The sequence below is a fragment of the Dryas octopetala genome, chromosome 4 (assembly GCF_963921425.1).
Source record: "Dryas octopetala chromosome 4, drDryOcto1.1, whole genome shotgun sequence".
In the NCBI taxonomy this organism is placed as follows: Eukaryota; Viridiplantae; Streptophyta; class Magnoliopsida; order Rosales; family Rosaceae; genus Dryas; species Dryas octopetala.
This window is the reverse complement of record NC_141369.1, coordinates 16900938-16961885: the sequence shown is the minus strand read 5'-3', so window position 1 is coordinate 16961885 and position 60948 is coordinate 16900938. Positions and strand designations below refer to the sequence as shown.

Genomic DNA, 60948 nt, shown 5'->3' with positions numbered 1-60948 from the left:
CACTGTTCACCGAGTATTCGGTAATTGCCACTGTCAGACATTTATTGCTACTGTGCAACAGTAGCTATTTGAAGTGCATAAAAATTTAAAGATATACTTTATATATTTTCTTATATAAACACGTAAAAAACTAATGAAATCAACATAAAATACAAAATTCAAACTTATGAAATCACGTCTATCTTATAACATAAAAATGACTTTTACTAATTGTCATTTTTCTAATATGGCAAATTGTCTTGTTAAAAATAAAATAAAATAACACTCCGAGCACTCGGTAAGATGACAAGCGTTTGGCACAAAAAACATGAAAAAAGTTATAACCTGGACAAATAAGTTCACTTATTTGTCATTGCAATCTTCTAGGTGAGTTTATTTATCATTAAGAAATGTAAAATAGACTTTAAAATCATTTACTTTTTTTTTTTTGTCCTAATTAATATTGGGTCAACTCGGATTAGGGGTTCAACCCGGCCGAAACCTCAACCCGTACTCTTACCCGCCTGAATACCTAGTCCAACCCGTACTCTCACCCGCGCTCAATAAACGACAGAAAAATCGTGTCGCATGCTGTCCTTCACGGTTTTTCACCTAAAGACGAAAAATCATCGAAACGATTTAGGGCAGAGTCGTTTGATTTCTGCATTTCTTTCGACTCTCTGAAACACGAACTCGCTTGGCTTTGGCCTCTCTGCATTACCCATCACAAAGTCTCTGAACTCCGAAGCTGAACATGCCAGGCGAAGGTTAGTGTAATTCTGGCAATATTACTTCTACTATTACACTACTACTACGAAACCAAAATTAGTGTGTGATTGATGATTTTCATGGTGAAGAAGCTAGTGAGTAACGAGCATGGTGTTGCAGACATGGACCGTCGAAAAGAGAGGATGAAGAGCGACTGCAAGAAGATCATGGAGAGCATAAACGCTATGTGTTTCGAGAACCTGAGCGACGAGCAAGTGAATTCGCTGGTGATGATGAGGGAAATCGCGCGCGGAGTTGTGAACAATCGGGTTGAGAAGGTGACGTCCAGCGATGTGAAGAAGGCCTTGTCTTCGAGTATTGAGAAGATGGTAAGTTGGGTTTTGTGAATTTTTGTTGTGTTGTGGGTTGTGGTTTGAGTTTGATTTGTTGCTTTTGGAGTGTGGTGGGTGCAGGTGGATTCATGCAGGGATGTAGTGAGCATTTTGGGTAGGATTTCTTGTGAAGGGTTGGGTGAGGAAGAGGTGGAGAAGGTGTTGAGGATGAAGGAAATTGCAATGGGGATTGTTTGTAAGCGACCCAGAGTTACAACCATGCTGGGTTGTGAACCTGGTGAAATGGTATGTATGGTTATGACTTATGAGCTACCATATCAAATTTGCATTTGTGAATTGTTGGTTCACCTTGTTTTTGTTGTTGGTTGGTTTATTTATCTGATGAGTTTGCAGGGTGATATTGCTGATGATTATGCAAGTGACAAGGATGTGTATAGTGGGGGGGTAGAAGCTGAGTTAAGATATGAAGATGGTCAGAGTGAGCTGCGGGATAGCCTTGTGGATGGGGAAACACACGCTTGCAATGGGAATGCCCAAATTGGAGGAGCAGGGGCAGAGTGGACAATTGTTGAAGATAACCGTGCAAAGGAGGAAACAGTTTCCAGAGATGAATATGGTCAGAATGAGGTGCGACGAATTGAGAGGACAACTGATTCTGGGCATGAGGAGCAGATTGGACGGGTAGAGGGGTTGATGTTTGAAGATGACTGCCTCGTGGTGGTAGCAGAGTTCGAAAATGAAGATTTTCAAACTGATGTGCATAAACCTTTGTCACCTTCAACCCTTCAGCACTTTCTTTCGTGGCCTTTGGATGACAGGATAACCTTAGAGTGGGTTCAGGGCATGATGTCTGCTCTTGAACAGTCCTTAAAGAGCGACTCGCCAATCAATTTTCGAACTGTGATGTCAGTTTCTGTTGTGGATAAATTGATTGATACTGCTTCAAGTATCCTATGCAAGGAGCCAAACTGTGTGGAAGTTGATTGCCATGGAGAGGATTCAAGAGTTGTTGTAATTGGCGACATTCGTGGACAGCTTGCTGATTTACTCAATCTCTTTGAACATGCTGGGTTGCCATCTGACAACCAATTTTATGTTTTTAATGGAAATTATGTCAATGGAGGAGCATGGGGCTTGGATGTGTTTCTGGTCTTGTTGGCTTGGAAGGTAACACGAAGATAGTCGTAATTGTAAATTTATTGGTTTCCTTTTAATCTTTGACTTGACCTGTTAAAGAAACTTAGAAAAAATATATGACCTGTTATAAGTTCGTGTGCCTGCTGTGCTGGCCAAGTTGCATGCTAATGCTTTTGATTTTTTTCGGTTATATGGCCCTCAAACAAATTGCATTGCAATGTTTATTTGGGATCTTGAAGAATCTAAGTGCACCTACTCTTGGACAATAATTAAGCAAAAGATAGTTTTATTTTCAATATGTGGATAATTCTCATGGATATCGGGTGCATGATTTTTTTGGTAGGCACTGATAATTTTATGTTTAATATATATGTATTTTCTTTACATTTAGGTATTGATGCCTTGTAGAGTATATCTACTTCGTGGGAACCATGAGTCTAAATATTGCACATCTGTTTATGGTTTTGAGGAGGAGGTCAAGACCAAATTCGGCGATCAAGGTGAATACGTCTATAATAAATTCCTCGACTGCTTTAAAGAACTCCCTCTGGCTTCAGTCATAGCCAATTGTGTATATACTACTCATGGAGGTCTTTTTCGGAGCTTGCGTGTTGCCCCTTTGAGAAGGTCTAAAAGAAAGAGGGAAGAAAGGCTGGAACTAGGCTCTTTAGAAGATTTATCTAAGGTTCAAAGATCTCTTATAGATGCTCCAGATGAAGGTCCAAATATATTACTGACTGACGTGCTATGGTCAGATCCATCAAAGGAAGATGGTCTAGTTGAAAAAACATATCGAGACCGAGGTCTTTGGTGGGGTCCCGACTGTACTGAGGCTTTTCTAAAACAATCCAACTTAAAGGTAAGTCTGGAAAATATCACTTGCTCCTTTGCGTCATTTTGGGAAAATATCACCTGCCCCTTTCATAGGTTGTCATTTAAGATTTGATATTTTACCTTTATTGCTATAGTTGATCATAAGATCACATGAAGGCCCAGATGTAAGGGCAGATCAAGATGAATTTGGTGACATGCTAAGTGGTTACAGTGTGGATCATGTTGGAGAATGGGGGAAGCTATATACTCTGTTTAGTGCTGCGGATTACCCACAGGTTAGGGTTCCTCGGTGTATCTTATATATATATATATTTATATTTTTAAGTACCTTCATTCCAATGGTTAACATGTTTTAGTTTTACATTGTCTATGCAACTTTCAATTATGTTTTACTGATTACAGCTTTTTTTTTCTCGCCATTAACCTAGCAATTACTTGATTTTTGAATAAACTGCAGAACTTTTAGACCTTAGTAATTGATTGTCTAATATGCAGTTTGGTGAGAAGAGGTATAACAATGAAGGAGTCTATGCTGTATTGAAGCCTCCTAATTTTGAAAGTCCTTCGTTCCACTCATTCAAGGCTGTAGGAAGGCCAAAGGTACGGGTCAAACCATTTTTTAACATATTATTCCAGGACAGTTTTTATTTATTTTGTGAGGGAGAAAAGGAAAAATCATGGACAATAGATTAATATTAGAGAACACTAAGATAGCATCTGGTTTTATTAACATCATAATGCATGGGGATTCTTAAAGGTAAAGATCTATATCATACAAGGACATTTATGTCACTTAAGATTAAGGAGGCTTGCTTTTTTCAAGTGGTTGACCTTTCATGCTTAGAACATGTGCATTGGGCACATGAGTGGGTGATGAGCAAGAAAGCTTTTGAAAAGCCAAAAGGCTTCCTTACTTTTGTGCATATTGTTTCTGAATGAATATATCTGATTAATGCTTTGTTCTCTTTCTAAAAAGACTTGATGATCTTTTTAACAGGTAGATCCTTGTGTTGCTGATGGTGACAAAGCTTTGGCCATTGTTGGTGAACCAGACTTGGCATCAGTTGTAAGTTGGTTATAGCTCATGGAAACTTTGCTCTCATTTTTTCTTATTTCTTTTCTTTTCCACATGAAGAATATGTTATTGCGATCAAGACATGTTTCTGGACTGTGATTCTTCGTATTGTATGCTGTTGATGGTTCACATAATTTTATTCCATTTGCCCTTTTTATATGTAGAGATATCATGAGGGACGTGTATGATTGCACCATTGATAGTTAATTGTCAAATATTATATTATATTCTCATGTATTGTCCTACCATTTTTAGAGTTTATCAACCATCTCAAGTGCATTTTTACTGATATATGTTTCTTGCGACCTTGTGGCATAGAAGTTCTTCATCATCCTCCTTAGTTCTAGAACAGTTTTCCATTGCTTAAAATCAAGTCTAACAAATTGAGCCTCTATTTGCCTTTATTATACTGCCTCAGCAGTCTGCAACTGGTGCCACCGCTTTGTCTCAAACATCTATTCCACCTGGGATTAGTTCTGAGGTTGACTTCGAGGTATTGGGCATGTCTAATCCCCCTTCTTGGAGTGTTTTGTTGGCGGATGATGCAGGCGGCACCCAACTTGTCCAAGTTCCAAAGGCTCCTGCGGTGGAAGGGTTGCCTCTGCCTTCAGACTTACAGGTGGTGGATCTTTCAGGTTGCAATTCTTTCTTTATTAGCAGAGGTCTAAAATTGAGTTTTCGTGCAGGAGCCTCATAAAGCTGCTTACAAGTATTTCTTGGAGCTTATTGCTGGGCTGAAGCATATGATTTCAACAAGGGTGAGTCAGCTTCATTTGATTCTTTGTGCTTCTTTCACTTGTAAATTGACATGATTTTATCAAGCAGGAGGTTGAGAATGGGGCCCATGAGTCAGCCATGCAAAAGAGATCTCGGCATCAAAAGGGGATGCAACAGGATGAGGTCGACTTGAAGCCAGAGGAGTAGACACAAATGATATGAATCACTAAAGAGAACAAACATTGTTAATGATGCCTCGGTGTCTGGGACAACAGCTTGTATATATCCCGTATTCTTTCTGAAAGAGAATGCACAGAAACAAGATATGGATGTACGGATATGATTGGTTCGCAACATGTGGGAATAGTCTTCAGAAGTCTTAACTTTGGAAGGAGGTTCCCAAAGCAATTTTGTGGCTATCTGTCAGAGTTACTAAAAGCACATATTATATGGCTGAGATCAAGCAAGACTTGCTGGTTCAAAGGTATATCATAGTTAGCGTATATTAGCTGTAATTAGTTATCAATTAGTTTAATTCTATAGTTGACTTACCATATTTGGTATTTGTATCCCGTATAAAATACCCACAGCTAAATGGAAATATTATTCAGCCTAATTAGCAATTATCATCTTCTAGTAGTAGATTGAGCCAAGTGATTAGGTGGCAAATGAGCTATAGCATGAAAAAGTTGTTTTTCTCCATGTGGAGATACCGATGGTGCCAAAAAGGCGCACTTGGTTCAACTGTCAACTGTTTGTTTAATGAAGAAGCTAGTGGAGGTTGTGGGGATTGGAGTTTGCCTCAGCTGATCCAGGCAGTAAGCCAGTGACTAATACTGTTCTATGGTATGCAAGCAGTTACTCTGATCATTGCTCCTTGTGAAGTGCTTGAAAGATCTCGAATTGGAAATCCTTCACAGTTCATGCTATACTGGGAATTTGGGATAATGCCCATTGAAGTCTCCTGCAACAACAAAACTCATTTTAAAGACCCTTTAAATCTTAGTCAAATTGGTTACTCTCGGAGGATGTTCAGTCCAATGATGAATTGATTGCCCGAAACTTTAGCAGGCAGTGTTGAAGATTGTGATGGCTCTGAAATCCTTTTTTATTTTATTTGTAATGGTCCAAATGTGCTTAGAAAAGCCTAATACTAGCTTACAAACTGTTTTTAAATGATTTATGGTTATTGTATTGAATATTGATTTATTTACATCTACTAGGGTTAGCATTTGCTCAAGTGGCTTTGTCAATATTGATTCTTGGTGTAAAAGTAAAATTATGATATTCCTGGTGAAGTAGTGGGTTTATTTTATATTTACATAACAAGTCCTGCTATCATATTCCTTTCGGGTCCAATCTTCACCAACGTCAAGATTTTGTTTTTTCAACAACATTTAGCATTAAAATTCGAACATCTGACATAATAATTACAAATAAAATATGGAATTTAACTAATGGCAATTTTTAAATGTTGTTCATATAAATGAACGAGCATTACAACCTATAAAATGATAATTCTACTAATACAGCAATTATTAAAGGGAGTAAATCTTACACTAACAGAAGCACCACTTTACAACTAAACGCATTTGCCACAGATTCCAAAGTGCATATTTCATTATATAGCCAGAGCAACTGCACCATGAGACTGCATCTCATAGAAATCAGAATAGAAACTTTCAACATGCCCGAAAATCCTCAGCAACCAACTCCGTTGCTTACTTTAGTCATCCTTTCCGGTTGGATCATCCTCCCTCTCTCTTTCGTTTCACAGCACTCTTACACCTGCCCTTTTTTGAATTCCCAACAACATCCATCAAACATTTATGCACTGTGCTCTTAACTTCATCAAGTAGCTTCATATCTTGGGAATCCATCCTTTCGGTTGACAACGAATCACCTATGTTTGCAATTTGTTTCATAGAAGAAACCTGCAAATTTAGTGATATTAATTAAAGATAACTAAGTATAATTCTAATGATTATTAAACATTATAGACTTATTATGCATAAACTTACTATTCTCTGAAACTCAGATTCTAAAGATTCAGGCCTCCCCACAAATTTACGAGTAATTTGCTCATACCACTCCATGTACGTGCTTTCATCCACACCTTCCTCACCTTCCAGAATATGGACTCGACGCTCTAACCATTCCCTAATCTCTGAGCGCATTTTCCCTTTGAGCTCCAACTCCTCCATATCCTTTGACAAGTTTAACCCCTGATCAAGTGCAGGAATCTTCCTCTCCCATTTTTGGACATTCTCTGGGATAGGTTGAAGCATGCCAAACTGTCTAAGGCAACGATCAGGAAGGTGTCTTTCTGCCTTGCCAAAGCAAATCAACATAGTTTTTGATGTCCGTAAAATCAAGTTATTTTTTATATCTTCGGGTATAACTGTAGAATCCAAATCTTTGTATGGAAACCACTTAACCTGAATATCAACACCATACCAATTGCTATCACCATCAGCCAAGCAAAATAATATCATATCAACCAAGAAACATGTATTTGAACTTACATCAGAAGGTTGAAGGGAATCCAAGGCCTTGCGGTAGGCAACTATGTTAGTTTTCGATCTTGATCCACTGGACCTTCCTTTCCACCTAAGAGAAAATGGAAAATAACCACCATGGTTTGGCTCTTGATTGAAGTTTGGTTGGCCAACACTCAGGTGATAATAACTCCAACACTACAAGGAATAATAAAAACCAGAGTCAATACTTTATCTGAAAGCCATTGAGAGGTGCCAATAGCTCCTACACCCCACCAGACCGAAAAAAAGGGCATAGATATGTTACCTGCAATAGTGTCAAAGAGCCACTAATTGTGCCTTGAGATTTAAGGGAGGCATTACCAAGAGCTCTATAGAGGAATGCCAATGCTGCTGCCCCCCATGCAAAACTTCCAGCTTCATCAAACTTTTCAAACAATGGAAGAAAAGTAACAGAGACTTTATTCCCAGTAGTTGTGGAAAATATTGTACAACCCACAAGATATAGGAGATAAGCACGTGTATGGCGCTCAATCTCTTCAACTGGTGCATCTTCAGGACATTTAGAAAAGCAATCTCTCAACCAATTTAGCTTCAACATTCCCCCATTTAGGTCCTTTGGTGCTTTCCCAAGTAGGTCTTCACATACCGAGCCAGGTGTCTTCACTGTTACACCTATAACAGGATTTCCATCAATTGGTAGCCCAAGTATAAGTGCAACATCTTCAAGTGTTATAGTCATTTCTCCAACAGGCAAATGAAATGTATTTGTTTCCCTCCTCCACCTCTCAACAAGTGCCGAGATGAGTGAATTGTCAAGAATAATCGTCGGAATTGATCTGAAGTACTGAAATCCGGCTTTCTCAACCAACTCAATTTGTTTAGGTGTGAGTCTCCATTGTTCAAGCATTGAAGTGTGTTCATGACATCTAAGCACACCACGCTCCTATAAAGTCTTGATTGAGTTATCGCTACATATGATTATTCAAACTACAGGGAAAAAAAACAAGTTCTAGAAGGGATTAATGACAAAAATTGTCGTCTAACCTGTCCATCCCAAATTGCTGAAGAGACATGATTATCTTGATCATAAAGTACAGACTTGTCAATTGGTCCAGGATCTATATGCGACTCCATTTTGAGTCAACAATCCTAAATTCAAGAAAGGGAAACATAAGAATTATATCCCATAAGTTACGCCAATAACCATATTTAACAATAATAAATTCAGTGCGGTGTAGAAAAAAAAAATGCAATTGAAAGGGTAGCAACTAAACTACTATAAATGAGTTCAAAGTTAACTTTGTGGCTTGAGTTGGGGTTGCTTGCCCAAGGTTTTTTTGTCCCTCTTTTTTCTTCCTTTTTTCTCTTTTAAACTACAATAATTAAAGTTGCTGGGCAAAGTCATTTATCAGAAGATAAAAGATTGCTCGGCTAAGGGGCTTGCATCAGCTGGAGTTACACACTCAAATGGAGCCAAGATTAAACTTCAATTAAAAGATAAATACGGTTACTTGGACACAAAGATGTAAACAATCACTAATAATTTCTTTTAAATTATTTTTTTGCTATAAAACAGAAGCCCTTCACTGGAAATTAAGAAGAAAGCCTTCTATGATAAGTTGTGTTCCTTGAAGACACCAAATATGATAGGACTTCCATAAACAAAACAAAGAAATTTGCTTCAAACAAACAGAGTATTACTTTCAAAGCATCCAAAGCCCATGTCTTTAAATGAATTCTAAAATTTTGAAAAAAAAAAAAAAGTTAGAAAATTGAGAACCCTACCCATAAGAAAAAATCTACCCAGATTATCATTGACTTCAAACTCAACAACCCCAAGTACTTTTTAGCCAAAAAAGGGCAAAGCTTCTTGCTTTCATGAAAAAAATAAGCAAAACTTCGCACATATTCTCAGGAAATATAGGAAATTGGAAACATGATTTACAGCACAAAACAGACTGACCTGAAATTAACTGTGTGCCGAAACTAGGGTTTGTGAAAAGGATCAGAAATCCTCAAAGACGAGGAAGAAGCCGGGGAAACCCAGAAAACGACGATGATGGATGTGTCGTCTGGTTTCACAGATGCTTGAAGATGAGCATGAAACCAGAGTCGTTTTCCTTATCTTTTCCGAGACTTGAGTGAGATGGTGTCGACGTGTCGTAGTGTGGGGAAGACCATCCAACGGTGATAATTACGGAGTCGTGCTCTATGTCATTTGTGTTACGTTACCACCAAACGACAATTTAACGTGTCGTGTTGTACATGTCAATGTTCTGTGTTTCGCGTTGATATTAACTCGACTCGTTTATTAATCGTGTAATTATTAGAATTAAATATTGGTTTTATTACATTTTATTCATTTAAACTTTGAGCTTAATCTCACTTCACCACTTAAAAAAAATATGTGTCAATTTACTACCTAAATTACAAATTTATTGCAATATACTACCTCTTGCTCATTTTGTCTAAGTTTTTGTTAAAAATAAGAGTATTTTGGTATTTTCGATTCAGTTTTTTATTTTATCAAAGCAAGTAAAGTATAAAAAAAATCATTTTTTTCTAACAATAGGAACTTGAAAAAGACCAAAATACTCTTATTTTTAACAAAATTTTAGACAAAATTAGCCAGAGGTGATACATTGCAACAAATTTTTAATTCATATTGGTAAATTAATACAATTAGTTTTTTAAGTAGTAAAGTGAGATTGAGTCCAAAATTTAGATGGATAAAATATAAAAAAGTCTTAAACATCTATTTAATAAATTATAAACTTATGGCTAAAACCCTCTTATTTATTGACTAGGTGCATTATATGCCATATTGAGTGAAATTCACTAAATTCAAATGCTAGCAAAACCAAAGAAAAAATAATTCTAATCCTATAAAAATTTGTAAAGTATGAAATCAAGAAATGAAGGAAGACAAATTTTATTCGTATAAATATTAAGTAAAAATGTTTGTCATATACAAATGACCATTTGGTTTAATAAATGGTACTATCTAGATGACAATGCGATTTCACAGGGGTAGGACTAGTAGGAGACATATTTGTAACATCAAAACTGCATAAAGATCAATTATTTATACTTTTTTATGTTAATATTTTTGTTTGACACTTTTGTAGAATTATCAAAAACGCTTTTAGTAGCGTTTAATAAAAAGTAATATAAGTATTTTTAGGTTATAAAAGCGCTTTTAAGAGATTTTTTGAAAAACACCCGGCTCATGAAACACTTCTAAATACTTTTGCATGAATTACTTAGAAATTTTTATAGTAATATATTTGTGCTTCTTAACAAAAGCGCTTCTAATAAAAACGCTATTAAGTAAAAGGGCTTCTAAGAATCAATGCCAAACATGTTATAATACTTGTTAGAAATAACATTTTTTTTATGTACAATTTTTGTAATTTAGCCCAAGAAAATTAAGGACTCGTTTGACACTACTTTTAAAATTGGTAAAAACGTTTTCAAATTAATAAAAACGTTTTTGATTGCGTTTGACAGAAATAAATAAAAGTGTTTCTAGATTATTAAAGCGCTTTTAAGTGGTTTTTTGAGAAGCACTTCCAAGTGCTTTTGCATGAAACACTTGAATTTTTTATAAAAACTTATATGTGTTTATGAGCAGAAGCGCTTCAAACAAGCGATATTAATTATAAACGCTTCTAAGAAATAATGCCAAACGAGTCCTGAGCTTTGTAAAAAAAAAAAAAACTTTATAATTATACCACGTGCATAGCACGTGTGGTCGGACTAGTGAAAGACGAGGGCAAATGGAGAGACAGTGTAAAGTTCCTACTTCCTACTCTGGCTATGGAAATCGAAGGTGAAGGCCTCTCAAAACTTGTACTAGAGAAGGGCCATAAGGCCGTGTTTGGAAGAGGAAATGGGTTCACCGCCAACGACCGGACAGTGTCTCGTCGTCACGTTTTGTTCGAATTTGAACCCAAAAGCGCGACCCAAACAGAGCCCGGCGTTTCATTTGAGGTTGTGGGGAAGAACCCCATATGGGTCCGGAGGAGCCAAAAAGATGGAGGGCAAGTTATTAGGGTTTTCAGGAGGTCGGAGAAGGGTGAGGTGGCGGCCGGTGATTGGTTCTGTGTTTCTGGGAAGAGACCCATTTGGTTTAGTGTGAGAAATGTTGGGGTTGAAGAGGGAGAGAAGAGGGTTTTGGAGAGTGAGAGTGAGCTGGCTGAGAGTTTGCCAAGTGGGTCTGAATTGGAAGGTCTCGATGTTTCAGGCATTGATCCCGTTAAAGGTTTGGCTCTAAATTGCTTCATGCTCTTGTTTGTTTTCTGGGAAAGTTGAGGAAATGGTGAAAAATGATACCTTGAATGTTTTGGTTACTTTTTTTTCTCACTTTCTCTTTCATTCCTTTTTTTTTTTTGTTTTTTTGTTTTTGGGTTGCGTTTTTGTTTGTGAGAATGGGTGAATGACCGGAATTTATGGGTGTTGAAAACTTGAAATTGCTTTTAGGGACTGCTTTAGTGCCTCTTTCTGTTTGCTGAGAAATTAAAGAAAAATGATAGAAGCAAAAGATGATATGTTGAATTTTGTGAATTGGTAGTGTTTTGGGAATGTTTGGTGTTTATGTATAGAAAATATGTAAAAACCAAGTTATCAAAAAGGTTGGGGATGTTGTTCTGGGTTTAAGGCACTGGATGTGTAGTAAAAAATTTGAGGTAAGAATAGAGCCTGACAAACCTGTTTTGATTCTTCAGACTTCTTGGTGAACCTTGTTAATGTTAGCGTGACTCACAATTCTATAATATATGCTGTAGACTACTTTTTGTGTAGCTTTTTTCCTTCATAGCAGCTAAGTTCTAGATTTGAGGCAGTGCTTTTGTGCACGTAGAAAATTTTGAGTTGTTTTAGAATAAAAAAATTATTTATTATGCACATTTCTTCCTGGTTTTTCTTCTTTTTTACATATGGTAGCCAGATTTACCAATTATGCTTGTGAATCATAATGCTAATGATACACTGTTTTGGGAATGCAGAGTTTGGCTTTGTTGTAATGGGGCATGAGTTTGATCACTATCCCAGGCAAATGATCCGTGATGTAAAGAACTGGAACTGGTTCCTTGAGGAACCTGGAAAAGAAGTTGACGACCATGATGATGATGAATTTAAGAGGAAAGAAAGGTGGGGTGGGAGGAGAAAGAGGAAAATAGGCGAAGAAAATGAGGATGATGAGTGGACGGGGGAGAGTGAAGCTGATCAAGAGCTTGTTGCAAAATTGAGAAAGGTAAATAGGCCAAAATATTCTACAAGATCAAAGGGTGGTAACAAACCTCAGAAGGATACAAAAGGTGGTAAAAGTTCTGGGCAGAAGAAGACTACTGGTGTGGATGAAGAGGGCATTGAAAATGAAGACGAAGAAGATGAAACTCTTGGAGGCTTCATTGTTGGTGAGGATGACTTGGAAGAAGAAGAACTAGAAGAGACTGATGAAGAGGAGGAGGAATTTGTTGAAGATGATGATGAAGTAGATGATTGATGCAAGCTGCAGAACATATTTTTGAGTGTTGCATATGATGGGTAGTTGGTTTAACTTTTTTAACTACTTGTAATTAGTAGCTTTGTTTGTGTAGTATGTTTGCTTTTGCAATATAGAATCATGTACCATATGCTTTTCTAACTTCTCCTCATCTTGATTGAAATTGGAACAATGTTCCTTTTATTTTGTAATAAGTTGGTATTGTGTTTAAACACTATTACAAGCGGACCCTAATTAGTTTTGGATTAATGGATAAGTAGACCCTAATATTTTTAGTCATGTTGGAAGAAATTGAATTCTTAACCTACCTTAATCCTAATCCTAGCATATTGGAAAGGTGTTTTGAATTTTTTATTATATATTTTTTTTACTTATTTTAATCCTAGCCATTATTACAAATCTAGGGGTTATTGATCTATTAATGTCACCCTATGCACACCCAAAAAAGTTTAGTTTAAAAGGAGTAAAATATAGAAAATCAAATAGAGCATAAACAAGCAGAAAATTCAGATATGTTAAAAAGATATGTTGTAGTTGAGCACATGCTTCGTCTAGCTATGGGCCTAAGCCCAAAGGACCCAAGTAAAGAGGTAGACCCATAAAAACACCTGGGAAACGACATCGTTTCAAAAGGTACCGGGAACCGAAACTTTTTTATGTTCAGGTCAGCGGTGCCTATCGTCCAGGCTTCAATTCAATATAAAAATCTCAAAATGCAAACTTGAAATTTTAAAATCACGCCCGGGTTCTCGCCGCACGGCGCCGTTTAAAGCTAGGGTTTCTGCAACCACAAAAAATCCAATTTCAATTTTCAATTCCAACTTCCCACACTTGTCTCTCTCACCAAAGCCTAGCTAATAAGGTAATTAACCCCAAATCCAAAGCTTAGAGTTTACCACAGTGATTTAAGCCAATTCAATGCCATAATTACAAGCTAAGCTAGGGCTTAGTCACCCGCGTAAAAATTTTGATTCCTTTGCAGGTCTATATAGGTGTATAGGTATCGAAAGCTGGAGAGCAAACAAGGGCCTCAGTCCAAATGGAAGATTACCCTGAACGCAGTCGTTTCGATGACAACCATATCGCTTACAATGGCCGGGAAGAAGAATTCCACGAACAATTTGAACAGCAACAACAAGAGCAACAATTTGATTCTGGGCGTGGTTTTGAACCGAACCATAACGTAGATAGTGAAGGCAATGAGTTTAGGGATTCATTCAGTCATCGTGATTCGGCTGCGGGGTTAGTTAGGTTTTGAGTTTCTTTTTAAAGTTATAGTCTTTTTTGGAAATTTCGATTTTTTGTGAATATAATTGAGGGTAGGATGAGAGAGTAACATTTGGGTTTCCTTCTTATGTGGTAGAAAACTGTTTGTAGGAGGCGTTTCTTGGGAGACCTCTGAAGGTATTTTTGGTTAAGCTTTTGATTTTTCTGTTGCAATGAATTTACTTGGAATTGGAAAAGAACATGTTTCAGATATTGGGTCATATTGAGGTCATGAATTGTACATTTTATTTTTAATGATATTGGTGATCGAGCCTATTCTTGTGTAAGTTGTTGCTATTCAAAACGAAATTGGATTGATTTATTATTGAGATATCCAAGAATTTGAGGCCTCTTGTGGATGGGCATTGTTGCTTTACTTTTCATTTTAACATCTACTGTTGAATATGGCTGACTGGTGTATTTTTGTGTGCACCATTCTATGAGGATTACAGTCACTTGTCTCTATCCATATGGAATGAGAGATGTCATTTGGGTTCTTTGAAGATAGGTTGACATAGTAATTCTTCTATTCATCTTGCCATACTATTTGAATTGTTAGGCATGTTAAATTGGTATAACTGTCCATCCATGGAGGCATGGAGGGGCTTTCAAAAGCTTCCTACTCTTTTTTCTTTTTATTTTTTAAAAAATTCATGGGCTAGGCTAATGGGAAAAAAATTAGGGTTTGTGCATTAAATGGGAAATGGAAAGACTGGGCTGCCAATGCAAAGAGAGGCTTTGCACTTCAATAAACGTCGTTGCTGGAGTTTTCTGGAATTCCCTGGATGAGAACATTTGACATAGTTGCCATTTTATTAATTTCTCTGAAATGCTATGGGAAATGCAATTGATGATTTTCATTAATTTCTAGGGATGAGAAAATCAAAACACACCATTAATATGTCTTATGTTCCCCTTAAGAGTGTATTTGCTTAGCTGCTCTCTAACATAATTGCTGGCTTGCTGCTTAAGTACCTCATAGAACATGGTGTTTGTTAGTTAATTATGATATAATATTCTACTAGTTTCATGGCCCTGATGCCTTTTGAATTTCCTTCTTAAACTTCACTTTCTTTTATGAAGGGAAAGAAGCTGCAAACTTTCATTATTTTCTCACTTGTTTTCATCATGACTATAAAACCCCCCTTTATCCTCACCAGATTTTATGATAATTTCCTTACAGAAACCTTTAGCAATTACTTCGGCAAATATGGAGAAATAGCAGATGCTGTTATAATGATTGACAAACATTCTGGGAGGCCAAGGGGGTTTGGGTTTGTAACATTTGCTGATCCAGTGGTTGCTGATTCAGTTTTGGAGGAAGAACATGTCATAGATGGCAGAGTGGTAACTTTCACTGTTCTAGTGCCTAATAGTATAATGTCATCATTTTTCCAAAAAGTTCAAATGGATTGTTGGATAGTTTTGTCTAACTCAGCTCCCTGATTGGTGATGAAATATTCTTAAACCAGGTGGAGGTGAAGAGGACGGTCCCCAGGGAGGACATGGGATATAAGGGGGTATCAAAAAGAAGGAAGATTTTTGTTGGTGGAATACCAACATCTTTGACTGATGGTATAATACAACTTACATTTATTATTATTGTTAAGAGTAATGAAATTGATTTTTGTTTTCTTTTTTGACATTATGGTAAAACATTGTAGATGAGTTGGGGGAATATTTCTCTACATATGGTAGCATTGTTGAGCACCAGATTATGCTAGATCATAAAACTGGGAGGTCTAGAGGATTTGGGTTTGTGACTTTTGAGAATGAAGATGCTGTTGACAAGCTATTTTCTGAGGGAAAAATACATGAACTTGGAGGCAAACAGGTACAAATCAAAGAATGATTTGTTTATTCTGTCATGTATGGTTTTCTAATGAAATGTTTATACCCTCTGCACTTTAATGTTAAATGTAGGTGGAAATAAAAAAGGCTGAACCTAAAAGAGCTGGTGGTGACGTCAGTGGCAGTTCTGCAAAGTCATATGGTGGCGGACGTGGTGCTGCAGCTGGATATGGAGCATATAATTCCGGAAGTCGGTCCGGTGGAAAAATGGGCAGGGGGTATGGTGGGTATGCCCCCTACGGTGCTTACAACAATTATGGCGGAAACTTCGCTGGAAGCTATGCAGGTTTCTATGGTGGCTATGGTGGATATGGATATGGATTTGGGTATAGTGTTCCAATGTATGGCAGTGCTGGATATGGAGCCAATGGTTATGGCATGCCTGGTGGTTATGGTGGCACTGCTGCATATGGTGGTGGTAAAGGGTATGGAAGTGGTGGTGCTGGTCGTAGCAGCAGTGGTGGCGGCGGTGGTGGGGGTGGTAGCAATTATGATACTGGTAGAGGTTATGATAGGAGTGGTGGTTCTACAACTGGAAGATTTCATCCTTATCCAAAGTGAGGAAAAATTTTGTTGACTTCATACTTGCAGTCCACGTCCGCCGACTGTTGGAGCATCGAGCATCAACAAATTTGCTGTAATTGTGAAAAAAACAAAATTCTGATAATACTTATTAAAATTGGCAGTACTTTGCCTCCCAGAACGGTTCATTTGGTAGAGAAGCAAATGACGACTTTGCTAGTATGCATGGCCTCCAACAGCCGGGTTGTGGCCCCTTCAAACTTTTGAAAGTAAAAAAATATAATATATGCCTAACTCAAACTCTTTTGTTTTAAAATTACACCACTTCAAGACGAATTTCTTAGTTTAAAATCCTTTAAACTTGAATTTGCTTATGCAATACAGTTAGTGTGAGTATACATAAGTATGAGAAGTTAAAATCATTTCTCAACCCTAGCAAAACAAAAAAGTCATCTCACCAAAAAATAATTATGCAATGTTAAAATTTCACAATTCATAGCTCACATTTATCTGTGTATGCTCGATTGCTCATATTTCTTATGCTTATAAGGGAATTTAAATGTGACTTGTATTCAGATTTTAACCAGAAAAATTAGGCAATTGGAAAAATTAAAAATTTGGTAGAGAAATATTTTCATGTGATCGATGTGATCGTAATACTACATGACAATATGATTAATCTATTCAAATTATATCCTAAAAAATATTCTTAAAATTTTTTATACAGATTGTAATTTAAGTAAATTTATTACAACGCGTCACAGTCACATTTAAAAAATTCTCATTTCAGTGTGGACCTGTCTAATATGGGAATAGGATTGTCTCGGCCAAGTATTGACTGTGTAGTCTGTGTCCAAAACCTCCCCGTGCCTGTCTCTCAGTTTATCCAAACACCTGGCTAGACGATACTGTGCATCGAAATGCGAGCTCTCGCACTAACTGAAAGACCAAAGCCTTTGAGTGAGCTGTGAGCATGTCCTTCTTGGTCAAGACCACTAACTGTCACCATTTATCATCAACTGCCATGGCAATGTGCTCAAGCTTTTGCCCTCGTATTCCCAACCGCTTCAGAGGGAGACCTATTTACTTCTTCCCTGCAAAACCACTTTCTCTTTCTTTGAAAGCTTTCTCTTCTCAAGCATCCAATGGTTCATCCAAAGGTATGTTCTTAATGTTTATGCATGTAATTTTCCTGGGTCATCCTTTTTTTTCCCAGTAATACTTTCTTTTTTGTTAATAATAAGCATAAACCAACAATTTGAATTGAGCATGCTAATGGGTTATGGGAGATATGGTTTTACTGTATCCTAAGCTGCAAAGGATAGAAATTTTCACAGTTTATAATCACACTGAATATTAAACAGAGTATTGCAGAATCACTGATGAATTAGATATTTTGTAGTCTGTTGTGTCACTACATCTTATGCTATTCACTGAGCCAGTTATTTTTTTTTTTTTCTTTTTATAATAAATTCATGCAGATGAATTGCCAACACGTGTGGGTTTCCTAGGCCTTGGAATTATGGGTTCTCCAATGGCACAGAACCTTATAAAATCTGGGTATGGGTTTCCGACATTGATGATGTTCATTCATAATTATCTGTCAAGTTTGAATGGTTAGGATGAAGTCCTTATATTCAAATATATTCTGGAAAAACTCTGTGACCATAATTCTTAGAAATGAAATATTTAACTATTAACTAGTGATAGATTGATGTCGATCTTTATTCCCTCAAGTTCAATTCCCTATTAACTATTTGACATTTTATAGGTATGATTTGACTGTTTGGAATAGGACCAAGAGCAAATGTGATCCACTCATCAGCTTAGGTGCAAAGTAAGTACTTAATGTATTGGCTATCAAATGAATATTGCTTTGCGCTCTCGGATTTTTTAGAATACCCTTGAGCATAGATGATTTAAATCTTGACAATATTTGAATGACATTCTTGAGACCTTCAGCTTGACAGCATGACATCCAATGCATTGCTTTCACTAGTAGTAGAATTCATCCACGTCAAAAAATTTATCTTGTTCAGACTTTATTTTCTTGAGAATTAGCTGTTTATTGGTAGTTTAGTTGCTTTTATCTACACCTTTCAAAAGCCACAAGTGGAAAAATTGAATCCAGAGTGTCATGTTAATCACAATGGTTATGCAGATATAAACCCACTCCTGAGGAAGTAGCTGCATCTTGTGATGTCATATTTGCCATGCTTGCCGACCCTGAAAGTGCTGTGAGTATTTCCATTTAGGTTTTTTTGTTGCTTACTCTGCTACTGCAGTTAGAGGAACTTGTAGCTGCTTTAACTCAGGTTGATGTTGCTTTGGGGAAGCATGGAGCTGCCAATGGAATGAGTTCAGGAAAAGGGTAATATGTTCATGCATCCCTTGATGTAAGGAATTTTACAGTTCTAAATCATGAATCTTGAGTTCGTGCTTTCGTCACCATAAACAATAAATCTTTGAATGATTTCAAATCAGGATATATGTTTTCTCATAATTTTGTAACTTTCCGCTTCTCATTTCAAAGTTTAAGTGCTTGCTGTTTATGTAGACATCCATAAGTTCTCAGTTCACCTTCCACAAAACTACATATTCTGGTAGACTCGACCAAACACACACATCCCCCTCAACCTTTGGTTTCCTCAAATGTGCCCTTCCTAAGCTGATCAACAGCAGTTGTGTTACTCAATATGGACATCTGCAGGTATGTGGATGTTTCAACTGTTGATGTGGCAACTTCTAAATTGATTAGCGGACATATCAAAGATACAGGGGCGTTATTTTTGGAGGCAAGTTGCTTTGTAGTTTTTTCCGAAAATCTTTATCATGCATCTATACAATTTCACTTTTTCACTTTGATCATGATTAAAGTCATGTATTGGTGCTTTACCTATAGGCTCCAGTCTCGGGTTCAAAAAAGCCAGCAGAAGATGGGCAACTAATATTTCTTACTGCAGGCATGCAATCTTTTTTTTGTTGTTGTTAATTTATTTCTGGGTATCATAATTTATGCTTGTTTCCGACACCAATATGAATGCAAGATGTAGTTAGTGAATTACAAAATTGGGGTGATTGTATTTATCATTGAATATTTTCAAGATTCTTTGCCCATTAATAACATCAGTACACTTCATATATCATCTAATGTTCAAAAATGACTCTTTTTGCCCATTAAAATTCCCTGTTGCATAACAAGTGAAGGAGACCTCAGAAAAACTGAATCAAAGCTGAATTCTTTCAGGTGACAAAACTCTGTATGAAATAGTAGCACCGCTCTTGGATATCATGGGGAAGGTACTGGCTCTTCTTCACCTAGCCATCCAGTTACCTGTATCTATTCTATGCTTATGCTAATACTTCTATCCAGTCAAGATTTTACCTTGGAGAGGTTGGAAATGGTGCTGCTATGAAACTTGTTGTCAACATGATCATGGGAAGGTCATGCAGTGTTTTATTCTAGTTTATTCCTTTTATTTTGTGGTTGTGTAGATTGTTATTCTGACAGTGTATCCTTTGACATTTTCTTACAATTTGTAGTATGATGGCATCATTTTCTGAAGGCTTGCTTCTCACTGAGAAAATAGGACTGGACCCAAAAGTACTAGTTGAGGTATTCTCCACAACATGCCTTATCTTCTTGCATTATTTTCTCTACACGACCTTCTATGAACTCCTCATGAATCAATATTCTGCTATAAACTGGATTGTAATCATTTAAATGCTTCTGTTTTTTTTGAGTTTTTGTTTTCTATATTAGTTTTAGGTGAAAGCTGTGAAATGGTTGGAAAATTAGTTAAACACAAACTTGGCAGGTGCTTGATAGTTAAAGCTATGTTGCTTGACATATAGAATCTTAACCCCATAGTGGGGATCAGTACTTATTCAGTCATTGTGAAACATAAATATTTATCCCATAAAAAATAAAAAAGAACTTTTGTTGGATTTCCCCTATGCTTTTTTTGTCCCTTGTTAGAGAATTAGGTGTTTTTATTTATATGTGACTGGGAAATATGAGTCTGTTTTGTCCACTTTCTCCATTCCCCTCTTTCAAAAAAAGAATTCAAAAGCAGGAATCCTGTTGGGAAAAAGAACCAAGTTTGATAAGTCATTAGTGATCCGAAACTTACCAATTTCATCAGTATAGGGCTATGACTTAAGTGGTGAATGAATCTTCCATCTGGGCATAGACTAAAGGGTGTCAGGTTTTATGGGCAAAAGAATTACTCATGCTGATGATGAATCATTGTGACATAATCTAAATAAAAGCTCAGTATGGGTGAGAAATTTCATTAAGACAAAACTGATTCCGATGCACTGATCTGTAACGAAGAGGCAGATTTCTTGGCTAGAAGGGAGGCTTGATTGGAGGGTTTTCTTCTTTCTGCATTGTTTTAGGTTCTCCAAGTTGTATTCCTTGGAGGGTTGTTAGCTCATCATCCTTTTCTCATGCATAAAGTTGTTTATAAGTCCCAGAAAGGGGAAACAATCCTAAGGAAATTTCAGATCTTTGCATCTCCATGGTATTGCAGGTTGTCTCACAGGGTGCCATTAGTGCACCAATGTACTCACTCAAAGGCCCTTCAATGATCCAATCCCTCTATCCAACTGCATTTCCCTTGAAGCATCAACAGAAGGTTTGTTAATTAAGTTGCCTTCATTGCCTTACACTGTATAACCCGTTGACCTTATCCTACAAGTTCATGAATGGTGGCAGGACATGAGGCTTGCTCTGGGATTAGCAGAATCTGTTTCCCAATCTACGCCAATTGCAGCAGCTGCAAATGAACTATACAAGGTTGCAAAATCACATGGCCTCAGTGACGAGGATTTTTCGGCGGTCATTGAAGCATTGAAGCCAAAGTTGCAGCGCTAGGCTAAGTAGTTGGTCATTTTTTAAAATACAGTAATCATCCAAGTGTATATTTGATCGGAACCTTTTTTTTTCTGAAGAGAAATTATATTTTACAAATTTCGCAATTGTTTTGTTCTTCTCTATTTTATTTTTCAATGATTAAGGGCATGTAGGACACCAGGAGTCCATTGGAAATGATCAATTCTGTGGTGCCTCACTGCCTCAGCCTTGTATGCAAAGTTGGATATTTTCTTGCTTTTTCACTTTACAGGTATCTTTAGGTCCGCGACTTTTATGATCTCGAACTTCATATTTTGGTGTCAACTTCATACTTAGTTACTTACTCAGTTACTCATCCCACCTATCTTTTCTTCGATTTGACAACATAGAACTTGAATAAAGGAAGGAAAGTGATAATGACAAGCTTAAGAGAATTTTATAACTATTTACTAACATATCTCTCTTCACAATAATTAATCACGTGATTAACATGCGAGCATATTAATACGAGGAACACACCCGCTAAAGACATGCCTTTTTGAGAATACTATAAACTTCTCACAATTATTGATCACTTGATCAGCATGTGAGTGAATCTATACTAAGGAGAGTTTTGATGTTACAAGCTTCATCAAAATATTGAATTCCAAAAGTGCCCTTTTGAGATAAGTTAAAAGTAATTCACTTATACATCTTAAAAGGTTATCATTGTAAACTAACAAAAATAAATTAAAATAAATAAGAAAAAAGAATAGAAAACTATTGAAAAGCCCCCATAAACTTTTAGGAAGACTCAACAAAAGTGAGCAATTGAGCATATATTTATTTATTTTTAACTCAAAAACCCCTAAAACTATATTGCCAGACGTGTGTCTGCGTTTTAACAAAATAGTGCCGAGCACTCGACATTATTTACCGAGCACAATAATAGTTTCATGTGTTATTGCAATATAAAATTATGGGCTTTTCAATTGAAAGCCTAAAAAAGAATATGTGGTGTGGGGTGGGGAGAGTTCCCACGTTCAATACAAAAGAAAATGTCTCACTTTTGAAACAATGAAATGTACAAATAAATAATGATTTAATAATAATTAGAAAGGCCCATTAGCACGCTCGTTAGCACGTGTTAAGAGACTAGTTATTATGAAAAATACGTTATGCGTGTTAAGAGACTAGTTATTATGAAAAATACGTTATGCATACCCACCAAAGGCTAGTTATTATGAAAAGAACATTATGCATACCCGCCAAAGATATACCTTTTGAAAAATACGATAAGATTTTCGAGTATAAAAAATAACAGTCATTTTATATGATATCAAGATTTTAATTAACAGTTAGACAATTACGCGCGTATTATGAAAATGACGTTATGCGTACTCATCAAAGACATATCTTTTGGATAATATTATAAGATTTTCAAATATAAAGAATAAGGGTCATCTTATATGTTTTCGAGATTCTAATTGATAGTTAGACAATTGTTGATTGTATAATAAAAAAAAATTACCATATAAACCCTCTATTATAAATTGCGAATTTAGAGGATTTGCAATGAAGCTCTCCACCATTATAATTTATAAATTCAGGTTAAAACTGTGTCCCCCCTTCACCACTGTCAGTGTTGAAATCCCAACTGGCAGAGGAGGAGTTCATGTTTTAGTACACACTACATAGTTGTCACTTGTAGGTGGTTTTTCAAACTCAACTCAACCACGGCTCAACTGGCACCCCCAACTTTCTCTGTCCACCCAATTGGTCTGTGTCCTCCACGCTCCCCCACCCGCGCGTAGAACGTGCACCACGCTCACAATATAAAAACCCGAAAGCTCCTTTAGGTTTAGCCGCGAGAGGGAAAGAGAGAGAGAGAAAAGCAATCACCCACTCGCCCCTCATTCTCCCTCCTATTCTCCGCTTTCCCTCCCTCTTTTTTTTTCTCTCCAGGGTTTTGTATTTTCTCGGCTTCCAAACAGCCTTCAAAAAATGAGTAGCAACAAGGATAACTTCGACATCTCCGACCTCGGCTCCTCCCTCCCGGCCGCCGCTGCCGGTAATATCTAACTCACGCTAATTTGAATTTATTAGGCGAAGCAAAATCCCTAATGCTTAATTTGGTTTATAATCTCATTGTTCATTGCCTGCTGCTATTCTAATCTTACTTAACTAGTGGTACATGGAGGTTTGCTTTGAGTTCGATTTATTTTCAAACTATTTGAAGGCCTTTGAAAGTAACTCGAATTTGAGCTCTTTGCTTGTTTTTTTTGTTTTTTGTTTTTTTTTTGTTTATAGCTCTTAGTGCGGAGGATCGTGCAGGTCTTGTTAATGCTCTCAAGGCAAGTTTCTTATCCTATTTGTGCTTTTTCAGTAGCAAAAAATAGAGGTGGTTCTGTTTTTGATTATGATCATCATATGATTAAGTTCCAGTGTGGTAGTGGAAAGAAAAACAAGTTTGTATAAGAGCTTACAATATGTTTGTACGGTAGATTTGAAGTTTTTGGGAATTTTATTAGAAATGAATTGAATTTAGGTTCTCCCGGGAAAAGATAGCCAAAAGATCAAGCTTTCAAAATAAATTTTTTTTTTTTTTTTTTTGGTGGTTTTTGCAGAATAAGCTTCAGAGCTTGGCTGGTCAGCATTCCGATATATTGGAAACTTTGCCACCCAAGGTCAGGAAGCGCGTTGAGGTTTTGAGAGAGATACAGGTTGGTCTGCTTTCAAAATTTATTTTCCGTAAGTGTTATTCCTTACTTTTTGTACCTAATAGTGATTTTATGGATAACATATCCTAAGTTTCAGATAAATTCATATAGTTCCTTTGAGAATAGACCAGGGGTCACTGGTAGTAGTGTTTTTGTGCTCAGTCATAGTCTCATAGAGCTTAATAGTATCCATACACATTCATATTTTGCAGGGTCAGCATGATGAGCTGGAAGCAAAATTTTTTGAGGAAAGAGCTGCGTTGGAAGCAAAATACCAAAAGCTTTATGAACCTCTCTACACAAAGGTATGTAGGATCTCGACATGCAATTAGTTCTTCTTACATTGTGATTACACACCATCATATTGTATGGCATCATAAAGTTCAGAGATCCTCGTGTTTAAAATTTACCCTCAATTGGTGTTTCTGAATTGGCTTTAATGTGCGGTTGATATGCAAGGATGACATATATGCCTTTCTGGTTAATGTGACGGTTGATTGCAGAGATATGAGATTGTTAATGGAATAACTGAAGTTGAAGGAGTAAAAAATGAAGCTGCAATGGACCAAGAAGTAGATAAAGCCACTGAAGGTACCTCTCAAAAGTCAAATCTTTAATGACTCATGCTACATTTGAATCTGATGTTGGATTATGGCTTGTCATGCAGAGAAAGGAGTGCCTGACTTTTGGCTTACCGCAATGAAGACTAATGAAGTACTTGCTGAGGAGGTGGGGGTATTTTATAAGCCATTTACTGTGCTCATTTTTTGAATTGATTGTGGATATATGATAAAGCTGTTTCGTGGAATAGATCACTGAGCGTGATGAAGGGGCTCTCAAGTATCTCAAAGATATCAAGTGGTGTAGGATAGACAATCCAAAAGGATTCAAGCTGGAGTTCTTCTTTGATCCCAATCCTTATTTTAAAAACTCTGTCCTGACAAAAACGTATCACATGATTGATGACAATGAGCCTATATTGGAGAAGGCAATTGGGTAATTCTAATTCCTGTTGTCGTACTGAGTTTTTTTCCCCTCTTTTTCTTTTCTTCTTAAATTGGGGTTACCTTGTAGGACGGAGATCGAATGGTATCCTGGGAAAAGCTTGACACAGAAACTTCTGAAGAAGAAGCCAAGAAAGGGATCGAAGAATGCCAAACCCTTGACCAAAACTGAAAATTGTGAAAGCTTCTTCAACTTCTTTAACCCTCCTCAGGTCCCTGAGGATGATGATGATATTGATGAAGATACTGTAAGTTTGGCTTCATTCATGATACCAAGACTATTGAACTTGTTTAATGATGATATAAGCAAGTTTCCTTAATTTCTTTGATGTATATGATGATAGGCTGAAGAACTCCAAGGTCAGATGGAGCAGGATTATGACATTGGGTAAGTTAATAATTTCTCTTGCTTTGATTGTCTAATGCATACAGTGTAGTACATGTTGGGTAGTACATGAAGTTTTGATTATGACATTGGGTATGTTAATAATTCTGTGACCTTTTCTGATGAAGAAATAATTTTGTATTTTGCTTTGGGTATATTTTGAATTTGGTGAAGTCTGATAAGTTGGTTGGGATGAGTCTCGTAGATTGAAAATGCAGTTGAAATGAGCTGGAACTGTAACAAACATATATAGAGATATAAATTGTCAGTGTTTTCAGAATGCTTGAAGCAGGATCACATAACATGAAGTGTATACATCACATTCTGCATAAACAAAACCTCACACACAACTCAATTAATTTTGACATTTTATTGAGATGTCTAAGTGCTCATAGTTGATTATGCATGGGAAGCGGGATGTCATCTCTATTTATAGTTATTCCAATGACATGTTGCTGGTGTCATGTGTAGTTCAACAATTCGAGATAAAATCATTCCTCATGCAATATCTTGGTTCACTGGAGAGGCTGTTGAAGGGGATGAGTTTGAAGATTTAGAAGATGATGATGATGATGAGAATGAGGACGAAGATGACGAGGAAGAGGAGGACGAAGAGGATGATGACGATGATGATGACGATGATGAGGAAGAGGAAGATAAGGGCAGGAAAAAGGTATCTAATCTGTAGCTATTTGCTATAATGTTGAAATGTTGTATTAATATTTAGTTTCCAAGCATGCTAATATATAGTTTTTCCATCTTTTTTATTGCTTTTGCAGCCATCTGCTGGACCTAAGGTGAGATGATTTAGCAGTGCTATGTTCTTTTACAAGTTTTAGTCTCACACAAGGTTAATGAGTTCTATCTGAATTGACTTGTTAACTGCAGAAAAGTGGTAAGGCGCAAGCTGCGGAAGGTCAGCAAGGTGAGCGCCCTCCGGAGTGCAAGCAACAGTAGTGACAATTTGCATAGATGGGCTTCAATAGGTGGCGTCCTGCTTCTTGAGAGTTGAGCGTTTGATATTCACCCTTGGTATTATTGGGCAAAATCATTACCACCCAATGCATTGTGTTTATTGCTTCTGGGATGTTCTGGGTTGGCCAGTGCTTTCCTATGTCCTATGAAACCCTAAGTATATTGATATTTTTCTCCTTAATTGTTTGTTTATTAAATATATTATAGTATATGCAACATGTTTTTACAATCCTGTCACAGACTCCCTTTGCATTGGGCCCTATTTATTTAATTTTTGGTTAAATACAAAATCCTTTATTTTGGAATTACCGATTGGCATGTGGGTTGCGCGCTGTGAGCGATAGTGTAGAGGAGTTGAGGTGAATGTCAAAAGCGAGGAGACCCTTGCATGCTGGCTGAGAAGAGATTTACACAAGAGTGAGGTCCTGGTAAATGTTTATAGAGGGAATCGGATTACAATAAAACAAATCGCATTTATTTTATAGTAAGCAAGGAATTAAATTTCGAAGATGTATCTTTAGCATTATGCATGGTTCCTTTATTCATTTATATCTTTAAGCTGCTATTGTATGGGATTGACTTGACATTATTTGATTTTCATTTCATAATGTAAAACAACAACATTCACAACAGAAAGTCAAGAAGACTCACTTCACTTCACTTCACATCACTTGACAACAAGAATCAACTCTAAATCCTAATGAAGCATGCATTTACTTACGGACTACTAGCCTCTGTTTTCCTAACATTTGACACAACTTAACAGATGCACTCAAATCTAACAATCTACCACTTAGGAATACAAATTTGCCAACATGCTTCTTCTTCTTCTTCTTCTTCTTCTTCTCCCTCTTCACTGGTATTGCTTAGTTGCTACAATCACTGGTATTGTTATTGTTGTTGTTGCTATGGTGATTACTAGCATTCCCAACCCCAGTCCTCCTCCTCCCACCAAGCTTGAGCTGCGAAATATCCACCTGGGTCTTCATAAAAAACTGCATTCTCTGCAACTCCAACTCCTTGGTAAACTTCATCCTCTGCTTCTCCATCTCCACCACCTGCTGCAACTTGGCGCTCTCCGCGTGCTCATACGTCTCCCCGAACTTCATTATCGCCCGCGTCAATTCCCTCACTGAACTCCCCCATCCTCCCTTGTCTCCTCCTCCTCTCGCCGCGGCGCCACTGGCATTGGCCTCCCGCCCCGTCCTCCTCCGCTTCTTCTGCTCAAAAACCTCCACAACCGGAAAACTATCCGTGGAAGCAGGTGAGGCCTCCCGGGACGAGTCGGAGTCACACTCCAGCAGACCCTGACGTCTAATCTTAATCTTGTGCACCTGCTGCTGCTGCTGCTTCGGGTCCCGCTGCCTTAGAAATTGACTACTTGCTCCACGAACCCCGACAGCCATTCCCACCGCCACCTTTTGGGCACTCGCAGCAGCGGCCGAGCCAGAAGGAGGAACCTTTGCGGCGGCGGGGCCTATCAAATGATCCAGCCTGTCATAAAAAGCCCACTTACTGGGTCCTCCGCCGGCGGCAATCTTCGATTTCTCCGACTTATACTTCTTCTTCACGGTATCGATCCTGTTCTTGCACTGAATGTCCGTCTTGGGATTCTTGCTGTAGTCCTCTCGGCTGCTCACAATGTCCGCCACTTCCTTCCAGTGCTTCTGCTTCAGGTTACCTCTGCTCAGCTCCAGGTACCTCTCCCCCCACGCCTCGATCAGCACCGCCGTCGCCCCTTCGCTCCAGCAGTCCTCTCTACCGCCGCCGCTGCTCTTCTGAACCTGCGACGGGAGCGCTAGGGTTAGCGTCCTCTGGGACTCTGGCGCCGGCGTTGTTGCTGCCGGTGGTGCCTGCTGAGATGGCGCCACCGCCACAGTCACCGTTATCCGACCGTTCGGCCTCGGCGACGCCGGAGATCCGGGACTTCCCGCCGATGCCGGCGACTGGATCTCGTCGTCCTCTTCCATGCGCCGATCTGAGAGTCTGAGCGAGAGGAAGGTAGAGAGCGATGCGTTTTGGATTCGGGGTGCTAAAGTGCGCAGAGGTGCGTAGAATCTGACCGATCTGAGAATTGGGGGTTGGGGAAGACTGAAAAGAAAGTTTGGGTTTTTGGGGGTGAGTCGGGTCGGCGACTTAGTAATAAAAAGTAGGTAGAGGTAATTGACCGGCGAGGATTACAATACAGGTGGGTGCTAACGTGCGCCGGGGGTGCGCATGATACATACATAACACGGCTACATAGTCGTCTTAAAAAGAAAGCACATCACACATTGTCGTTTATTATGTTCCGATGTACAATGTTTATTTTTTTCTTTCGTGTGGAGGAGGAAGAAGGTAACGGCGGGAGTGGTTGGTGTTGGACCGTTGGTGGTGCAAACTGCCATGTGGGCCATATGGGTTGGTTCTCGAGAGAGAGACAAAGGCAATGGCTCAGATCAACTGGATCACCTCTTTTTTTGCTGCCAACTTTAAAGTAAGTGGATCAGTTTCTCTAATTAACAGCTTTATTCATTTGCAAATCACACTGCCTTAAATTCCTATGTCTCGGAATCCAAGCTTAAAAGTAGATTATGCACACTATTTCTGCTGTTCAAACTTCAAAGTACATTGAGTTCTCAACTGTCTTTTTCTTTCTTTTTTTTTTCTAAACTTTTGTGTTTGAAAAACATTTATTTTATATATTTCTGAATTGCAGTCAATGTGCTCTTCATTTTTAAGGCCTTTCTAGTTAATGTGACAGTTGATTGCATATATCATGTATACCACTAGCATTGCTCTCTCTCAAAAGTGAAATCTTTAATGACTCTCATTCTATACACTTTGAGAATGATGTTGGATGACGTCTTGCAATGTATAAGAAAGATATATAAACTGGTGCAGAATTGGCAACCCCAAAGGTTCTTTGAAAACATACCATATTTATTGATGACAATGAGCCTTAATATATATTGGTGTAGGCAATTGGGTAATTCTAATTTATGTTTTTTCTTTTCTCTATCACTTCTTGTGTTGGGAGTACCTTGTAGGATGGAGATTGCATAGAATCCTGGGAAAAGCTTGAGTCTAGAAGCTCCTGAACAAGAAGCCAGGAAAGCTACCGATTAAAGAACACCAAACTCAGGTCCCTGAAGGCGATGATGATATATTCATGAAGTTACTGTAAGTTTGGTTTCACTCACAATGCCAACGGAATTAAATATTAATGTAGAAGCTTGTTCAATGATGATATAAACAAGCTTTTCATAATTTCTGTGAACTATTTGTTCACAGGCTGAAGAACTCCAGAGTGTCAAAAGGGAACAAGACTATGGTTTTGGATAAGCCACTGAACATTCCTTCCAGCTTCACCATCATAAGTGAGGAAATAGAGTTCAGGGGAACAACAGTTGCAGTAATTGAATGATATGGGTGAGTTGTGAATTTGATTAAATCTGATTGAGTTGGCTACGGATCTGACAGGAGCATTGAAATAGTTTATCCTTTATTACATCTTATAAACTAGTCAAAAGAGTTCTTCCAAATGAGTTGGATTTACACATGAGGTGATGAAAGGGTCATATGGTCTTATGTACCAAGAAAAAGGGATTAATGATCTTCCATTGAAATGAAACGAGCATGTATAGTTCATTCATTTGTCTCTTTAAGCTGTTGTATTGAATTGACAATATTTTATATGCACCCAGAAACTTACATAAAGTTTATCATTGAAGTAACAGCACAAGAACAGTGGTTCCTTTCGCTTAGGCTGCAGCTTATTTTTCATTTCATAATGTAAAACAACATTCACAACAGAAAGCCAAGAAGACTCACTTCACTTGCCAACAAGAATCAACTCTAAATTCTAATGATGAAGGCATGCATTACTGACTAATCTCTGTTTTCTAACTTTTGGCAAACTTAACAGATGCACTCAAATCTGATAATCTACCACTTTGAATACAAATTTGCCAACATGGGTTTCCTTGTTCTTCTTCTTAGTTTCTAAAATCACTGGTATTGTTATTGTTGTTGCTGCAATCACTGGTATTCAATCTAAACTGATGGACATGTCTGTCAAACCGCATATCCATCATTTTAGCCTCAAAGCAAAAGGTCTATACATATACCATTCATCATCTAACAAATAAGAATTCTGGCAATTGACATAACAAACATGCAACATCTGATAAAATTGCACACTACTTGAGAGGCTTCATACCCTTAGAAGACCTTAGATCATTGACCGCCATTCGGAGTGAATCATCCGAGAGTATCAACCTTGAGAGCGCACCTGTGCTCAACCCCAGCAACTTTGCAGCCTCGGATACAGACCCTTCAACAGCAAAAACAAGATCCAACAGAGCCTGCATTCCCAAAACAAACTTAGGATTGTTGGGTCCAATCTGGGGACCGCAATCGGACCCTCTAACGGTAGACTTTTTGGGAAGAATTTGGAGGAGCTCCGGAGGAGGGGAATAAGCCTCAAGATCCTCCACAGGGTTCCTGACTTGGAGTGCTATAAGAGTGCGCAGGCGGGCCAAGGCCGAGGCCCGGTTCATGTGCTGGGACCGGTCCTCGGCCGCCTGCGCAATGATGCCCGTGGGGAGATGCTTGAGCCGCACGGCAGACTCCCGCTTGTTGCGGTGCTGACCCCCCGGCCCCGAGGACTTGTAAGTGCCCATTTCGCACTGCTTCATCAGCTCTGCATCCGTACATTCCAGATACCCCTTTCCATTAATAATTCCGCTATTACTATTACTAGCGGCGGCGTTGGTGGTGCTGCTGCTTACGGTGGAGCACCGTCGTATGAAGAAGAAACCACCTCCGTTGCTTAAGCTTCTTGTTGTTGCTGCTGTTCTTGTTTTTATAGCTATGGCTGCTGCACCAGTAGTACTAGTTGCCCTTGAAACTCCACCCAATACTCGAACCCATGAATATGAATATGATGATTTCCATAGTGACTGTGCCACTGCCATTGTCATTCTTATGATTTACCATCTATCTATATCTCCATTCTCTCATTCTATAAATGATGATATGATAAGCATTAAGCAGCCACGACACGACTATGACTGGTGAATTTGTAAGGACCTCAAAATCGAAACCCAAACTACCAAACTCCGAATCCGAAAAACTAAAACCCCACAAATAAATATGGGTTTTGGGTTGCTAAAGTGCGCACTGCAGGTGGTGCGCAGAATGAAACTCACCGATCTGAGAATTGGGGTTTGGGGTTGTATCAGTCTGTCAGAGGAGGAAGACTGAAATGAAAGTTTGGGGTTTATTTTCTTCTTTTTTCTTCGTTGTGTAAATAAATGATTTATAGAAGCCCAAAAGGCAGCAATAGAGAGAGATCCAAAACAAGAGCTAAAAGAAAGCCCAAACTGAGCTAGGCCCAAATTTTTTTTCCCCAAACAGCACCCTTTGGGTTGTAATGGTTGAAGGAATAGAGATTAATGTCTACGAGGACAATTAGGGCACGTTTATTTACCCATAATCAGAATGAGCATAAATTAAAATTAGAGTGAGGATGAATCAGAGTGAGAAGTAATCGAAGTGAGCAGGAATCAAAGTCAGACATTTCCATTAACGTGTTTACTAACTATTAGAAATTGAAATAAGACATAACATGATTTCTATACACGTATTTACTTAATTGCAGAAATCGAAATCAAAATCAGTTTGATTACTAAAATGTCCTTATACAAAATTAAATATGTTTTATGTTACTCACAATTTTTTAAATGCCTACAAATAAAATTTACCTCAAATATTTTGTAAAAAAAAAAATTATTTTTCAAACGTTTTTTTTTTTTTTTGTCATAATTTAGAATATTTTGGAAATATTGATGTAGTGTTAAATAGACAACAATCCCTTTCTTACCCAATTTTTTTAAAATAATAAATAAAACAATTGATACACAATATCTCATCAATTGAAAAAAAAAAATGTGAGAGAGGATGCATTCACCAAGATATCAAGAATAGTAGACACAAGATCAAAATTGGAAGATAGATCAAGGGTAGACAAGGAGCTTGAAAGGTTGAGATATTAGATTGGTAACGTACTAATATCATGGCCTAATCTTGATGGTATTTTAGAGGAAATGAAGTTGTTGATGGTATTTGGTTGAGAGCAATTCTGATTAAAAAAGGGTGAGGGTAGTTTTGGCATGAAAAAATTTATTATCATTTCCTCTTTTCTAATCTCAACCGCTTTTATGAAATTAGTTCCTTGTTTTATGTGGACTTCATACTCTTTATTATTCTAATATATGGAAATAAATAAAAGAATCAAAATGAGAATCAATGAGATTTCCAAATATTAGTAAACACATAAATAAAAATCACTCTCATTCTTCAATTTTAATTAATGAATCAATTGAATATACACATATGAGTATATGGCCATTATTTTTCTTGGCTGAAGGGACGTCATTCAGACTAGGCATGCTTCACATGTTCTTTTTACTGTGTGGAAGGAAAAGATAGTCATGATCATCGCTTACTTATCTATCGGCTTGATAGACATAGTAGAGTTCATCTTTGATAGGTGGTGTATGACTATGACATACAATCTAACTGAGGGTGAAAGTTTTATATTTTAATAATAAAAGAATTTGTCAAAATATATTTAAATGTCCAAAGTAATTGTATGTCATATAGTGATAAATTTTAAAATTCTTTAGTTTTTTGAGTTGGTATTAGATTTCTGATTTCAAGAGATATTGAGTTAAGACCTCAATTCCTCACTTAATTAGTTAATTATCATGTTATTGTGCATGCTAGAACTGTAATTTTTGAGAAAATTATAGATTTAGTTCATTTATTTTATACGTAATTCAATTTGATTCACGATTTTTTTTAAGTTCTGTTTTGGTCCACTAATTGTTTCATTTGTTCAATAAAGGTCCAGATTTGTGACTTAAAATCATTTAGGTTGTGTTTTCTTCAATTATAATTGAAGTATAAGTTATATTTCATCATTTTTTAGTCATAAAAACAAATTTTGAGTATTAGAATCTAAAAGAATTGAGATTGGGTGAAGTTTGAAAAATTGGCAGTTTCGGGTACTCTACTTTGGGGTCAATTATCTTGAGTTTTAGAATTCTAATTTGAATGATCTTTATATGGTTGTAAAGAAAAAATGCATAGCTTTAAAACAAATATATGTTTGCTAAATTTGGGTGAGATTTGATAGGGTAAAAGGCAGACCAAATTTGAGAAATAAATATAAACCTTTATTGAACAAATAGAACAATTAGTGAACCAAAACAGAATTTAAAAAAAAATTGTGGACCAAAATTGAATTAGGTATAAAATAATTAGACTAAATATGTAATTTCCTCGTAATTTATTATTTCAATATATCTCTCACTTATCATGTTAATGTGCATGATAATATTGAGTTATCCCTCACTTATAATTTTGACCGCATAAAACTTTTAAGATCTAGTAGTTCTATATTATTATCTTTGTAACACTTGATTTTTTTGGGAATTAAGTCTATATCTTGTTGGTATAATCAAACATTAGATCATTTCTATTACTACAATTAGCATTGAAGCCATATGATATGATGCTTCAATAATGGTGTGTTTGACCTACCTCCTTTTTTTTTTTTGGCCACTGTTTGACCTACCTCCTTTAGTATTGCAATTTGATGATTCAGGGTGTGGTGTGCAACTGTGCATGCATGACTTTTGTGGGTATTTAAATTTTCATCAGTACCAAACAACTTAATTGGCCGACAATATCACAGCTAGCGCTATCGTCCAAAAGAGAAAAAAAGATTTCACAGACTTATTTAACCAAAGATTTATGGGGCACCAAATACCAATATCCATATATATTCCCATTACCAATTTACCAGTACGTATACCAGTCCCATATTACATGTAATCTTTTTTTTTTTTGGGTCAAACGTGCAGCAAACATCTGACAGTGACAGTGTCGTATTCAAATTAAGTTAGTACGTGGAAACTTCAAACTGCAGCAATTCCGGTTGAAGTATATATATATTATTCAATAATTTTATTAATTCATGGACATATATGAATGCCAATTAAGCATAATATAAAAAATTGACACGCAGAAACTTATTTAGCTAATTAGCTCTCATATTGATCAATATTTCATCCATGCTTTTCTTTTCCCCCTCGATCTCAAGCTCTTCTCTCCCCCACTATCTTTTGGCTGTTTTCAAGCTCCATGCACTTGCTCTGATTTTGACACTTTGAGTTCCATTATTGAAGGCATACAAGTGGGCATCACCATCAGTGGCCAATGTGGGATAAACTCTAGCTGTGATGCATGCCTTGCCTTTTCCACCAAAGCTCTCCACTATTGAGTGATCAATCTGCATAAGAGTATAGCCAAAGTTTCAAGTGCATTAGGGCAAACATTTATTATATATCCTGAAATGGGTATCAATGATAAAAAGAAAAGAATTAATGAAGTAGTGAAAGGCATAAAGTACTATATTAGTCTCTTTGTGTTGGTACATATATGCAATGCCATTGTCAAAGTGTCAAATGTGCAACCATGATGAGTCATGCATATCCAAAAATGTGGGGGTTGGGACCCAAAATGGTAATGCACCTATTGCATATAATCTAGACCCTTAATTATCAGGAAGATTTAACTGTTTTCATTAATATTGGAAAGGTACCTAGATAGTCACTTTAATTTCGACCTTTTGTTCTGAGTTAATTGTTAGCCACCCAAGTGGTTCTAGCTAGAAATAGGCATCTTCTGAAATGAGCATACACAAGTGACACTCCAAATGAATTATTGCATGTATTATGAAAATATCAAGTACCCTTTTACTGGTAAAGGCTGTTGCGGTCAAAATCTTATAACCATGTTATGCTTTGTACTTTAGCGGTGCTTAATTTTATTTATTTTCAGCTATATTTTATTAGAAAATCAAATATACTATGGTAGGTTTTGTACAAGTCCAAAGACCGGGCTCAGTTGCGTGTGCAAATTCTAAAGAAAATATGAATTCTCAAAGTGTTTGATGGAAATTTCTGGTGGGCAAGACTTTTAAACTTAAAAGAATTTTCACAAGAGTGCAAATTGATGTATTAATTAAATTGGCTTGTATCCACTTACCAAGCTTCTTAGTGACAACTTCTCATGAAGAGGATCCACATCTAGAAAAGCCCCATAAGTGGTCCTATCATTATCTAGATTTAAGGAAGACCTGTCAAAGATTTAAACAAATAAGCAAATATATAAAAGGAGTTCAAAAATTTTACAAGTCGGCAAGACAGTGATAGCTTGAGAGAGAGAGAGACAGCAGAGCAGAGACCTGCTTTGGTCACTACACATGAGCACCACATATTTGTTTGGACCTTTGAATATTCTATAGAACACTGCTGTGTACTCTTTCAATCCCTTCGAAGCCAAAACTAGCAAACCAAATGGTCCTAAACCACCTTTAACTGATGCACCCTTTTTGCTACACAAGATTTGTGGGTTGGTCCAACTTGGGTCCAGCACTTCTGCTTTCTTCAAATCACTTATTCCAAATGTAATGTCTACATCTGCCTGGAAAAAATAAAAATAAAAACAGACAAAAACATATATAAGCAAAGAGTACCCAAATAAAAAAATTATTCCAGTCTAGTGGGTAAAGAAGAATAGTAAAATAGTACAATGAACAGAATAATTTAGTGGGATTGATGTACTTTTTAGTAAAATGTGGCAAAACCCCATTACTAAGTACACCCACCTGTGCTGCTGTGACACCAAGTACTTCATGCACTGATCCTCCCTTAAGCACAGTGCTTGGCAACTTGACCTGCTTTGTTCTAAGCTTTTCAAGTTCTATAACAGGCCATTGGACCAATTGTTTGCCAGATTTTTCAAGCCAAAGGGTCCTTGGAATTGCCTGCAATTGTCAATTTAATACTATGAGTCATAAGCCAGCTAATTGATGAAGACTATTCTATTCAAATAGAGCAATTGATTATGATGATCCAATTGCATACTTGGTAGGTCTAGACCCTTGACCAATTAATAAATGTTGGACTCCATTATTTTGACCAAACAGTTATGTAAGTTACCTGGAGTCCAGACCATCCCTTCTTGACATCATCATTGACACTTGAAGATTCATTAATCCAACCCCACAAGATCCTACGGTTCTTATCACTGTCAAAGAAAGTTTTTGAAGCATAAAATTTGCCGTAATCATATCTCAATCCTGAATCACTCTCCACTGATCCCTTATCCGGGATATAGATATCCTTTTCAATGTTATATGTCCCAATAGTGTAGTACTCTTTCCTGGTGTTGTCTAAGCTAACCTTGAGCACATGCTTGACATCAGGGCCATTTTCAGATGTGTCAAGACCTGTTTGGCTTTTAACTGAAACTGGGAAGAAATCTGGGCATTCCCACATTCCAATTTTCTTTGCTGAGTGAAGTGGGTGTTTGGCCTTAATCCAATGAATGAAATCTTTGCTCCTGTATAGGATTGCTAATCCTCTTTGATTCCTCTTGCTCCCAATGATCACTCTCCATCTCTTATCTGGGCCCAGCCAAGCAGTAGTTGGGTCCCTAAATGAGCTGGCATTGATTTGGTTAGCTTGGGTGGGTGCCATTAGTGGATTTTGTGGGATCTTATCCCACTCCCTAAGGAATGGGTCTGAGAGGTTCTTGGGGAAGGCCAAGTTTTGAACTTGTTGGTTTTGGGGGTCTATTCCTGTGTATAAAATGACCGGTTTGCCCCCAGGGAGGATGGTGGTGGAACCTGACCAACAGCCGTTGATATCGGACGGCTGGGATGGGTAGATGGCAGCATCATGTGGGGTCCAGTTAACCAGATCAGTTGATGTGGAATGGGCCCACACAATGTTCCCCCAAACTACACCTTTGGGGTTGTATTGATAGAAGAGATGGTAAATTCCCTTATATATCAATGGTCCTACATCAAGAGTAACAGACAATGCTTTAGTGCTTTGAAATCACAGTAACAAAACCCAAACCAAACCAGGAATAAAGAAAGTGTGGCCCAAAAATAATAGAGCAATAATATGAAACCACCAATCAATAGTGTTGGACTTTCTATAAGATTCATTCACATCAATGCATCATGGTATATAGTTTCATAGAAAATGAACCAGACCCAGAAAATATAAAAGAAACAGAATGGCCATAAGGTTCTCTATAGCCTATTAAACCTTACTAGGACTAAACCACACCAACTGGTTGATTTTAACCAATTACACAAAACATTAACTGTTGAAAATAAACCAGAGGAGAAAGGAACAAGGAACTAACCATTAGGATCTGTGAAACCAAACAAGCCCATTTGTCCATTCCACAATCAGAACAAGTCAAATGTGAAAAACAAGAAGCAAAAAACAAACTGTTAGAGCTATGAACAATAAAGATAAGGACAGGTTGAAAGAAAAAAAAAATGAAAATGAAAAGCAGAGAGAAAATCAAAGAGATTATAGGTGAAGAACAAACCATTGATCCAATTCTTTGGAGGCTGGAAATGATAGCCAGTTCTGTAAGGTTCCTTAACATGTTCTTGATTTGCAGAAGTCAATTGGGAAGTTTGAAGGTTTCTGTAAACATGGTGGGAAGCTTCAAGCTGAAGAACAGCATGGCCAAGCCAAAGAGCAAGAAAGCAGTATAGAAAGACAGAGGAGATGGCCATGGTGGCTTTGTGGGGTTGAGGATATAAGGCTACATTATGCTTGCTATTTATAGGAGAATAACCCATGTGGTTGTCGAGGAAGGCTCTTAGACTTTTTTATTTTTATTTTTTATTATTTATTTATTTATTTTATTTTTTTAATGGAGTAACAAAAGGATGGGTTGAAATGTTGAATGGTCGGATTAGTGCCGGCTCAAGGATAAGGCGAGCAAGGCCTGTGCCTAGTGCCTCATGTTGAGGGAGGCCTTATATTAAAAGTATTTGACACATTAATAAAAGTAAAAATCTTTAAATATTTATAATTAGCCAATTTGGCCTTAGAATTCAGAAAGAAACTTTCTATTTTCTTGTTTAATGTTTAGGTGTGAGATTCTTCATTATTTGTTAGCAGGACTTTTGATTTTTTTTATTTCCTTAGGCATGACATAAAGCATGAATAGATGAATTGATTACTTCATGAATGACCAGGCCAAAAAAATTGCTCCATTAATTGTTTTCAGAGACATCTCATATCTATTTCATTTGTGCATTATCATCTGCCATTTTTTTCCTTTTCTCTCATTCTTTGTAATATTTTTCGTCTAAAACTAAAAGAACTAGGCCTACGGGCTGATTTTTTGCTAGAAAGACTAGTTCATCTATACGACAAGTGCAGACTAGCAAAGCCTTCAAAGTTTAAAATCAGGTTTTATTATTCTTGAATATTGTATCTCATACTTTTAACTTTTATTTGTTATTAGTAATATTAATTATGTCTAGTAGGAAATTTGAATCTAAATTTGAAAAGAACAATGTTTGGGTTCTAATATTTGAGGACCAACTTTGTCCTCATGACCAATTAAATGAGTTCTACCATTAGAGAGAAAATAAAGTTAAGACGGTAAACTCCACCATGAGCTTATTTAATTGCCTGACAAAATTAGTTTTCAAATATGAGAATCCAACATTACTCATATGAAAAACTTAAAAGACCACCTAATTTAAGATTTTATTTAAAAAAAATATATTTTTGAATAATGTATTGAAAGGTCTATCATCTATGTATAATTTTGTGTAAAGTCTTACTTTTCATCGAGCTGTCACTGACTTGGATATGACATAAAGAAGAAAAGTCACACTTCACAAGATTTGTCCAAGAAAAACCCTAATATAATAACAATTAAATTTGATTGTTTTAGGAGTGAAGGGTCCACGAAATTAAGCAGGCATGCATATGAATTTTGGAACAACAAAAGTCAAAGACTCACAGGGTTGTATTGTAAATTTGTAATTATCTTTCTTTCGTCTTTTTTTTTTTTTTTTTTTTTTTCATGAATGAATGAACTGGAGCTCCTGGACTGGTACAATTGTTCTAGACATGAACAATATAACACCAGAAGAGGATAAATCAATTAGTCGACCTCTGAGCTTATTCATGAGTAAATTCTCTCATAATTAAGGTCTAAAAAAAAGGTGCATTCTTTTATCTAATGGTCTTAAACATTCATAATTAATTAATGAAATTTTTAAATAGAAAATTAGGATTAAATACCAAATATCAATAGTTTTTCAGTAAAGCAGTAAGACACCAATTTTTTTTAGTTTAGATACTAACTTAGAGTAAGACATTTTGGATTATGTCACAAATCAGTTTGTTATATAGTTGTGACTGTCGAACAGTTACAGTTGTAATTGTCGAACAGTCACAGTTGTGATTGCTTAAAATTTATAAAACAATTAAAATTTTTAAGGGTTTCATATTTTTGATTTAGTTTTGAGGGATGAAGTCCTATAACCTAAAGATTAAACATTAAAGTTTAAGCCTTGCAAATATTGAAAAAATAACAAATCAATAAAAAAGTTATGACTGTTAAACAGTCACAGCTCTATACAACTATGTTTTTTAAAGTTGGTACTTAAACTGAAATTTAGCACCTAAAGTGAAATTATATAAATGTTTTGGTAGTTAAAATGAAAAAATATTATAATTTGGTACCTAAAGTCAATGGACCTATTTTTAAATTATGATATGTGTGCTTAATACCTGCTTAGAGGATAAGTTTGTAGCTGTAGTGCTGTACTGCAGAATAAAAAATAAAAAAAAAGTAGTCTGAACTTTTTTTTTTTTTTTGCCCTTTTGGTAATAATCAAAAGAATTCTGAACTTATAAAAGATACTGCACATGAAATCCAAAAAGTAACTGTCAACCATACCAAACAGAATCATTCAACATGAGTTCAACTTGCTGATATACTCATATATACATATACATATATATATCCCTTATATATCACTCATGATGCTGCTATAAAAACTTGTGCTTCACCCTGAAAATTTGGCAATTTCAATAATAAACTAGAATGAAGTAATTAAAATATTCAGTACTCCCTTAATTCTCTCTGTCATTATGTAAGATTTAAGTCACTTGTTAGTGTTGTTTATTGTTCTAGATTAATTGGGACTTTCTAATTACATATTTATTGGTTAACTTGCTAGTTGTTTTGAGTCTGCAAGTGTCTTACAAATGCAGAAGCTAGAAATGATAAACGGCTGATGAGCTTAACTAGTTTCTTATTAGAACAAATAGTTTACAAACATTAATCAATCACATAATCATAATTAATAAAGAGTTGCTCTTTACTCTGTGACTCTAAAACTATGAAGGAAAGTAGAGCATCTAATCTAAAATTAATTGACAATAAGAAGAGAGACTCAAGTCCCTTATAAACATTTACATAAAATTATAGTTTTCTAACATGGGACAACACGCTCCACATTCTCACATTTTATAAATAAAATAGTAAAATAAAGAGTTAATTACACTTACACCCCCTGAGGTTTCAAAACTATTACATATAACCCCCTACAAAAGAAAAAAATAAATAAATAAAAAAGAAAATATTTGTATTGAGGTTGGACCTTACACCTTAAGTAATCTTATTAGGCCATTTTATCTCTTAACATGTATTTTTGCATAATTTTTCATCATTTTTTGTCTCACTATAGGGAGTTATATGCAACAGTTTTGAAATCTCAGGGGATGTATGTATAATTATTTGAAATCCTAGAGGTGTATGTGAAAAGACGATAAACCTCAAAGGGTGTAAGTGTAATTAACTCTAAAATAAACAAAAACTTTTTGATAGGACCAATATTTTACCAAATAAACCTTTTTATTTTATTTTATTTGAGAGAGAGAAGATGAGAATATTGCTAGCCTAACTAATAGATGGTTGCCAAATAAAACTTTGATAATGATAGGACTTGATTGATGCCTCCAATGGATAACAAACCATATATCTTTGGGTCCCTGTTGATCGGTATAGGGACAACAAAATGGCTTATCCCCTGAATCTGACCTATAAAAAAGTACTAGCTGTACTTATTCTTCCAATAGATCAGATATGACATTTAGTTCGATTCTCTATAACACTCCTACATACCAAAACATAAAGGCTTTTAACAGAGAGATGAACAACTGAATTTCATAATCCCAACTCCCAAGACCAAGAGCCTATATACTCTTCAACTATAACTACAACAAGGGAAGCATTTTCCTTTTCATATTATGGTCAGATTTGTAACACTTTTGTATATGTATAGACACCAATGTGAGGAACAAACTCTCAGTATCAATATAGACCAAGTCTTGTAGAATAATCCCTCATTTGTTAAAAAAATATTAGGCATAAATTCAATTTAGACACATAACTATATATGCTATTTCAACGAAGTTTACAAACTTTAAAATATTTCAAATATACACTCGATCTATTATCTAAATTAAAAATTCGTCTATTGATTCGTTGAGAGATCAGTTAAATGTCAGCTTGAAATATTTTAAAATTCGTGAATCCCGTTGAAATGACATATATAGTTATATGTCTAAATTAAATTTATGCTAAAATATTAATACTTACTTTTTCCTTTTATCTATTCAAACTTAAAATTCTTCTACAAAAAATATCAATAAATTAATAGTTAATTAATTTTGCACGTGCAACTGCATCCAGCGCTGAAGTGCAGCAATCACCACTTTGGACAATAACATCTTCTTAATATTATAATAAAAATTGTGAAACCCTTTCTTAATGTAATAATATCATTTAATTTCTCGGGTTTGATAATAATAGCATTTTCTAATTTGATGTGTAACATATATTAATCACTTTAAAGTTTAAACAATTAGTCCATTCAAATAAAAAATAAAGAAAACAATTAGTCAATTATCCACGTAACAAGTTAATCTTTTATTTCCCTTTTTGGTGGGTCAAATTTGATACAAAAGACTAAGGGGGGTGTCCCCAACTTAGATTTCATTGGATTTTAAAAGTCTAATGAAATTTAGGTGTCCCCAATTTAGATTTTAATGGATTCCAATGAAGTTTAGGTGTCCCCAATTCAGATTTTAATGGATTCCAATGAAATCCAGGTGTCCTCAAAAAGTCATGGATTTCATTAAGTGAAGGATTTTAATGGATTTGGATGGATTTGGTTGGATTTGAATGCATTTTTTACACATAACAAATTCCATAAGAATTCCACCCAATTCCTTTGGATTTTGATAGATTCTATGGATTTTAAAATCCATTAAACTCCTTTAAAATCTGAGTTGGGGACACCCCCCTAAGTTGTGACCCATTATAGCCGGCACGAATCTAGTCATCGATTATCATTCAACACACATGCAGTGCCGGCTCAAGCATAAGGCGAGCAAGGCCTGTGCCTAGGGCCTCATGTTGAGGGAGGCCTTATATTAAAAGTATTTAACACATTATTAAAAAAAAATTAAATATTTATAATTAACCAATTAAGCCTCAGAAATCAGAAAGAGGCTTTCCACTTTCTTGTTTAATATTTAGGTGTGAGATTATTCATTATTTGTTAATGGGACTTTTGATTTTTTTTTTATTCATTTAGGCATGAAATGAAGCATGAATAGATGAATTAATTACTTCATGAATGATCATGCCAAAAAAAATTGCTTCATGAATTGTTTTCAGAGACATCTTATATCTGTTTTTTTTTTTGTGCATTGTGATTTGCCTTTTTTTTTTTTTTTTCTTTTCTTTCATTTTCTGTAATATCTCTTGTCTAAAACTAAAAAAAGCAGGCCTACAAGCAGATTTTTTGATGGAAGGGCTAGTTCATCTATGCAACAAGTGCAGACTAGCAAAGCCATTACTTCAAAGTTTAAAATCAAGTTTTATTGTTCTTAAATATTGTATCTCATACTTTAGCTTTTGTTTGTTATTAGTAATATTAATTATGTCCAAGGAATAAAATTTCGTTTTTTAAGAAGGGGGAAATTTTATTTCAGTTTCATACTTTTTCGGTAATATTTCGTTTATTTCGCCAAAATTTTGCCGAAATTTTGGGCGAAATTTCGAAGCCTACTAACGTGCAAGTCTGTTGTCTTTTCGCGATAGATTGACGAAATTTCGCCGAAATTTTGGCGAAATTTCGTTTACCATTTCTAGAAATTAGAAGTTCAGAACATTTACCAGCCCCCCCGCGACTTCAGTCTTCGCGAGAGACCAGAGGGAGAGAGGGGAGGTAGAGACCGAAGCCACCCGTCGCCAGAGGGAGAGAAGAGATCAGAGAGGGAGATCGGGGAGGGAGGAGGGAGTGAGGGATTAGGAGAGAGAATAGAAGGTGAGAAATCTAACTGTCTAAGCAAAGTGCAGAACTATGAAATGATTGGGTTCAAATAAGTTACTGGAATTGGAATATGCTTAAAGTTGAAGAGGAGTTTTCCGGTTCTTCTGGAACTTCTTGGAGAGTCCTCGGGTTGGGTTGGAGGTTTGACAGCTTGGCTTTCCAAGAAAGGCAATATCACATTATCATGTTCATTGAACAGTGGCCCAAATCATTTTTTTGACTCTTTCTTTTTATTTATGGAATTTATGGAGTAGACTAGTAATGAGTTAATGACTAATGAGAGAAGACAAACTGGCTTTCCAAGAAAGGCAATATCACATTATCACGTTCATTGAACAATGGCCCAAATCATCTATTTGACTCTTTCCTTTTATTTATGGAGTAGACTAGTAATGAGTTAATGACTAATGAGAGAAGACTTGAGAGGTGAGGGGGGAAATAGAAAAAAGGAAGGAAAGAAAAAAAAGAAGAGAAAAGAAAAAAACAAAAAAAAAAAAGATAAGGAAAGAAAAAGGAAAAAGTTTAGGGTTGATTGGGGTTTGGGGCCTTTGGGCAATTGAAAAGAAAAACAAAGGTTTGGGGTTTTGTTTGGTCGTTTTGATGTTCCGTTTAGTTGTTTTTAAACCATAATATATTTATATATAAAAAATAATTTAAAATACCCTAAATGACCTAAACACTAATATCCTAAACAATATAAAATATAGATTATAAAGTATATAGGGTTTAATAAAAAATTATGGAGTATAAAGAGTATTAAGGTAGATAAAGTATATACGATTTAGTCTATAGATTATAGAGTATAAAGAATATACTAATTTCAATTATTAATTATACTAATTTTATTTAATAGTATTTGCTTTCAGCGGGCATTATATTCACATTATATCACATGAAACCTACTATATAATTTGGATTCTTCAATGTTTTTTTTATCAATGTAGTAGATAATATGTTAAATAAACATATAGTAAAGTTTCATTCAAAATTTATGTATTTTGATAGCAATTTCCGTCGTTTCCGTCTAATTTTTGTCGAAATTTAAAAATCTTCGAAATATCCGTCGAAATTTCTATCAAAATTTCTATTGAAATTTCCTCGAAACTTGAAATTTTATTCCTTGATTATGTCTAGTAAGAAATTTGAATTTGGATATAAAAAGAACAATGTTTTGGGTCCTCATATTTGAGGATCAACCTTGTCCTCATGACCAATTAAATGAGTTCTACCATAAGAGAGAAAAGAGAGTTAGGATGGTGGACCCCATCATGGGCTTATTTAATTGGTTATAAGAACAATGTTAATTCTTAAACATGAGAAACTTAAGAAAAAAAGACCTCCTAACTTAAGATTTTTTTTAAAAAAATATTTTTAAATAATATATTTGAAAGGTTTATGTGTAATTTTACCTTCAGCCTTACTTTTCATTGAGCCATGCACCACTGCACACATGCATCAAATTTACTCATTTACTTCAATACTAGGCCCATTATAGCCCCCTAAACATTCACTAGATTCCTTGGTATTTTTCAAACGAGTAAAAATCATTTTCTGATATCCTTTTAATTTGATAAATTATCCAGAGAAATTAAACATATAGGCATGGGCCATATATGTTCGACTACTGCTGCCCAGGAGCATCATTTGCTCACATCTCCTACAATTTTTCTATAAAATGCATGGGGTTTACTTAGTAATTCTTTTTTTTTTTTTGGCCAAGATTCTTAATTAATTCTTTTCTTAAGTGAAGTTGGTGCTGTCTTGGATATCACAATTGTGATTAATATTATGTCACCTTTAACATCCATACTCGTAATTAATATGCTCCACGAGATTAGCAAAAAGCATAATGCATGCATATATGTCATGCTGCAACAACAACAAAAAAATCAATAGTACAATACTTTTGTGTTTAATTTTTTAAAATTTTCTACGTGCATGATGCATGCTCATTCACTAATTTATGTTTGAAACATCATTTCAACAAAAAAGAGAATGAAAATTCATCAAAAAGAAAGTTTGAATTACTACAAATACGCGCCATATAAAGTGTTTTAGAAGCAATGGAAAACCAAAGCAAAAATATAAGATATATTTTCTAGCTAGCTCAAAAGGTGGTATGAATTTCTTAAAATACAGTTGCCACCCCAAATTCGGGCCATCAATATTTACAACGTGCACTTATATTGTCTATTTAATAAAATAATAAATAGAAAAACTATGATTTCATTTAGAAAGAAAGTCGAACAGTACGAATATTCCCATTCTATTATAATAGGTCTGATAACAAAAAGGACTTATTATTCTGGATCAATTTGGACATATTATTAGGAAGAGGAAATGACAACAATTGTCTTCGAACTTTACCTTTAGGATCACTTTGATTTACGAACTTGTTTTCTGAATTTTATAGTTTTTGAACTTTCATTCGTGTATTACTCAAGTTTATTCCGTCAATTCTGTCAAATTTTCCGTCACTTTTAGTCACGTATGTGAGCCACTTTTGAAAGGTAAAAATATATGATAACTCATCCCATCTTTTTTTTTTTTTTTCTAACATGATATACGTAATTAAAATTGACGGAATGAACTAAAGTGATATACATGTGAAAGTTTGTAGACTATATAATTCAAAAAATAAGTTTGTGGACCAAAGTAATACTTAAGGTAATTAAAATTTAAGGACCATTGCTATAATTCTCTCTTAATAAGAAATTCATAAGGGTTTATTTCATATTTAGTACCTAAACTTTGAGCCTTGTCTTAATGTGGTACCTAAACTTTTATTTGTCCCAATTGAGTACCTAAACTTTTATTTTGTGTCTAATAGGTACCAAAATGAATTTTTGTTAAAATTGTCAATAAAAATTAGGGGCAATATAGTCAAAGTATATTTTAATTATTTTCTTTATATGTTTAAAATTATTAAAAAAAAACACACAACAAACAAAAAAAATTAAAAATTAAAAATTAAAAAATAAATTTTTTGAAGTGACTATATTGCCCCTAACTTTTGTTGATAATTTTAACAGAAATTCATTTTGGTACCTATTAGACACAAAATAAAAGTTTAGGTACTCAATTGGAACAAATAAAAGTTTAGGTACCACATTAAGACAGTGGTCAAAATTCAGGTACTAAATATGAAAAAAAACCAATTCATAATTGTTAATTGCACAAGTAAGGGTAATTTTACTTTACCTGTGTGTTGATCAACTACAGTTTGGTAGAATGTGCCAACTCTAATTTAATTTGCAATTTTGCATATAGTGGGCTATGGGAAAGTAACCATGAAGCTCATACCCCAGTACTCTCTGAAATAAGCTCAAAGGTTGGGACTTGTAGCTTCAGTAGTTGAAAGCATTTACTCATTTACTCAAATGTTAGGACAATGGGACGTGTTGCTCTAGTTTAATGTTTGCCCATTTTAGTTATGTTTCTAACTAATTATTAATTAGTTTAATTATATTTCTCTTCATCTTTTTGAGAGATTACAAATGGGAGATTATTCGATAATACTAGAGGTTGATATCGATTGCACATTGTCAAAGTGTGAAATGTACTGATTACTTTATGAAAATGCTAATTAATGTTTGCAAACTATTAGTTTTAATTTGTTCAAATTAATAAGAAACAATTAAGATCATCAGCCATTAACCATTCTAGCTTCTGCATCGTAAGACAATATATTGCAGACTCAAAACAACTAACAAGTTACCCAATAAATAATTAATCAAGTTGAAATTAAGTGCCATATAATAACATGGATATCAGTCAATTCCCAATCTAGAAATCAGTTACCCTGATATAATAATAGTTAGAACAAGAAACAATTAATAGTTTTTTTTTCGATAAAGCAAGAAACTACACTAACAAGTCACTTAAAGCTTACATAATAACAGAGAGATTTAAGGGAGTACTGAATATTTTAATTACTGTATTCTAGCTAGTTTAATATAGAGAAACACTCTGCCAATTGCTTCTGATAAGTTAATTACCAATTTTTCTGAGTTAAGCACAAGGTTCTAAAGCAGCATCTTGAGTAATATATAAGGATATCCTATCCCTATATGGCTATATATATATATATATATCTATCTATCATCAAGTTGAACACATGTTAAACTTAATTTAATTAACACTCTTTTTCTTGGACAAATCTTGTGTAACATCATGGTATGACTTTTAATTCTTTATATCACATCTAACTATCCAACCCTTCATTTTCTCAATCCCACAAAGGCACCATGGCCATCTCCTCTGTCTTTCTACACTGCTTTCTTGCTCTTTGGCTTGGCAATGCTGTTATTCACCTTGAAGCTTCCCAGCATGTTTACAGAAACCTTCAATCTTCCCAATTAACTTCTACACATCACAATGTTAATGATCCTTACAGAACTGGTTATCATTTCCAGCCTCCAAAGAATTGGATAAATGGTATGTTCTGCTTTGCTTTCAACCTGGCCTAATCTTTAATGTTTACAGCTCTAACAGTTTGTTTTTTTTTTTTGCTTCTTGTTTTGCACATTGGACTTGTTCTGATTGTGGAATGGACATATGGGATTGTTTGGTTGCACAGATCCTAATGGTTAGCTCCTTTCTCCTCTGGTTCAATTTTCTACAAAGTTAATATTTTTTGTAATGGTTAAAACCAATCTATAGCGCAGTCTAGAAACCGAACCAGTTGGTGGGTTTAGTCCTAGTACTGTTTGGTTATAGATATTTTCTGGGCTTGGTTCATTTTCTATGAAAACTATATACCATCATGCCTTTGATGTGAATGAATCAATTAATCTTTTGGTTTGTGTTTTGGTACTGTGTGATTTGAAAGCACTAAAGAAGTGTGAAAGCTGTCTGTTACTCTTGTTGCAGGACCATTGATTTACAAGGGAATATACCATTTGTTCTATCAATACAACCCCAAAGGTGTAGTTTGGGGAAATATTGTGTGGGCTCATTCCACATAAACTGATCTGGTTAACTGGACCCCACATGATGATGCCATCTACCCATCACAGCCGTCGGATGTCAACGGCTGTTGGTCGGGTTCCACCACAATACTCCCGGGGGGCAAACCCGTCATTTTATACACGGGAATAGACCCCCAAAACCAACAAGTTCAAAATTTGGCCTTCCCTAAGAACCTCTCAGACTCATTCCTTAGGGAGTGGGATAAGGTCCCACAAAATCCAGTAATGGCACCCACCCAAGCTAACCAAATCAATGCAACCTCATTTAGGGACCCAACCACTGCTTGGCTAGGCCCAGATAAGAACTGGAGAGTGATCATTGGAAGCCAAAAGAACAAAAGAGGATTAGCAATCCTATACAGAAGCAAAGACTTCATTCATTGGATTAAGGCCAAACACCCACTTCACTCAGCAAAGAAAACTGGAATGTGGGAATGCCCAGATTTCTTCCCAGTTTCAGTTAAAAGCCAAACTGGTCTGGACACATCAGAAAATGGCCCTGATGTTAAGCATGTGCTCAAGTATAGCTTGGGCAATACCTGGCGTGACTGCTACACAATTGGGACATATAACATTGACAAGGATATCTATATCCCGGATAAGGGATCTGTGGAGAGTGATTCAGGATTGAGATATGATTATGGCAAATTCTATGCTTCAAAATCTTTCTTTGACAGTGCTAAGAACCGCAGAATCTTGTGGGGTTGGATTAATGAATCTTCAAGTGTCAATGATGATATCAAGAAGGGATGGTCTGGACTCCAGGTAATATATATGTATATATGATAGCTAGCCATACATAACTGTTTGATCAAAATAATGGTATCCAATATTTATTGATCGGTCAAGGGTATATATGAATAGCTAACTTTTGACACTAGCTTGCAGGCAATTCCAAGGACCCTTTGGCTTGAGAAATCTGGGAAACAATTGGTTCAATGGCCTATAGTAGAAATTGAAAAGCTTAGAGCAAAGAAGGTCAAGTTGCCAAGCTCTGTACTTGAGGGAGGATCAGTGCATGAAGTACTTGGTGTCACAGCAGTGCAAGTGGGTACTTAGTAAAGGGATTTTGTCACGTTTTATTAAAAAAACACATCAATCCCACTAGAATGGAATATTTTTCATTTTGGTACTCTTTGCTTATGTTTTACGCAGGCAGATGCAGAGATTACATTTGGAGTAAGTGATTTGAAGAAAGCAGAAGTGCTGGACCCAGGTTGGACCAACCCACAATTATTGTGTAGCCAAAAGGGTGCATCAGTTAAAGGTAGTTTAGGACCATTTGGGTTGCTAGTTTTGGCTTCAAAGGACTTGAAAGAATACACAGCAGTGTTCTACAGAATATTCAAAGCTCCAAACAAATATGTGGTGCTCATGTGCAGTGACCAAAGCAGGTCTCTGCTCTCTCTCTTTCTCACTAACCAAACTTCAAATTGTTAACCCTTTTTGCCTTTTGTTTTATTGGTTTGGTAGGTCTTCCTTAAACCAAGATAATGACAAGACCACTTATGGGGCTTTTCTAAATGTCGATCCTCTTCATGAGAAGTTGTCACTAAGAAGCTTGGTAAGTTTCAACAAACCAATATAATTAACACATCAATTTGCACTTCTTTATTGAAAAGTCAGTCTTTCTATATGATCATGACCTCCATACCCTTCATTCATGTGAAAGTTCTTTTAAGTTTAGAAGTCTATCCCACCAGAAATTTCTATCAAATATTTGAGAATCTATACTTTCCTTAGAACTTGCACATTCAACTGAGTCTGCCTTTGGACAGAACAATATAAAATATAGATGAAATTAAATAAAAGCATTACCAAAGTTTAACATATTTAATTAAGATTTTGCACTTACTGGTAAAAGGGTCCTTCATTATGCATTCATTTGAACTGTCACTTCTATATGCTAGATCGACCACTTTGTGAGTAACAATAAATTCAGAAGCAAAGGTCCAAATTAAAGGGGCTAGGTTCCTTTCCATTAACCAAAACAGTTAATCTTTCTGGTAAGTGTCTAGCATATATATGCAAAAGGTGCATTCTGTTTTGGGCCCAAGCCCCACAATTTTTGGTATGGATTCACATGGTTGCACATTTCACACTTTGACAATGGCATTGCATATATGTACCAACACATATCGAGAGACCAAATACTTTATGCTTTTGATCAGTACTAGCTTGTTCTTTCTTTTCTTTTGGTTATACCCATTTCATGGTTATATATGTCTGTCCTAATGCATTTGAAACTTTGCTTCTTGTGCAGATAGATCACTCAATAGTGGAGAGCTTTGGTGGAGAAGGCAAGGCATGCATCACAGCTAGAGTTTATCCCACATTGGCTATTGATTGTGATGCTCACTTGTATGCCTTCAATAATGGAACTCAGAGTGTCAAAATCTCAGGAAGTGCATGGAGCTTGAAAACAGCAAAGATCAATTGATTAATAGTGGTGCAGGGTCTTGAAAGGAGAGAAGAAGAAAAGCAGGGATGGAATATTAATTCTGAATTAATGTGATCTTCATTCATTTGTAGTGCCTTTTCAGATAACTAATAGGAGAGCAAAATAAATTTGTGGGTTTCTCTATGAATTAAAGGTTAACTAATAATAAAATTATTTGAATATTATGCATAATTATATACTCTATATTCCATTAAGGAATATTTGAACACTACAAGAAAAACAAGTAAAGGCAACCAATTTTTTTTTGGTAGGCATAGAGGCAACTGCCACTTTTGTTAGTTTGTAATGTCTCTTGCCACACTGCAGTCACCATATATCATGTTGGAGGTTGGTGTTGGGGTGGCAAGGGAGTTAAGGCCACCCACATGTAAGCATGGTGGAAGCTTCTGCCAAAACCTGCAGTGTCAGTCTGACAGGTCCGGTCCTCACCAATGCTGCAGTTAGTGGGTTTCACTTGTTCACCATCTCTATTGGGGTTGCTAAATTGGTGGAGGATTGATATTATTAATTAATGTCATGCCATGGTTTCTTCTACTATCTTGTTAACAGTGGGTATGAATGCTCACTAATAACAACCATTGCTTACTGCACTCCCACCTTAATGGTATTAGTTTCTGATTTGGTTTCAGAAATTAAATATCCTCCACCATGCAAGAACTTTGGTGACTATTTATATGAGATTGAGAATGCATTTTCCCACCAAAACGATTGCTGCAGTGGGATTGAATGTACTGCAGTGTCCAATTAATCTTTCATTTGCAACAGTCCGAATATGCATTTTTCAGTTCTAGATGCTTGCAATTGTTGTTACACCATATTATTCATAAAATGTGGAAAGCCTACACTAATATTGGAGCAAGCATGCTTAACTTTCAGTCCATAAATCCCATTAATAGGAGGGGTATGTAGCAGAACCTCAATGCCATATCAGAAAAATAAAAAACCAAATAATTGACAACTCAAGTTACACAGCTGAACCCACACAGCCTTTCTTCATTGATGCAAATACGACTTGCTATATACATTGAAATTGCATGTTTAATTCAAGTAGTGGTTCAAGTGCATAGTTACAACCATTCTAATTAATTACCCCATACTTTTCACAATTTCTAAAACAGAATGAAACTTAGATACCAAAAACAACAAAAGCATAATCACTAGCTGCGCAACACTTAGTCATATGATCCCAACAAAATATCCACACTTCCAAACTTGGTGATATATCATAGTCTAAACCATAATATAACCCACCAAGTTTATAGTTCTATGACAAAAGCTGTTCAAAATACCAGCAATATATTACTCAAAACAACAAAAAGTATTCTTACTGGCAGCCATGATTTCTTTTGCTATGTCGATCAGTTGTGTTGTGACCTTCCAACCCCGCTTCTTGAAGCGCCTGCATCTCCCACAGCATCATCCTCTGCTCCCATGTCATTCCTAACATGCTGTTGCGCCAATTGTTGGGGACCAGCCAGTCCTGCTCTAGAAAATGGCGTAATCACACCTGTCATCTGTGGAAGGTGGAAGGAATTTGTGCCAGTCTGAACTGGGGGCAGTGGGGGTGCCAAGTATGGAGTGTTGCCAGTGCTTGTGCCAATGTTGCCCCTTAAGTAGTTGTCTACAGCTGTGGTAAGCCTCCCATTCAAGTTGAAATCCATGTGGGACTGTTGCCTTTGAATGTTCAATATTTCTTGAGTGTTTACCATTGCAATCCTCTCCAATTCAACCCGATATTGCTCTAGATCACTGCCAAATACGATTTCTATTATGAAAAAAAGTGATGTAGAACAAGAAAAGGTTTTGAAGAATGAAGACCGAACCGCCCCATTGAGGTCCGGTCCTTTAGAACCTCACCTAGTGAAAATAGAGCTCAAGTGTAATTTTCCCTGCTGGAGGTCCGGTCTTCCAAAGAGAGGTCTGGACCTCCCTGCATGAAATCTCCATTTCAAGCTGCGTTGTCTATGGAGGTCAGGTTCTCCCAAGCAACGTCCGGACCTCCCTTCGTGCAAATTCCATTTCACTGCTGCTACCTTCACTAGAGGTTCGGTCCTCCAGTGTAGGGTCTGGACCTTCTTCCCTCATAATTTTGGCTCTCTGTTTTTTTTTCTTTTCCTTTCTTGAGCAAAATATGCCTAACTTGGTGATCTGAAGCTTTTTCTCCTTATATATATATATTGCTTAGGGAGATTAATTAAACTTCTTATATCTTTGAGTTTTTTTTTCTAATGTGTTGCTTCTTAATATATTCTAGAGCAAAGACAAATTATTGAAGGCATACAATCAATTAATCTTCAGAATATGTCATAAGTGCATGGAATATGTCATACCTTACAATGTAAAGCTTTACAACCTATTCACAAAAGCCAGGATGATTTCCAGCTCCATTCCCTCCTTCACTTCAGCTTCAGGTCGAAAAAGGAAGATTTCATTACTTGATCATTGAGAACTCATGCGCTACCTGCTCTTTTCTCTGGTTTAACCAAATACAGTTGGTTTCTCAGTCAAAATCTGAGCTCACTAGGTGCTTTCGGGCTTTGATCTTTCTTCTGATCTATCCGTAAATCAAAGTGTGCTTTTTCCATCTCTTGCTTAGCTTGGATCTACATTTAATGGCTGGCTCTCCTCAGTACCAATGTGTAGAGCAGTAGAGCAGTAGATGCAGATGATATTCTCTCTGCAAAGTCTCTTGAGTGTAGCAGTAGGTCTACCTGCTTCACTGCAGCATTGTGAATGCTCTGCTAAATATCTTAAACACTTTATGGAGGATTTCCTTACTGTATATAATATCCCTTGAAGCCTGTCAGCAGCCACAAGTAGTTGACACCTTATCAAGTCAGTTATGGGTAACTGTGATTCCAACCTACTAGGCACTATTAGAAGGAGGGAAAATATTGAGCATGGGCGGGAGATGGGTTTTTAAGTTTGTCTCACTGATTGGACTTGCTTTATGATAAAAAAAATGGAAAAAATGGTTACTGTTTTGTCCAATTTGGGTTGGTTATAGTACAACCCCAAGTAAATTGGTGGTGGTGTCTTTGTGTGCTGGCCCTGTTTTTAGTCCCTAAATTAACTAAACCTCTTTTTTTAGTTTAAATTATAGGGGTGCCACAATTTAATCAACTAATCAGAACCATTAGTTGCATATGTCATCACTGTTCATGTCTGACTTAATATAATGATCACTAATAATTAACATTAGTGAACAGCCACATTAGCAATTGGCACCCCCCAACTTTAGTGGAAATTATTGGAGGCCTTAGGCCAAAATTGTTGTAGTGGAAATAAACTTATTTAAGAAATTTATTGTGAAATTTACTTTGCATTATAGCACGATGATTGGGTTGTATAATTTTTTAAGTCTCTACTTGTGGGGCCAATGACCATTTGGTATAATGGATGACACCGAGTCTACATGTGTTGGCATAAATCTTGAGTTTGAATCTCATGGACGCCGTTGTTTAATAATAATAAATAATAAAAAAGTCTTTACTTGTGGACAGCAACAACTCTTCCATCTTCATCTTCCATCGACCCAATTAGCAAAATAATTTTTCTCAAATTACTACTGTTAGAAAACTCTAACGGTAAAAAAAAAAAAAAAAAACATAACGGTATAATTGACACAATTAAAATTACAAAGATCTTTATGAAAACTAAACTAGACCATAAGGACTAAAATCGTAATTTGATCTTTTCATATAAAATATGCATTCCCAATTTCCTCTCACTACACACCCTCTCACTTTAATTTTTGAAATTACAAATTTAACCCAAAATAAAAAGACCATAAAGGACAAAAAAAAACAGAACCAAAGGTGGACCTTCGGCGCCGCTGCCATTGTCACCGACGGCGGACGATGCTCTCCTCCCTTCTCTCTTTCTCTCTCTTCGCACCCCCTCCATTTCTCTCTCTCTCTCTCTTCTCTGCCTTTCTCTCACATCTCTTCTCTCTTCTATCTCTCTCTTCGATGTGCTGTAGAGATTGACAAGGTTGTTAACCTCTATATCGGTGGATGTCGACTTAACATGCAGTCTCCATAAACCATTCTATACCCTAAATCCTAAGTCCTAAACTCTAAACCCTAACCCCTAAACCCAAATCTTATATGAAATTTATAAGTTTTGTAACAGAAAATAACATACCTTCACACATCAGATTCAAACGGAAACAAGAGCCACCACCACATAAAAATAAAAACAAAATAACGTGACACAAACTACCAGAAGTCACCTAAATTTAAAAAGAAAAAAAATAGGATTATGGTAATAAATTATGGAGATAATTTTGCTGATTAACGATACTTATCCCAATAAAATTCTTTTCTTAGATACATATTTCAAATAAAATTCTCATTTACAATATTATAAGGAGATAAATACATAATTTAAATAAAGAAAAAATATTAAAAAATGACATGTAATTATAATATATATAATTTAATGATGTGGAAAAAAGAAAATGCAGTACAATCAAAATTGGAAAAAGTCGATCATAAGGGCTTGTTCAAAAACTTAGAATGATGAAGGAGTACATCCTAATTCTCTCTTTAGTTATGTACGTACGTAGTCCAAGTCAGACAAAATACAATGCGGAGAGAATTTCACAAAAAATCTCTTTCACTGGAAGTTCCATCTATGTATTATATTTCTTTCATAATTTGTGAATATTCAAATAATTTTATTAATTAATTAAACTTTAATTTATAGAGAAACCTAAAAATTTATTCAGCTCTCATATTAATTATCTGACGAGGCAATACAAATGAATGAAGATCACATAAATTAAGAATCAATATTCCATCCATGCTTTTCTTTTCCTCTCCTCCTCTCAAGACCCTGCACCACTATTAATCAATTGATTTTAGCTGTTTTCAAGCTCCATGCACTTCCTGCTATTTTGACACTCTTAGTTCCATTATTGAAGGCATACAAGTGGGCATCACCATCAATAGCCAATGTGGGATAAACTCTAGCTGTGATGCATGCCTTGCCTTCTCCACCAAAGCTCTCCACTACTGAGTGATCTATCTGCAAAATTTCAATGCATTAGCACAAACATTTATTATCATCAAATGGGTATAAAACAAAAGAGTGAACTAGCTAGTAGCCTAGTCCTGATCAAAAGCATAAAGTAATAGGACTCAGCTGTGTGTTGGTACATATATATATATATATATATGCAATGCCCTTGTCAATAGTGGGAAATGTGCAATCAATTGAGTCGAGCATACCAAAAATTGCGGGGATGGGACCCAAAATGGGAATGCATGAACCCTTCAATTTGGACCCTTTGATCCTCTGAATTGACGTTACCCACCAAGTGGCATGGCCCTACTCCTAGCTATCACTTACATGGTTCTATGCAATGGGCATTTTCTGAAACCAGCATGTAGAACTGACAATCCAAATGGATTAATGTATTATGAAGTATCCTTTTACCAGTAAAGGCATCAGTTACTGTCAAAATCTTATAACTATGTTAAGTATTAGGGGTTGCTTTTGTATTGCCACAACCAAGCATGTCCAACGTCATTAGTCAAATCTTTGGCCACTTGCTTGTGTGCAAGAGTATTTTAGTAATTAGAAAAATAGTTATTTTTCTTTTTGGAGGAATTATGACTCCTCGTACATTTTGATGTTTCTTGGTGTAATCTTGGAAATGGCTTAGAATGCTCTTTACAGGGGGGTGACTAGTCGGTGGAATGCTGGGCTAGCTCACTAGCATAGGTAAGAGCATACACATGAGCCCCTATACTCTCTTGCCATCAATATAAGAAGCATATTCATTTAATCATCTGTTGCACTGTGAGCCTTTCATTTTGTTTCGTTGTGTGATTGTTAGTTGTTGCTTGCTTGGTGCTCGCACAAATCTAATTTATCGTGTGGATCTTTGACTTTCGAGGTACTTACTTGGCTGACTTGCTACCCAGGAGAAGATTAGCAAGTTCCGCACGGTCCGTCTTGTGCTGTGAAAAGCCGGCCCTTGACATTAAGCTTTGTACTTTGGTGGTGGTTAATTTTTTTTTTTTTTTAAGTGGTTATCAAAAAATCAAATATATACACTATGCTAGATGAGAAAGACCAAAGACAGGCTCAGTTGCGTGTGCAGGTTCCAAGGAAAATATGAATTCTTAAACTTAAAAGAAGTTCCTCTTTGTTGGACTCATTTGTGTTTTCCTCGTTTGGAGTTGGTGGACCATTGTAGCATCTGTAACTACTAACTACCACTTTAAAGCGATGTTTCCCTCTCCGGCCAATCGGATTATGTGCAGGTGGAAACGCCTCCATTTTCCTCAATTCCTTTATGTACATAGTACTTCGGTTCTCTTGTTTCCCTTTGGTGGTTGCGGGTCTTGCTTGGTTTGTTGTGCTCCAATGATGGAGATGGCTGATGTTTTTGGACTAGGGCTGTGCTATGATGGTGGAGCTTGCTTCTATTTTAGGATTTTGGTTTGGTTAGGGTTCATGCAAATGTTTGAGACTTAATTTGTGTTTTGATCCTTTTTATCTTTGTACTTTTTTTATTTTATGTTTATTGGACTTGGCCTTCATGCTAGTAATGTTTTGCTTTTTGGGCTTCTTTAATGAAATGTTACTTTCTGACCAATATAGAAAAACTGTCCTTTCAATAAAGAAGTGCAAATTGATGTATTAATTAAATTGGTTTGTAGCAACTTACCAAGCTTCTAAGCGACAGCTTCTCATGAAGAGGATCCACAATCAGAAAAGCCCCGTAAGTGGTCATATCACTATCTTTATTTAAGGAAGACCTGTCAAAGATTTAAAGCAATAAGCAAACATATAAAAAGAGCTCAAAATTTTACAAGTCAGTAAGACATTGATAGCCTGAGAGAGGAAGAGAGAGACCTGCTTTGGTCACTGCACATGAGCACCACATGTTTGTTTGGAGCTTTATATATTCTATAGAACACTGCTGTGTATTCTTTCAATCCCTTTGAAGCCAAAACTAGCAACCCAAATGGCCCTAAACCACCTTTAACTGATGCACCCTTTTGGCTACACAAATTTTGTGGGTTGGTCCAACTTGGGTCCAGTGCTTCTGCTTTCTCCAGATCACTTATACCAAATGTAATCTCTACATCTGCCTGTAAAACAGAAGACAAAACAAAGCCAAATAGTACCAAAATGAAAAAAGAGTACCAAAACAAAAGCACAGAGTAAAATAGTGCAATTAAGAGAATGATTTAGTGGGATTGATGTGGTTTCTAATAAAATGTGACAAAATCCCATTGGCCATTACTAAGTACTCACCTGTGCTGCTGTGACACCAAGTACTTCATGTACTGATCCCCCCTTAAGCACAGTGCTTGGCAATTTGACCTGCTTTGTTCTAAGCTTTTCAATTTCTGCTACAGGCCATTGCACCAATTGTTTCCCCGATTTGTCAAGCCAAAGGGTCCTTGGAAATGCCTGCCAGTGTATAAGGCTTAATTCATAACTGTTTGATCAAATAGTTATCTATGGTTATCACACATACATATATATTACCTGGAGTCCAGACCATCCCTTCTTGATATCATCATTGACACTTGAAGATTCATTAATCCAAGCCCACAAGATTCTGCGGTTCTTAGCACTGTCAAAGAAAGATTTTGAAGCATAAAATTTGCCATAATCATATCTCAATCCTGAATCACTCTCCACAGATCCCTTATCCGGGATATAGATATCCTTGTCAATGTTATAGGTCCCAATTGTGTAGTAGTCATGCAAGGTATTGTACAAGCTAACCTTAAGCACATGTTTAACATCAGGGCCATTTCCTGATGTGTCAAGACCAGTTTGGTTTTTAATTGAAACTGGGAAGAAATCTGGGCATTCCCACACTCCAGTTTCCTCTGCTGAATGAAGTGGCTGTTCGGCCTCAATCCAATTTATGAAGTCTTTGGTTCTGTATAGGATTGCCAATCCAATTTGGTTCTTTTGGCTTCCAATGATCACTCTCCAGTTCTTATCTGGGCCTAGCCAAGCAGTGGTTGGGTCCCTAAATGAGGTTGCATTGATTTGGTTAGCTTGGGTGGGTGCCATTACTGGATTTTGTGGGACCTTATCCCACTCCCTAAGGAAAGGGTCTGAAAGGTTCTTGGGGAAGGCCAAATTTTGAACTTGTTGGTCTTGGGAGTCTATTCCTGTGTACAAAATGACCGGTTTGCCCCCGGGGAGTATCGTGGTGGAACCCGACCAACAGCCGTTGATATCGTACGGCTGTGATGGGTTGATGGCAGCCTCACGTGGGGTCCAGTTAACCAGATCGGTTGATGTGGAATGGGCCCACACAATGGTTTTTTCCCAAACTACATCTTGAGGGTTATATTGATAGAACAGATGGTAAATTCCTTTGTAAATCAATGGTCCTGCAGAAAGAGTAATAGACAGTGCTTTAGTACTGTGAAATCACACAGTACCAAAACCCAAACCAAAACAGGAATAAAGAAGTGTATGACTTGTTATCAATGCATCATGGCATATAGTTTTTATAGAAAATGAACAAGTCCCAGGAAATATAAAAGAAAGAGAATGACCATAAGATTCTCTGTTGCCAAACAGTATTAGGACTAAACCCACCAACTGATTCAGTTTGTAGACTGGCACTATAGATTGATTTTAACCAATTACACAAAACATTAATTAACTTGTAGAAAACTGAACCAGAGGAGAAAGGAACTAACCATTAGGATCTGTGCAACCAAACAGGCCCAATTTGTCCATTCCACAAATCAGAACAAGTCCAAATGAAAAACCAGAAGCAAAAAGTAAAACTATTAGAGATAAAAACAATAAAGACAAGGACATCAGGTTGAAAGCAAAAAAAAAAATATATATATGAAAAATAGCACGCAGAAAGAAAATTGAGGAGGTTATAGGTGAAGAATATACCATTCATCCAATTCTTTGGAGGCTGGAAATGATACCCAGTTCTGTAAGGTTCATTAACATGATCATGATGTGCAGAAGTTAATTGGGAAGTTTGAAGGTTTCTGCAAACATGGTGGGAAGTTTCATGCCAGAGAAAAAGAAAGCAACATAGAAAGAGAGAGTAGATGGCCATGGTTGCTTTGTGGGATTGATAACACAAGGCTACACCATGATGGGAAATGAAAGGATAAGCCATGGCCCAGTTAGCTGTCAAGGAATTAGGCTTCCACAAAACATTATTAGTCTTTTGATCAGCTTATTCATGAGTAGTTCTCTCATAATCAAGTTTTCCAAAATAGAAAAAAACAAAGTCCATTCTTTTAACTAATAATAAATCTTAAACATTCATAATTAATGTTATTATTATATTATGATGTGTGTGCTTAGTAATTGTTTAGATTATAACTTTGTAGCTATACTGCATATTAAAATGAAAAAAGTACTCTAAGCTTTTGTTTATATATATAATCAAGATGCCGCTTTAGAACCTTATGCTTGACTTAGAAAATTTGGTCATTTACAATTATTAGAGACTTGGTAGAGTTATCTCAATAATTAATAAACTAGAATACAGTAATTAAAATATTCTGTATTCTCTTAATTCTCTCTGTTATTTTGTATGCTGTAAGACTTGTTAGTGTTGTGTATTGTAATAACTATTATTAGATTAGGGTAATTTGATTTCTAGATTGGGAATTGACTGATATTCACTTAATTATTTATTCATTGGTTAAGTTGTTAGCTGCTGTGAGTCTGCAATTAATTGCCTTGCAATGCAGACGCTAGAATGGTTAATGGCTGATGAGCTTAATTAGTTTCTTATTAAAACAAATTAAATTAAACAAATATATAGTTAATTTACAAACATGAATGATCACCTAATTATAATTTAATAAAAGATAGAGTTG

The 60948-nt window shown here is 36.1% G+C and overlaps 10 protein-coding genes across 15 annotated transcripts; 6 read left to right on the top strand and 4 right to left on the bottom strand.

The window, feature by feature from the left end:
- The first annotated feature begins 631 nt into the window (after positions 1–631).
- Positions 632–6101, top strand: LOC147287439 (serine/threonine-protein phosphatase 7 inactive homolog). Of its 5 annotated transcripts, none has more exons than XM_086239831.1 (11): positions 632–746; positions 868–1076; positions 1161–1325; positions 1434–2207; positions 2569–3036; positions 3146–3286; positions 3507–3611; positions 4009–4077; positions 4508–4705; positions 4773–4844; positions 4912–6101. In XM_086239831.1, the coding sequence occupies exons 1-11, from the start codon at positions 734–736 to the stop codon at positions 5008–5010; spliced, it is 2313 nt and encodes a 770-aa protein (XP_086095957.1). In that variant the 5' UTR covers positions 632–733; the 3' UTR covers positions 5011–6101. The 5 variants fall into 5 exon arrangements, with proteins under 5 accessions (XP_086095957.1, XP_086095955.1, XP_086095958.1 ...); XM_086239829.1 differs by having other exon boundaries at positions 4505–4705; XM_086239832.1 differs by having other exon boundaries at positions 668–746; positions 837–1076; positions 4505–4705.
- Positions 6102–11123: 5022 nt separating this feature from the next.
- On the top strand, positions 11124–13044 carry LOC147287438 (SMAD/FHA domain-containing protein). The gene is made up of 2 exons (XM_086242294.1): positions 11124–11568; positions 12311–13044. Exons 1-2 carry the CDS (start codon positions 11124–11126, stop codon positions 12808–12810), a joined length of 945 nt encoding a protein of 314 aa, XP_086098420.1. The 3' UTR covers positions 12811–13044.
- A 505-nt stretch (positions 13045–13549) lies between these two features.
- LOC147287437 (RNA-binding (RRM/RBD/RNP motifs) family protein) lies at positions 13550–16743 on the top strand. 2 transcript variants are annotated; one of them, XM_086241661.1, is made up of 7 exons: positions 13550–13672; positions 13793–14052; positions 14174–14214; positions 15260–15423; positions 15549–15651; positions 15741–15910; positions 16000–16743. In XM_086241661.1, the coding sequence occupies exons 2-7, from the start codon at positions 13850–13852 to the stop codon at positions 16486–16488; spliced, it is 1170 nt and encodes a 389-aa protein (XP_086097787.1). In that variant the 5' UTR covers positions 13550–13672; positions 13793–13849; the 3' UTR covers positions 16489–16743. The 2 variants fall into 2 exon arrangements, with proteins under 2 accessions (XP_086097787.1, XP_086097788.1); XM_086241662.1 differs by lacking the exon at positions 13550–13672 and having other exon boundaries at positions 13680–14052.
- Positions 16744–17285: 542 nt separating this feature from the next.
- On the top strand, positions 17286–21424 carry GLYR2 (glyoxylate reductase 2). The gene is made up of 12 exons (XM_086239478.1): positions 17286–17609; positions 17931–18009; positions 18221–18286; positions 18611–18686; positions 18765–18820; positions 19160–19244; positions 19352–19412; positions 19697–19749; positions 19823–19893; positions 19993–20065; positions 20985–21089; positions 21170–21424. Exons 1-12 carry the CDS (start codon positions 17423–17425, stop codon positions 21326–21328), a joined length of 1071 nt encoding a protein of 356 aa, XP_086095604.1. The 5' UTR covers positions 17286–17422; the 3' UTR covers positions 21329–21424.
- Positions 21425–23152: 1728 nt separating this feature from the next.
- Positions 23153–26599, top strand: NAP1;4 (nucleosome assembly protein1;4). Its single transcript, XM_086239001.1, has 12 exons — positions 23153–23357; positions 23597–23640; positions 23914–24009; positions 24219–24311; positions 24510–24597; positions 24674–24735; positions 24818–25002; positions 25081–25258; positions 25355–25398; positions 25867–26068; positions 26175–26192; positions 26284–26599. Exons 1-12 carry the CDS (start codon positions 23291–23293, stop codon positions 26350–26352), a joined length of 1146 nt encoding a protein of 381 aa, XP_086095127.1. The 5' UTR covers positions 23153–23290; the 3' UTR covers positions 26353–26599.
- A 394-nt stretch (positions 26600–26993) lies between these two features.
- On the bottom strand, positions 26994–28822 carry ASIL2 (sequence-specific DNA binding transcription factor). Its single transcript, XM_086239003.1, has one exon. It carries the CDS (start codon positions 28338–28340, stop codon positions 27237–27239), a length of 1104 nt encoding a protein of 367 aa, XP_086095129.1. The 5' UTR covers positions 28341–28822; the 3' UTR covers positions 26994–27236.
- Positions 28823–28866: 44 nt separating this feature from the next.
- LOC147287433 (Class I peptide chain release factor) lies at positions 28867–31623 on the bottom strand. The gene has a single exon (XM_086239004.1). It carries the CDS (start codon positions 31332–31334, stop codon positions 30552–30554), a length of 783 nt encoding a protein of 260 aa, XP_086095130.1. The 5' UTR covers positions 31335–31623; the 3' UTR covers positions 28867–30551.
- Positions 31624–34343: 2720 nt separating this feature from the next.
- LOC147287432 (beta-fructofuranosidase, cell wall isozyme-like) lies at positions 34344–38110 on the bottom strand. The gene is made up of 7 exons (XM_086239318.1): positions 37837–38110; positions 37645–37653; positions 36426–37288; positions 36092–36250; positions 35669–35907; positions 35470–35560; positions 34344–34711 (listed from the first exon to the last, which is right to left on the bottom strand). Exons 1-7 carry the CDS (start codon positions 38093–38095, stop codon positions 34538–34540), a joined length of 1794 nt encoding a protein of 597 aa, XP_086095444.1. The 5' UTR covers positions 38096–38110; the 3' UTR covers positions 34344–34537.
- A 10648-nt stretch (positions 38111–48758) lies between these two features.
- LOC147287431 (fructan 6-exohydrolase-like) lies at positions 48759–51117 on the top strand. Its single transcript, XM_086239095.1, has 5 exons — positions 48759–49404; positions 49528–49686; positions 49795–50033; positions 50113–50203; positions 50903–51117. The coding sequence occupies exons 1-5, from the start codon at positions 48865–48867 to the stop codon at positions 51077–51079; spliced, it is 1206 nt and encodes a 401-aa protein (XP_086095221.1). The 5' UTR covers positions 48759–48864; the 3' UTR covers positions 51080–51117.
- Positions 51118–55811: 4694 nt separating this feature from the next.
- LOC147287430 (beta-fructofuranosidase, cell wall isozyme-like) lies at positions 55812–60293 on the bottom strand. The gene is made up of 7 exons (XM_086238974.1): positions 60002–60293; positions 59794–59802; positions 58613–59478; positions 58376–58534; positions 57971–58209; positions 57783–57873; positions 55812–56131 (listed from the first exon to the last, which is right to left on the bottom strand). The coding sequence occupies exons 1-7, from the start codon at positions 60234–60236 to the stop codon at positions 55955–55957; spliced, it is 1776 nt and encodes a 591-aa protein (XP_086095100.1). The 5' UTR covers positions 60237–60293; the 3' UTR covers positions 55812–55954.
- Between the last annotated feature and the right edge of the window lie 655 nt (positions 60294–60948).

Excerpts from the sequence above, each read along its gene's own strand:
- GLYR2 (XM_086239478.1), top strand. The coding sequence starts at position 17,423 with ATGTCCTTCTTGGTCAAGACCACTAACTGTCACCATTTATCATCAACT. Across the intron at positions 18,821-19,159 it reads GGAATGAGTTCAGGAAAAGG|GTATGTGGATGTTTCAACTG; the intron begins GTAATATGTTCA and ends GGACATCTGCAG. Across the intron at positions 19,894-19,992 it reads GTCAACATGATCATGGGAAG|TATGATGGCATCATTTTCTG; the intron begins GTCATGCAGTGT and ends TACAATTTGTAG.
- LOC147287433 (XM_086239004.1), bottom strand. The coding sequence starts at position 31,334 with ATGACAATGGCAGTGGCACAGTCACTATGGAAATCATCATATTCATAT.
- LOC147287432 (XM_086239318.1), bottom strand. The coding sequence starts at position 38,095 with ATGGGTTATTCTCCTATAAATAGCAAGCATAATGTAGCCTTATATCCT. Across the intron at positions 36,251-36,425 it reads AGGGATGGTCTGGACTCCAG|GCAATTCCAAGGACCCTTTG; the intron begins GTAACTTACATA and ends TGACAATTGCAG. Across the intron at positions 34,712-35,469 it reads AGTTGTCACTAAGAAGCTTG|ATTGATCACTCAATAGTGGA; the intron begins GTAAGTGGATAC and ends ACTCTTATGCAG.
- ASIL2 (XM_086239003.1), bottom strand. The coding sequence starts at position 28,340 with ATGGAAGAGGACGACGAGATCCAGTCGCCGGCATCGGCGGGAAGTCCC.
- LOC147287430 (XM_086238974.1), bottom strand. The coding sequence starts at position 60,236 with ATGGCTTATCCTTTCATTTCCCATCATGGTGTAGCCTTGTGTTATCAA. Across the intron at positions 58,535-58,612 it reads AGGGATGGTCTGGACTCCAG|GCATTTCCAAGGACCCTTTG; the intron begins GTAATATATATG and ends ATACACTGGCAG. Across the intron at positions 58,210-58,375 it reads TTGGTGTCACAGCAGCACAG|GCAGATGTAGAGATTACATT; the intron begins GTGAGTACTTAG and ends TCTGTTTTACAG.
- LOC147287437 (XM_086241661.1), top strand. The coding sequence starts at position 13,850 with ATGGAAGATTACCCTGAACGCAGTCGTTTCGATGACAACCATATCGCT. Across the intron at positions 14,053-14,173 it reads CATCGTGATTCGGCTGCGGG|AAAACTGTTTGTAGGAGGCG; the intron begins GTTAGTTAGGTT and ends CTTATGTGGTAG. Across the intron at positions 15,911-15,999 it reads ATGAACTTGGAGGCAAACAG|GTGGAAATAAAAAAGGCTGA; the intron begins GTACAAATCAAA and ends TGTTAAATGTAG.
- LOC147287431 (XM_086239095.1), top strand. The coding sequence starts at position 48,865 with ATGGCACCCACCCAAGCTAACCAAATCAATGCAACCTCATTTAGGGAC. Across the intron at positions 49,405-49,527 it reads AGGGATGGTCTGGACTCCAG|GCAATTCCAAGGACCCTTTG; the intron begins GTAATATATATG and ends ACTAGCTTGCAG. Across the intron at positions 50,034-50,112 it reads ATGTGCAGTGACCAAAGCAG|GTCTTCCTTAAACCAAGATA; the intron begins GTCTCTGCTCTC and ends TTGGTTTGGTAG.
- LOC147287438 (XM_086242294.1), top strand. The coding sequence starts at position 11,124 with ATGGAAATCGAAGGTGAAGGCCTCTCAAAACTTGTACTAGAGAAGGGC. Across the intron at positions 11,569-12,310 it reads AGGCATTGATCCCGTTAAAG|AGTTTGGCTTTGTTGTAATG; the intron begins GTTTGGCTCTAA and ends TTGGGAATGCAG.
- LOC147287439 (XM_086239827.1), top strand. The coding sequence starts at position 819 with ATGATTTTCATGGTGAAGAAGCTAGTGAGTAACGAGCATGGTGTTGCA. Across the intron at positions 4,078-4,504 it reads AACCAGACTTGGCATCAGTT|CAGTCTGCAACTGGTGCCAC; the intron begins GTAAGTTGGTTA and ends ATACTGCCTCAG. Across the intron at positions 4,706-4,772 it reads CTCTGCCTTCAGACTTACAG|GAGCCTCATAAAGCTGCTTA; the intron begins GTGGTGGATCTT and ends GTTTTCGTGCAG.